At 38.3% G+C, this 72089-nt stretch overlaps 1 pseudogene; it reads left to right on the forward strand.

Moving 5' to 3' along the window:
• Positions 1 to 24741: 24741 nt before the first annotated feature.
• On the forward strand, positions 24742 to 26256 carry LOC114265264 (uncharacterized; annotated as a pseudogene).
• The last annotated feature ends 45833 nt before the right edge of the window (positions 26257 to 72089 follow it).

The raw sequence follows: 72089 nt of genomic DNA on the forward strand, positions 1-72089 counted from the left end.
ATTGAATTGAACTGTTTTCATTACTGTAAGGACATTCATTCTAAACCCCTTTACGCTTTATGTTATTCACTGGGTTTTAGCTCACTGCTCATATATATATGTAGGTGTACAGGCACCAGACCGCGGCTAGAGGCGTCCAGGTAACTCTAGTTTTGTCAAGCCAGCCTTTGTGCCTCACTGCGAGGTTCCGAGCCTAACGTGTTAGGGCTTAGGGGTGTTTTCCAATTCCCCCTTTTGTGCAGTTTCACTGTTTTGTATAGACAGAATGTTTACCGTACTGTTTATTAGGGTTGAGTCCCTGGTCGGAATGATTGTAAATATTGTGCATACTGTTTTGTACTAATGTATGAAAAGTCTTTTTGCATACAGACTGTCATAGCTCATTGGGCATTGTTTATTTACTGTTTTGGCTTCCGCCAGGCCCTGTACTCTGTTTTACTGTATTACTGTTCAGCAGGCCTTCGGTAATCTCGGATTACTGGCCGGTTACGGTGCTAAACCCATAGGGCCGGGTTTGGGTCGTGACACTCAGCTCCACAACTGATCCCACCATCTCAACGCCGACGACGACGCCGAACTATTTTTGCTGCTGAGATGGGCCGCAAGAAAGCAGTCACTGAAGACCTCTTGGCCGACATCCCATCATTCATCGACGCTTAACCAGCACCAACTCAGCCTCCAAAATCGAAACAAAAAAGGCTGAAGGAGGCTCAGCCAAAAGCAACGGTGACTTAGATTGATATTGAGGACACTTTGCCAATTTCAAAATTGCTTCGAGTGAGAAAACCCCCTCCGTCTCCGAGAAGAGGCCCGCCGAGGCCGAACCATCCCAATCAACTCGGTCAAAGAGGCCGAGGTCCGAATCTGCCACAACCTCGGGGCCCATGAGAGCAGATGCCCCTTTGGCCCCTCAGATCACCATCGAGGACAAGCTGGTCAAAGCTGGCGACAGTGTGACTGATCTTGAAATCGGTGTTGTCCTCTCAACGGCTTTGCTCCTTCCAAACGATCTCAACCGCAACACCGAGATGAGCGAGTACGAAAACTTCGCTCTGATGCTCTAGCACTCTGTTCAAGTAAGTCTTCCACACTTGGTATTTTTCTTTCTCCATTCTTTCATACATAGAGGATTTTACTAACTTTTGTTCTGCTGACTTTCTTTCAGGCGATCCAGCACGCCCACTCATTTTCAATGCAAGCTTTTCAGATGAGGAAGGAGTTGGCCGACAAAATCAGGGAGGTTGTTGCTTTACAAAAGTCCCTCAACAGGGCCAAGGACAAGTTGAAGACCTTGGCAGATCAAGCCGAGGCAGCTGTAAAGGCTCAGGACGCGGTTGAAGAGAGAGCTGACGCCGCAGAGGCCATTAAGAAGGTCCTCGAAGTCGAGAAGAACAAGGCCTTAATAAAAACTACTGAGGCTCAAGCTGAGCTCCGGGCTGCCCTGGCCACAAAAGATGCCGAGTTCAAGGCCGCCGATGAGAAGGCATACAATGAGGGGGTGGCCGATGTTATGGCGGACTACAAAAAACAAGTGAAGCAGGCATGCAACAAGGGTTTCACCATTGGTTGGATGGCTGCCCTCAAGAAGTTGGACGTCCCCGAGGACTCCCCCCTCAAGAATGCCGACGTCCTCGCTTTGCCACTCCCTCCTACTCCAAGCCAATCCGAAGGCGATTCTGAGTCTGAGGAGGAAGCTTTGGTGAAGAAATCGAAAGAAGCTGCTGGGGCCAAGTCCCCTACTCCAAATGAGCAAGTCCTGGACTTGACTCAGGATGAGGAGGGTGTGGAGGTCTCCAAAGATGCTACTCCTGAGAAGGCAACATCGGTCCCGCCTATTGTCGATAAGAGCCTCGACCAAACCCTTCAAGAAATAGATGTCGAGCTCGCAGCTGAGAAGGCTGCCGAGATGTCTTCTCAGCAGTCTTTCGAACTCCAGACCCAACCAGCTAGTGGCACCGAAGAGTCTTAGTTTTGATGTTTGTCTCATTCTTTCTGTACTTTGTACTTTGGTTTTCTTCTTTTTGGAATATTTGTAAGTTTTAAGTTGGCCGACATTCCATCTTTTGAATGTTAATACAACTTCCTCTCCTGAATGTTCGTATCTCTGTCTTCCTTTTACTGTCTTGTATGATTGTATACTTAGAATAATTTGGATGTCTTCAACATACACTTTATCTGTGCGATCTTCTCGGGGTGATATACCTCGGTCATACCCACCAACGGTTTATCTCAGCCTGGACTTAACACCAACATCCTTCAACATGACCTAGGTTTAACTTCAACTTGTGAATTTTTCTTAAATTTCAACAAGTGTTAAACATGATCTCGGTTTAACTTCAACTTGTAAATTTTTCTCAAATTTCAACAAGTGTTAAACATGATCTCGGTTTAACTTCAACTTATAAATTTTTCTCAAATTTGAACAAGTGTTAAACATGATCTCGGTTTAACTTCTACTTGTAAATTTTCTTAAATTTCAACAAATGTTAAACATGATCTCAGTTTAACTTCAACTTGTAAATTTTTCTCAAATTTCAACAAGTGTTAAACATGATCTCGGTTTAATTTCTACTTGTAAATTTTCTTAAATTTCAACAAGTGTTAAACATGATCTCGGTTTAACTTCAACTTGTAAATTTTTCTCAAATTTCAACAAGTGTTAAACATGACCTTGGTTTAATTTTAACTTGTAAACTCAAGTTTCAACAAGCGTTAAACATGATCTCGGTTTAACTTCAACTTGTAAATTTTTTTCAAATTTCAACAAGTGTTAAACATGATCTCGGTTTAACTTTAACATGTAAATTTTTCTCAAATTTCAACAAGTGTTAAATATGATCTTGGTTTAACTTCAACTTGTAAACTTAAGTTTCAACAAGCGTTAAACATGACATCGGTTTAACTTCAACTTGTAAACTCAAGTTTCAACAAGTGTTAAACTAATTTTAGCTTGTACATTCTACCTTTCCAGGAACCATTTTCCAACTCTCTGCCCCCTAATGTGAACTTAAGTTCCACTTGAGTTCTCATTATGCATGTATTCTAGAAACATCGTCAACTATCTTATCAGTTATAAGTGTAAAAAAACAAGCTAAAACTTTATTTATTCTTTTGGCTGATAACAAAGAACAAGAAAGTCTAATGATAAAAAAATTTCAAATTACAAGTATTCCAGGGCCTTGGCAACTCTTTGCCTTCATTATCTTCAAGCCGATATGCCCCATTACCCAATACTGAGATGATTCTATAGGGTCCCTCCCAATTCGGGCCAAGCTTGCCCTCTTTGGGATCCTTCTTATTGCCGATGACCTTTCTCAAAATGAGGTCATCGACTTGAAACTCCCTTGGGTTAACCTTCTTACTATAAGCCCTAGCAAGCTACTGCTGGTATGCCGCCAGCTGAATTGCAGCTCTCTCCCTTCTTTCTTCTAGCAAATCCAAATCTCGAGCTAATAAATACATCATTAGTCCTATTCTCTAGTCCTTGAGTTCTGATTCTTGGGATACCTACCTCTAGTGCAATTACTGCTTCTGTGCCATAAGCCATGGCAAATGGGGATTCCCCCGTTGATCTTCTCGTCGTAGTTCGATATGCCCAGTGTACACTGGGTAATTCATCCACCCATTTTCCCTTTGCTGTTTGTAGCCTCTTCTTTATCCCGTCCAAGATAACTTTGTTGGACATTTCTGCTTGTCCATTGCTTTGAGGAAAACTTGGGATCAAAAAATAATTCTTGATTTTGAATTTTGCACAGAAGCTTTTGATTAGCTTACTGTCAAATTGTCTTCCATTGTCTGCAACTATTGCTCTTGGAATCCCAAACCTGGTGATGATGTTCTTCCATATGAAGCTCTTCACATCCACGTCTCGAATCTTGGCAAGGGGTTCAGCTTCTATCCATTTGGTGAAGTAATCTGTTGCTACTAGTAGGTACTTCTTTTGTCCAGTTGCTTGGGGGCAGTTTTCCAACAAGATCCGTGCCCCATTGGACAAACGGCCAAGGACTGGATACTGGGTTTAGGTCTGCTGCTGGTTGGTGTATCAGAGGTGCAAACCTTTGGCACTTTTCACACTTCTTGACATAGGCTTTTGTATCTTTCTGCATGTAAGGCCACCAATACCCCTGGGTAATGGCCCTATGAGCAAGTGATCTGCCCCCAACGTGGCTTCCACATATTCCTTCATGTATTTCGTACAAAAAATCTTCAACTTGTGTAGGATGTACACACCTCAAAAGGGGTCCAGTGAAAGATCTTCTGTAGAGATGTCCCTCTACTGTCAGACTGAATCTTGCCGATTTCAATCTGATCTTGTGTGCCTCCTTGTGATCATTTGGTAGTTTTCTTTCTTTCAGGAATGCTATTATTGCGTCAATCCAGCTTGGTCCCATGTCCACACACATTGCTTCACGCTCTGTCGTCAATGGTTCGATGCTCGGGCCCGACAAGTAGTCAACCATTATCGTCCTTGCCTTTCCAAGTTGTATTGTAGTAGCCAGGTTGGCCAGGGCATCGGCGTGACTGTTATCATCTCCGCTAATCTGCTGTAGATGGAAATTCCAAAATAGGGCCATCAATCTGCCGACCTCCTTCACATAGGTCGACATCCTTTCGTCTCGGGCTGCGAACTCGCTTGTTGTCTGGTTGACTATAAGCTGAGAGTCACAGAAGACTATCATCTCATCTACTTCTACTGCTACTGCCAATTTCAGTCTTGCAATCAGTGCTTCATACTCTGCTTCATTGTTTGAGGCCTTGAACCCTAAATGAATGGATTTTTTTAGCATCTGTCCATCTGGAGATACCAGTATTACTCCTGTCCCCGTTTCTTGGCGGTTTGAACTCTCATCAACAAACAGTCGAAAGGAGTCGCCGATGTAAATGCTGTAGGGCCTAAGTTTTTCTTCTTTCCTTTGTTTTGTTGCCCTCGGCTGGGCTCTTCTTTGCTCGCTTGGACATCGTTCACCTCGGCTTAACGGAGCCCGATGTACGATGGATCCTGGCGTGAACTCGACCACGGCCAAAACTTGGCCTTTGATTGCTGTTCTGGGTTTGTATTCTAGGTCATACTGGCTCAAGGCCACTGCCCACCTGGCTATTCTTCCTGTCAGATCTCCCTGCTGTAACAAGGACTTCAATGGATGTTCAGTTAGCACCATAATTTTGTGGGCTTGAAAGTAATGGTTCAGCTTCTTTGAAGCCATACCATTACTAAGGCCAGCGTTAACTTCTCCAAGGGTAAATACCTGGTTTCTGCATCAGCCAGGGTTTTGTTTATATAATAAACAGCTCTTTGTTCCCCTTTTTCTTCTCGAATTACCACTACGCTTACCGCATGTTCCGAAACTGCTAAGTATAGGAATAGTTCCTCTCCAGGTTCTGGATTTGAGAGAACCGGAGCCGTGGTCAAATATTTCTTCAAGTCGGCCAGGGCGACTTCGCATTCTTCTGTCCATAAGAAGTCTGTGTTTGCATTTGTCATAACTTCTGCTTATGAACCTATTCAGGGCTGCAGCCCTTCCAGTCAACATCTGTACTTGCTTCGCTGATGTTGGGCTTTTTAGTTCTAGGATGGCCTTGATCTGATCTGGGCTGGCCTCAATGCCTCTTTTGGTCACCAAATATCCCAAGAACTTACCAGATCCAACTCCAAATGCGCATTTCGATGCATTGAGTTAGAGTTGATATGTTTTTAGGATGTCAAAGACTGTCTTTAAGTCTTTTAGATGGTCCTTAGGTTCCCTGGTCTTCATGACCATGTCATCGATATATACCTCCACTGTTCAGCTAATTAGGTGTCTGAAGATCTTGGCTACCAAGCTCTGGTAAGTTGCTTCTGCATTTTTTAACCCACAATGCATCATTCTGTAGCAATGCAGTCCTTTTGGGGTGATAAACGCAGTCTTCTCCTCGTCTGGGGGTACATGGCTATCTGATGGTACCCCCTGTAGGCATCCAGGAAGCTCATCATTCCATGCCCTGAAGTGACATCTACCAGTTGGTCAATCTTAGGTAAAGGAAAATTGTCTTTGGGAGAGGCTTTGTTTAGGCTGGTAAAGTCCATGCAGACCCTCCATTTACCATTCTTTTTCTTCACCACCACTGTATTCAATAGCCATGTCGGGTAATTCACCTCTCGAATGGCTCTGGCCTCCAGAAGTCTGTCTACTTCCTCTTCTACTGCCTCAACATGCATCAACGTCGGTCTTGTTGCCCGTTGGATTACAGGTTTGGCCGATCTGTCTACGTTCAGTTTATGACAAGTGACCTCGGGGTCAATGCCTAGCCTTTCATAAGGCGTCCAGGCAAACACTTCAACGTTTTCTCTCAAGAATGCCTCCAATTCTTTTTCCTCCTCTTCGGCTAAGCCCAAGCCGAGAAGGAAGAAGCGTTCTTCATCTCTCTACTGGACGAGGATTTTCTTTAGGGCTTCTTCACTCTTCTCGGCTGGCTCCTTGCCGATGTCCTCTAGGACTTCCATGTCCTCGTCTTCGATCTCTGCCCTTTCTGGCTCTCGTATGCTGCAGGTGAATTTCATTGCTGCCATGGAGTAGTTCTTTGCCTGCAACTGATCCCTCTGACCTCCTCTATCCCATGCTCTGTTGGGAACCGCAATAGTTAATGCAATGTTGAGGGAATAACCACCATTGCGTGCAACCATGGCCTCCCAAGGATAACATTGTAAGGGGAGGGTGTGTCGATTATGGTGAACTCTGTCTTTATCTTCTTGGTGCCAGCCTGCACTTTTAAGCTTACTGCTCCCAGTGGCCATGTCGGCGTTTCATTGAACTCGACCATTAGGCCATTGGATTGCTCCATATCGTCTGGGTGAAGGCCAAGCTCCTTGTAACATCTGACATACATGATGTCACAAGAGCTGCCTTGGTTAATTAGGATGTGCTTCACTTGGCACTCCCCAACCTAGAAGGATACTGCCATGGCATCGTTGTGCGGATGTTGTACCATCTCTAGGTCGGCTTCAGTAAAGGACACTACTGGTCCTGGCACTCCTTAGCCCGAGGTCTTTTCTGCCGGACCTGGTACACATGCTGCAAGTGCTTTACCTTCTGGGTCTCCCCCCGTATTTCATTTTTGTTGACCTTTTAGTGAATTATATTAATCACCTGAGGTCCGCCTGCCTGCGGTTGTTGTGCTGGGGGAGGTGGAGCTGCAAGTGCCTGAGGCAGTCTTGCCTGCTCTTCCCTTATCCTGGCCTCATCTACAAGGTCCCTCAAATGGCCTTACCTTACCAGGTCTTCCAGGTGTGACTTCAGGGCTCTGCAACCCTGAGTCAGATGCCCATCTTCATTATGGTAAGCACAATGCTTTCCGAGGCTTCTTCCCATAAACTCTCCTGGTACCCTTGCTGGTGCTCTGAAATAGGGTTGGGTTCTGATTTTATCCAGGACTTTGTGAATTGGGATTCAGAATATAGTTGTGACTGCCTGTGCGGTCTTCAGTCATATCTCTTGTTTGTTGGATCCGTTGTTACCTCGTTCTCTCTTCGGCGAGCCGTTTCCTTTCTCTTGCTTTGTCGCCTTAATCCCTGGCGTGTCTTCCTCGGCTCTGGCATATTTCTCAATTCTGGCCATGAGCTCCACCATGCTTTTTGGCAATGTCTTTGCCAATGACTTTCGTAGTGCACAATCATCTTCTAGGCCGTTCTTGAAAGACACGACCGCCACCTCTTGGTTGCACTCGGGTATTCGGTTGAACACCTCATAATACCTTTTTGTGTAGGCCCTAAGGCCTTCATCCTCATTGATTCTCAGAGCCATCAGGGCGTCTACCCTTAGTGACTGTAGTTTGTTTGTCACGAACCTAGCCACGAATATCTCGGCCAGGCCGTCCAGGTCTTCACACTTTCTTTTGGCAATTTGTGAAACCAATCCGATGTAATTTCTCCGAAGGAATAGGGGAACACCTTGCAAAGTAATAGCTCGTTTCTAGTGTACAATGCCATCGAGTTTAGGTATAAACCTACGTGAAAGTTGGAGTCCAACTTACCATCGTATATTTGGAACCTCGACATACTAAATCTTTTCGAGGCCTCAAATTTGTCCAACTCCATCGAGAATGGTGTTCTCGGCTTAACAGGGGAAGTTACCTCAACATTTTGTTGCTTCCTCTTGAGGTAATCTCTTAAGTCCTCTTTGGTCCGCCCAGGAGCTCGGCTATCTCCTGATTTCAGTCTTTTAGGTGCACTACTCTCAGCTTCATTGTGAGCCCTTTTTGACCTTTTTTCATTGGTTGCATTGAAGCACAACTCCTGCCTTTGAACATGCCGATGTTCTCTGGGGTTTGCTTTCTTGGTGAGGTGTGTCCTTCGAGATTCTTCCCTTCTCGACTCTTCTCGCCCGACCTCTCTTGAAGGCCGGTGAGAATGTTTTTCGCTCCTAGTGTGCTGGGGGGCTATTGGGATTGTTTTCTGCCCTCCCTTCTTGGTATTAACCGCTGGAATTAGCGTGTCCTGCAGTGGGAACGGTGGCTGCATGACGTTGTTTTACATCATGAAATTGACGACCGATTACAGGTCTGCCAATTTGTTCGCCATCCCCTTCATCTCTTCGTCCCTCCGTAGGCATATATCTTTCCATGCCTGGAGGTTATCTTCGTTATAGTACTCGTTTTGGTCTGATTTCTTCGGTGCGTCGCCCTCCTGGCCGACGTCCTTTCCTCCATGAATCTTGTCACGAGTCTCTTCGTTGCAGTTGTCTCCCTCGACGTCTAGGTCAATAGGTCTTCCACTTCCAGTAGGAGTGTCATCCCCAACCTTCTCTTTCTGTCCGTCGTTAGCCATCTATTCTTATTTCTTTCCCACAGACGGCGCCAAATTGTGTGAGTGAATTTCTGATCACACTGCTAACTCAGTATTCAACTGGAGAGCACTGGCAGAATAAATAGTGCCTGAATGATCTGTAACAGAAAGAAGAGATTCCGGTGGTGGTTCGTCCACCCGGGGGCATTCCGATGATCAAGTTAGTTAAATATCTCCCAAAGATAACCAAAGTGCTTAACTCACTATTCAGAATATAAATTACGTACGTTCGACCCATTGGGGGTGCCCCTCTTTTATAGCCAACTCAATCCTAGTCCCAATAGAAGCCTAGTTTCAATGGACTTTAGCTCAGTACTTATCTTGGACTCTTCAATAGATAAAGATAAACTCCCTAAGAGCTTTATCTTTATCCAGGCTGAGGTCCTTCCTCAATCTAGGACTCTTGTCCCTTATTCGCTTATCCCGGACTCCGATATCTTCGGAGATAACCTCGGCCTTGTTGAGATCATCTCGGCGTCACGACCAAGACACGTGGTACCCCGGCTGACATGTCGGCGTCACCTTGGCCACGTATTGGTACTTAGAAAATATATCCCCACAATAAGCAAATATAAAAGCCATTTCAATTTCATAGAATCCATTTGAATGACAAAAACTCATTTCAAAAAATGGAGAGAAGAATAGCAGTGTCGTTACCAATAGAAACTCATTTAAAGACACTGTTTTTCTAAATTGCTTGTTTAAAACCCTTTCCATGGCTAAATTGAACCCCTGATAACACTCCCAAAAAAAATCATTACCAAAACAAAAGAAGTGAAAAAATATACTAGGTTTTGTTCCTAAGAAATTCAACCATACAACAAAATTAAGAGCAAAGAACCCAAGTTACTATCACGAGACACGAGCAGCAATGAAAAAAATAAAAAATAAAAACAAGAGAGAATAATTTTCAAAACTTAAAGCCAAATAAGAAGATCACACATCCACCGATTCAATAATTTTAAATTTTACCCTTTCTTTACATTGTCTCAAACCAAACAAACTAAAGCACATCCACAATTTTAATTTATTCACCTTCTTCACATCTTAACCAATGTTTTGAAACCCAGATAGTTGAGCGAACAGGAAAACTGACTAGATTAGGGGTTGATGTCATAATTATATGACAAATATATTTAAAAATATAAATAAATAATATATTTTTAAAAATATAATTTAATGTTATGTATACACACCAACATTAAGAATTTATTTTTAATTTAACAGTTTAATTTTTTTTGGGCTTTATTGCTTAAAAAAAAGTAATATTGATTCGTAAGAGTAAAAAATGAATAACCAAACCTAACCAAACCTTAAGTCCTATCAAATGGGGTCAGTTACATAAATCCTTCTTCTCTACTCGACTCTGTCAACAATCATTTGATTAGTCAAATTAAGGAGATTTATATCTCTATTTACTACACTAGTCCACGTCAATTTAGGTTTATCCATTCCCCTAACATTTCTATCTACCATTACTGTATTGCATCTTTTTACTACTGTCTCGTCTCCGTTGTATATAGCCAAATCATCTCAATATATTTTCTCTCAACTTATTTTCTATTGGTACTATTCCTATACATTCACAAATATACTCATTCTTAATTCTGTCTTTTCCTAAATTTTATATTGTAATGGTAGAGGGGTGATGACGTAGTAAAGAAGTTATTTGAAATAAAATAAAATGAATTTGTATTTTGAATTAATACTTTTTTTGAAATAGTGAAATAAATGTGATATGTATTTTTAAGTATATTTATATTGAGTGGATCTAAATAGAACATAAATACATCATATTAGAGCTTAAGCAAAAATTAAATAAATAATAATAATTAAAAGTAAAATATAAATAATCTAATCATTTATTAATGGATCATAGTCATTCTTAGAAGGCACAAGGGGCAAATTATAAATTAAGCGATCTTCAGGGATGTATTTGTAATTAACACAATAAAAAAAATCTAATAGTTTATTATTTAATAATCAATACTAAAAGTAACAAGCCGTAATTAGATAATATTAATTTTTTGGTAATTTAATATTGTTAAATAATTAGACAATAAATTAATAACATAACTTTTAAAATTATTGTTGGCTAATCAAAAATATGACAACAATCACTCGTTACTTGACAACGAATTCACCAACGACATCTTTCTATTTTAGCTCACAGTTCAACCTGTTTTCCAACCAAATATCATACTATCTATCGTCCACTGACAACTGTTGATGTATCATCACTGTTTTAAGCAACCCAAGTGTCCTAATTTTAAGTGCTGAATCTGATTTACGAAATAGTAGTTATGTGAGATAGCCTACTAAAGAAGAGCAATGGCATTCACCAATAGTTGAATACATCATATTCTTCTTTTTATACTTCTGATCTTCTAATATGGAAAACTAATCCAACAATTAATACCGGATTAATTATTCTATCTTTTAAAAATTCTATGTTGATTGTGTGTTTAACTAATAATAAATGGTTAAATGAATAGATGGTCCTAATAACGGGGAGATCGTACTCAACCAATATTTGCTCACCAAGACCACCAATTTCACCACCACGGTCCTGGCCCGACCCTGACCATAGGGAGGCCATGGCTTAGGCCCCTCAAAATAAGTCCAAAAAAGTGGTCCCTCCTATTATAATTTAATGTAATATATTAGGTATGTTTTAAGTCTTAATTTTTTTTTAAAAGGTCTAAACTAACTTAAAATAAATTGGTCCATTAAAAAATTAAATGGCCCAACATTGCAACCCAACAAAGCAGCAATTTGAAAGGCCCAACAATTAATCTAATTTTTAATTCCTAACAATTAAGGGCTAACAGTTAAGGCCCACTTTGATAGCAGCTTGAAAGGCCTATCTAATTTCTAACCCTATTACCTTCCCTTTATCCAATTTTCCCTACAGCTTGTTTGATAGCACACCAGCAGCCCAAGCCAACCAAGCAACAAAGCAGCAAAGCAACAGCACATGTATTTTTTTTCTTCTTCTTTCTTTCTATTCAATTAATTAAATATTTGTCTTGTCTTTTGCTCAATTAATTACTATTATAATATTGGTATTTACATCATCAAGAAGAATTTGTTTAAGTTTAATAGATCACATCACATAATTTAAAAGTTTTGTGTTTTGTTAAGTGGTGGTGGTGCTCTTGTTTTGAATTTTGATCTCAGCTCATCATAACTCTTAAAGAAATTATCCGTCTGGATTCGCAAAAAGGAAAAAGAAGCAAAGAGTCGAAAAATTAGTCGAGTGTCAAAAAGGAGCTATTGTAATGCTAAGTATTTTTTGTGATTTTAAGACAAATATTTTGTCCTTTACCTTAATTTTTTTTTTTCATTCAATGAAAAAAAAAAATGTGAAGGCCCCCAGAAATTTATTAGTTGATTATTGCCTTTGGGCCCCGAAAATCTCAGGACCGGGCCTGCCACCGTCACCATCATTATCATCGTCACTACTCCTACCATTTCAACTCCACAGCTACTCTACCACCGTTGTCACTTCTTACACCACCACCGCCACTGCTATCACCCTACCACCACATTCACCTTCGCCTGCAAAATTTTAAAATTTTAAAATGAATCAAATATATATTTGTTAACAAAATAATAGAGTGCAATGGTTAGTTTTATTGGAGAGTAGTTTAGTCATGATCTAGTTTTCGAATAATTAGAAGACTTGTGTTAATAAATTTTTTATTTATGTTATACTAGTAAAAACTTATAATTAAAGGAGTCCCAACAAAATTTTCATTAAATTAATCAATATAACTACAAAAGTAAAATAAATAAATAAAATAAAAGCTTAATTTATTGATAATTCGACTTTGTCCTGATTTCTTCATATTGAATTCAGGTCAAGTTAATTTTTTTTCATATTAAATTATTAAAAAAATTCAAAAATTAGTTAATAATAATTTATTTATTTTTTAAATACTTATAAACAAATATTATAATTGGCTGCATTGTATATAAAATAAGAATAGGATTGGAATTGAATGACCATTTGATTGGCCACCAGGTACTACTCTGCTTCCTCGTTGCATTCTTGTTCAATGTCTAGTCCATCAAGTAATACAGCCATGCCAGCACACTTATCAACGTTCCACACAAGAAAATGCCTCCCAATCATCTCCGCCATAGCCACTATCTGACGCTCGAGTATGTGGGGAAGACGGTGAACAGGGAAAGCTATTTCTGGTCATTGGGTCTCAGAGCATTCTAGTTTTCTTTCCCTCTGTTTCTTTGGATCTTCGGTCCGATTCCCATGTTTCTCAATTGCCCTGTTCTGGTTTTCTTGTTTTATTTTCTTGATGTAATCTTCGATTTTGGATTGGTTGTTTCTTCTTCTTCTTCTTCTGACAATGATGATCAGCATGGCGACAATGAGGAATAGAACAACGCAGGGTGATAATACTGATACACTGGCCGCTGTTGATGTAAAAATAAAATAAAATAGCAGCATAGAAACAGAGAGAGCAATTGCTATGGATTCAACTGAAGTTGAATTGAATTGATTGCTCAACTTAGCTACTTGTACTAGCATCCTCTGTTTCCTTTTCAATCACTATGGTGATTACTTACACTTGTATTACTATTCAATAATATATTGCACTATGTATATGTAGCATTTAGTATGGATTCAACTGAAGTTGAATTAAATTGCTAAACTTAGGTACTTGTACTTGCATATTCTGTTTCTTTTTTTAGTTTGTTTTTTTTTCGATCTCTATGGTGAACAGTTATTCGTAATATCACCGTTTAATAATATATTATTATCTAAGTAATTATGTGTATGTAGTAATTATTGTTGGAGATCACCCCATGTGAGGGGTGATCATTTCCTCTAGGTGAAATGATCTGGCCATGTAAAGAAAGGTGGACGGCCACCGAAAGGTAAGTACACAACTGGCCATGTGTTGAGCCAGCTGTGCTCTCAAACTTCCTCTATCTTGGTGTATAAATGGAGAGGCTGAGAGGAGAGTTTAAGGAGAGAGCAAACCAAGAGAGAGCGAGATACGTGAGATAGAGAGACCTGCTTAACAGTAGTAACAGTAATAACAGTAATAGAGAGAGCGAGATATGTGAGATCTGTGATTATCGAAGGCCTGCTTAACAGTAATAACAGTAATATAGAGTACAGGGGCTAGCGGAAGCCAAAACAGTAATAAAAGATGTCCAATGAACTGTGACAGTCTGTATGCAAAAAGACTTTTCATACATATTCACATTTAGAACCAAAACAGTATATACATACATATACAATCATCTAGGACAGGGACCTAATCCCTATTAGAATAGTACAGTATAGGTACAGTCAGTCTATACAAAAAAATAGAGACAAAAAGGATAAATCTAAAGCACCCCAAAAAGCCCTAGCTTGAAGAACTTGGAACCTCTCAGTGAGGCACAGTGGTTGGCTTGAAAAAAAGGGAGTTAAACCCAACGCTCCTAGCTCCGATCCGGTGCCTGAACACCTACATATATATATATATATATATATAAACAGTGAGCTAAAGCCCAGTGAATAACAGTTATGTAAAGAGGTTAAGAATGAATGTCCTTTCAGTCATTAAACAGTCATATCAGTTATTTAGAAATCATAGCAGTTATATGTGGTATATCTAATAGCAAACAGTACAGTAGGTCTTAACAGACCGAACAGTCAGTTGATGGCCATCATATCAGTAAACAGTAGTGGTTCCAAATATGGAAACCGACAGAGATCTCTGTGACAGTAGCAGTACAGTACAGTAACAGTAAATTGCTATGGATGCCACGAATACAGTTCGTAAATAGGACAAGCATTTATTCAGTAAGAAATATCATTTCAGAAAGCAGTACAGTTGATCATTCAAAAAATATTCATGATTGAATATATCTTTACAACATTGTTACTCACAGAGTTCTGGGCTACAGATAGGCTAGTGAGCGTCCTCGGATGCCAACCCTACACAGTTATAGGATGAACACACACTAAGTTACACGTTTGGGAGATAATAACTTAGTCCCTATCTTGACTCGGTGTGGTTCTATAGCATTATCCTCATTAAGATGCCTTAAACTAGGCCTAGGAATGCCTAGGATGGAATGATGATGCAAAGATGCACTTTAAAACACTTTTCAGAATTTTCAGAAAACAAGGGTCTTGCTCGAGCGTAGCTTTCTACGCTCGAGCGGACATGCAGACAAAGGAGCTACGCTCGAGCGTGACTTCCCTCGCTCGAGCGGACTGTAAAAGTACTGGATGCATGAAATTTACACTCAACGCTCGACCCCCGCTCGAGCGTGAGACACAAGTCCTCGCTCGAGCGTGCATTCCCTCACTCGAGCGGGCTGTAAACACATGCAAAGTGCTGGATACACGCATTTCACGCTCGAGCGTTACTTTTCCTGCTTGAGTGGACTGCATGAACTCAGAGTGTACGCTCGAGCATGAAGTTCCTCGCTTGAGCGTGGATCCAAAATCTGGAATTTCTAGATTTGTCTCCTAGCATGAAACTCAACATTTAAAGCATCAAATTCGATCCTTTTGGGCTAATTTTCTAGGAAACACTTTAAAACTCATAATATGACATGTTTCAAAGATCAATTTGCAAAATCAAAGCCCAAAGGTAGTTCAATTGAACCCATTTCCAAACAAAACTTCAAGAACATGATGTACATGCAACATGCATGAATTTAATCAACTTCAAAGCTTCTAATACAAGAACAAATGAGTCAATCCTTCTAAAAACATGCTGAATTCATGGACCAAAGCTAGAATATGGACATGCATATGAATTTCTATGAAAATAACCTCAAAACTCAACAATGTATACATGCATGCATGATTTAAGCTTCAATTCAACATGTTAGAACCAATTCTAAATTTAGATCACTAAAGACTCATTAACCATGCAAGGTACAACTAGAATTCATAATCAAGAAGATGAATATCCTACCTTATGTCCTCAATTTCAAGTCTAGAAGCTCAATTATGCAATCTATTCTTCAATTCTTCTAATTTTCCAAGCAAATCTTGTTTAAACCAAAGCTCTCCTAACTCTCTCTCTCTCTAGTTGGTTTTGGCTCAAGAAAAGGGCTGGAGAAATGTGATGCCAACCCATGTAAATCAAGACTAAACAATTGGTCGAGCAAAGTCCACTTAATGGAATTTTGGTAAATAAGCCAACTAATGTAATTTAACATTATTTATTCCAATATAATCATACCAAGTCAAATTTCAATTAAACATACCATAAAATCACATAAATTCTAATTAGCATAAAACACCAATCAGTTTCAGATTCAGCCGCCGATAAGGCCTTCAATTTGCTGTTTAAAATATAAAACATGAACAGATCAATTAACAGTCAAACAAATAGAAATGCGTTTAAACTACTACACTCAATCAATCAGTTCAAAATGTCAGTCAAATCAGTTACTTAATCATGTTCAGTCACAGTTTAGCAGTAATCAATGGTATTATCAGTAAACAGTGGTGAGGGTTGTCACACTTGCGGACTCTTGTCTTTCTTCCTTTTGGTTTGTTTTTGAACCAAACCTTGTTACCCTTTGCCTGGAGGGTGGAATAAGGGTGTAGACCAGTTTTTCCCCATGTAGACCACTTTTCTTCCCTGTAGACCACTTTTGGTGGTCGATCAGCTAGGGTGGGTGGTCGGTCGACCAGCCTAAGTGGTCTACAGCCTGCCACCACTTTCTCTTCTCTTTGTAGACCCTTTTTCTCCCCTGCTAGCCAATTTTTCCCTTGTCGACCACCTAAGGTGGTCTGTCGACTAGGAGGGTGGTCGGTCGACCACTTTAAGTGGTCTATGGCCTTTTTTCTGCTTTTGCAGATATTTTTGGTGCCAGCTATTAGGCACAGAATGCATCCTCCTTACACGTGTAGGGAGGAATTCAAGCAAGCTTTGGCTTGCATTTTCTATAAGAGGGGAGCTCTCTCCCCCTTCCAAGAGGTTCAGATTTTTTAGAGAACAAAAATATCTCTCTCTCTCTCTAGAATTCCCTCTCTCTCTCTCTCTCTCTATATATATATATATTGTGTTCTATAGTGCTTGAAATTGCATTTTCTTTGCATATTTGCACACAACCTCCTAGCCAAACACCACCATCTTTGTTGCTGAGGTTCTTGGAGGGTGTATTTGAGTTCTAAAAGCTAGTTTTGAGCTCAAGAAGTTGCTGTTCTTGTTGTTTTTCAAGGGTGAGTCCTATTCCCCCTTTTAAGCTTTATTTTGATTGCATATTTGGCCACCTTTTCATGCTTTTTTTAGCCTAAGTTTCAACTGCAAAAAGTTCTATCTTTAAGTGCTTAAAATGTTTGTTTAAGGCCTAGTTTGAGTTAGGGGTGGTTTACCTCCTTTGGTGGCTTGTTTTGCCTTGCTTTGTGCCATTTTTTAAGGCCTTTGGGACCATCTCTTTTTGGCCTTCTTACCACTAAAACTCAGAGGAATTTTAGTGGTATAAATGTGGTTTTGAGGTCCCAAATGGGTGGGGGTTGTCCCCCCTCCTCTTCTTTTGTTTGCTTGTGTTGATGACCCATCAAAAGAGCATGTGTTTCTACTTCTTTGTGGCTTTGTTTAGGCTCATTTTTGTGACTTTTTAGACCATCATTAACTCTATTTTTGGTTGTCATGGTCACCTCTTGCATGCTTATTGCACTTGTAGTGTAATCCTATTTGTAGTCTTGCAAAGTAGCATGTCTTTGTGCCTTGAATTTGCTTAGTTCAAGAATGTTTTTAGCCATTATTTTCCATGTCATAACTCTAATTTTTGTTGGTGGAGTCATCTCTTGCTTAGTTTTGGCACTTGTAGTGCAATCTTGCCCATTAGCCTAGTGTACTCGGTGTTTTGGCCTTTCATGCTAGCTTGTCTTGGCTATACTTCATGCATGTTTTGGCATTATTTTGACATGCTTTAGGATTGTTTTGAGTCATCTTGGTCCTTTGGGGCTTGCTTTGTATAGCTATAGTGTAAATGGCTTCACTAGTCTTGAGTTTTGAGGCTCGTAGCATGCTATATTTGTGATGTGTGCATGATATAAAATCATTTTTCAGGTGATTTCAGAGCTTATATCTTTTCCATACTTCCACTTAAATCACTCTTTCAATGCTTTTGAAAAGTTGAGCATTATGCCTTGTTTGTGAGCCAATACATGAGCTTATTGTTCTCGCCATCTATGCTACAAGTCTAGCATGTTTTTGCCACTATTTTGACCTTCCTTAGATTTGTTTTGAATGGTTAGGATCATTTGAGCATTGCTTAGTACGGTTGTAGTGTAAAGGGCCTTGACTAGCTTTGAGTTTCGGGACTTTTAACATGTTGTGCATGTGATGTTTGCATGATATGGCACCATTTAACATGTTATTTTAGAGCATATAGCCTTGCCATACTCTCATATAATTCATGCCTTCATTGTGTTTGAGAGTTGTGTTTAATGACTAGCTTGTGAGCCAATACATGAGCATGTTGTTGTAGCTTTTGGTGCTTCATTTTCAACATGATTAGGCCACTGTTTTGGCATGTTTAACCTCTGTTCGGGGTTGGTTTGGTCATTTGTGCTTAGTATTGCATGCCTATAGTGTTATGCTCTTTGCTTGCTTCAATGCTTTTGGCTCTTAGTTGGTTTGAGCACGAAATTGAGGCGTTCATGCTCAAGGGCATGATGTTTCTTTCATGCTCAAGAAGCTTGTGGCTTAGTCCGTCTTTCAAATTAGAGGACTTCTCACTTTTGGACTTAATCTAAAATGAGTAAACAAAATGAATCAAAGTAAAACATGTCAAGATAACATGTTTGTGATGCATTGCATGTGGTTGGATCAGACGTTAATCCAAACACGAGAAATGTGGGACATTTCATACTTGAAGAGATAAAACGTGTCACACTCGGTTGCCGACGCCCTTGATTGTGCATGATAGGGTGGAGGCCTTTCAAGTCTTATGTGTGCATTCATTGAGTTTTGCGCAAGCTTGATCCTATGGCCACCATGCATTGAAAATGCTTGGTTAGCGGCTCGAGAGTCAAGTGCCATACTTCTTTGAGCTTGAGATATGATAAGGAGTGTGGAAGTACATACATTTCCTTGCAAATACACTGTCTTGCCTCTGTCTGTGCTCTGTTGTAGCAACAGGAGGAATTTCAGCCCTCAAGGTGTTCCTGAGATCAGAAAGAAGCAATATGGAAATCGATGTACTTTTCAAAGGTTCAAAAGAGTGCAAACAGAGGCGTCTCGAGGCAAGACGGTGGATTTCCGAGGAGATGCAACCGAGCATGCATATCTCCCTCGCCCGCGAGGCCATTTAACGCTTTTGTTAGCTAGTTGTAGTTAATTACCTGTGCTGTAATTAATTTAGCTTAATGCTTTGTAATATTCTAATTAGCTTAGATTAGCTAGTTATTTAATTTGGTTTGTAATAATTAATTAGCTAGAATAGTTAGTTAATTAGTTGGTTTGTAATAGTTAGCTTAATTAGCGTAGTTAGTTAGTTTTCATTTTATTCGGACCCTCTGTTGAGAGGGCAAATATTGTAATAAGTGTGCGTGGGTATGTGAATGTCTTCCAACCCCACGTCTTTCTCCCTTTTATTTACCAGCTTTCGATAGTTAGTTTTAGGACATATTTCAATTAGTATACCTTATGCTTGCATGCGTGCATCCATTCATTCGTATTGCATGCACCGGGCTCGGCGCATCATTCAAACTGCATTGTATTTCAATACTTCTTTGAATATATGTATCAACTTGTCGCATTCATATGCCATCCTAGATAGCCGAGCCTACTTAGTTGCATTTTGCATGTGTTGCAATAGGCATCTTAACATAGCTAGGATCATGCATGATTACTAACTAGCTTTTGTTTTGGCTCGGAGTATACGGTGAGTGTTTACACTTTAGCATCTTGCATGTGTGTAAGTGTTGCCATGATAGCATGCTTGCGATGAGGCTATTTGCTTAAATGATATAACTGCATGAATGTCTGTGGATGAAGGCCTCATTGCTCGAATTGGAACAATTCATCAAAATGTGCGTTTTAAGCCCACTTGAAGTGGCAAATCACCATGTTTTCTAAGCCCACTTGAGGGTGGCAAATCTGCGTTTTAGCTTACTTGCGAGTAGCACTTTCAAACCATTTTCGAAAACAAACATTGAATTGTTTTGTTCCAATTTAGACGATTTAGTCTATACTTGTGTGCTGTGCGCATCACATAGTAAGATTAGCTAATAAACCAGAATAAGAACACATGTGTTTTCAAAAACAACATATCATGTTAGTAGAGGCCAATCCTTTGATTGAGCGAGCGGGGGTGCTCATTTTAGGACCTTCCTCTCTCGTACCCAAGTTCCCGAGCCGAGGCAACTTTGGTGATGAAGGAAACGTGGCCTTAGGCACGAGTCAGGGTTTCCTAAATTTTCCAAAACAAAATATTTAGGTGGCGATTCTAAAATCTGACAAAGCAGTCCATGTTTGGTGTTTTTTTGATTAAAATCGATTTTTCCAAAACGATTTTCCGGATTTGGACTTTTTGGTGATTTATCAGTCTTACATTGGACTTTGTGAGATTAGATTCAGAACCGCGACAGGAGTTCGAACTGTAGTAGCTAGAACCCAATTTGCGCCCTCGCGCGTGGAGCGAGTTCGGGCGGTCTACAAGGGGCAATTAGAGGATTGTAGAGATGATTATCTCTGGAGTTGATTGAAAGATCTGGTTCAATCAGAAGAGAATACTATTCATCGACGGATAGATGATTTGGCAACAAGTACAGGCTCAGGGAAATGCTGTGGTTGTTGGAATTACTGTATACGAGTAGTTACTGGTGGTATGTGAACGAGTAATACAATAGTAGCAAAGGAGCATACTAAGCGTAGAAGAACAAATGCAGGCGTGCAGCAGTGCAAGGGTACGCTAGAGTGTCGTACAAAGGCGCGTGAAGAGTGTGTAACAATGGGTTGTTGAAAGTCCATAGGAACTTCCAGATAGAGAAATTAAGATGGATAAGATGCAAGAGTGCACGCCGAAGTGTGGCAAGTCTCTTTTCTCTATGGTGGTTTCTTTAGTTCTATGGCAGCGGATGATAGAATTGACGCGGATCTTTCAGGCGAGCTCGAGGCAGGGAGACCAGAAGCCATGGGTGCAAGCACTATGTAAGGAATTGCATAATTGATGACGCTTTGACAGATGGAGCTACTGTCAACCATCAATCTACTGAACAACAAATCAGGGATTGCAAAGGCACAGACGACAAGCGTATGAGAATGCTAGGAGGTTGTTCAGAAGTGCAGAGGGCAAATGCTGATAGTTCAGAAGAAAAGCTCTGAGCAAAGAAAATCGAGGACATTGATGGGACAAATAACGAGTTTTCTGCTGCTCCAATGACTGGTCGTGCGAGGTGATGCATGTCAGTCAAGGGCATCCTTGACAGAAGGTGCAGTGCATCTAATCAGGAGGTGTTGGATTTCTTGGTTACGTAAGTTCAAGCATAGCAGGTGAAGACATCTGAGACAGGAAGCGTGGAAGAGATCTGTGGGAGATAGGAGCAGAGGCTTTCTCTAAATCAGAGAGTGGTGTAAGTTGAGTTGAGGATGTAGGATTCCTTTCTCCTCTTGTATCTCTGGTGTGTTATCTCTAGCTTCAGTGGGTGCAAATGTCTTAGTGAGGAGATGTAGACTATGCTAAAATTTGGGCATGACAAGATTAGTAACAGTGTGTGCAGTAGATCACCTCACATGGGTTGATGGAGGTGATTTGTTAGAGATCACCCCATGTGAGGGGTGATCATTTCCTCTATGTGAAATGATCTGGCCATGTGAAGAAAGGTGGACGGCCACCGAAAGGTAAGTACATAGCTAGCCATGTGTTGAGCCAGCTGTGCTCTCCAACTTTCTCTATCTTGGTGTATAAATGGAGAGGCTGAGAGGAGAGTTGAAGGAGAAAGCAAACCAAGAGAGAGTGAGAGATGTGAGGTAGAGGGACCGTCTCTCTCGGTGTGAGAGAGGGAGACGGGTGAGTGGTTGAGTGAGGTTGGTGTGAACTTCTCATCTATTGTAATCTTTTTGTAATCTTTCCATTGTTATAGTGATAACCGGTTACTTTCCCGTGGATGTAGACATTAAGACCGAACCATGTTAAATATGGTATCTCATTGGGTGTGTGTGTTTTTTTTACTTGGTATAATTTTTGGAAGGTCTTGGGCGGAATCCCCGATCCCCAACATGAATTAGAAAAACATTGTGTTGTTTCCTTTTTTTTTTTTTTTTTGTTATCACCCTTTTATATCACCACCTATGTAAATGCCATGCGGCTGCCAGCTGCCATACTATATGGCATGGCTCATGACCTCACAATTTATGTAAATAAAAGCGATTTTATGAATAGTAAAATTAAAAAAGAAATAATTCTTAATACAAGAGAGAGGACACATGTGATTGTGTCATATCACACAACAATTTTAGCCACTGAAGGCACTAAAGATACACCTCTGTTGTACCAAACAAATGAAAATGACCAATGCATGGAGGCTAGTTCTCACCTCAATGTTTGTTCCGGAGAGAGAGGAATCTTTCTCAGTTAAAAAAAATGAAAAATAACAAATGAGTAGTATTTTTAAAAAATAATTATAGATACATGGTAAATTTTACAAATTTTAATGATTGAAGTTATAAATATTTTTATGAATGTGTAATTATTTTGAGAAAGTACCATTAATTTTTAATTTCCCCTTAAAAATATATATTTGTAGCAGAACCGTTGACATAGCATTTTGAAATGATTTCAGCAATCTTTGCAGTTTCTCTTCAATGTCGTCTTCCTCTTAACAAATGAGTGGTTCAAGAATTGAAGAAGTACGTCATGGGTAGGAATTAATGGTCTTAACTCTTATAATAATCAACACGAAAAGCCTGGTAAAAAACTTGAATTTCAAACATGGATATCAAGCAATTTCTTTTCCAATTCTACATTTAGCGCCAAGAAAAAAAACAAAAAGCAAACAACAACAACTACTAACAGCTTCCTCTGATAATGAACATCCAACAAGAGTTTAAAGAAAAACATTTATAGACGGTTTTGTTTGTTCTCTTACTCACTGCATGCGTGGTATGATCTCAATCATTTGAAAATAATTTCATGTAATATTCTGCTCAAACTAAATATGATAAAAAAAAAAATATGTTTCTGAACTACTGTCATAGTTTCTGCTATATAGTGTCCACCATTCCCGGACTATACTTGGACTCTTTCCTCTCCCCCCCCCCACCTCTCTCTCTCTCTCTCTCTCTCTCCTGTTTTGGAGTTGCCCAAATATTCCTAGGAGAGAAAGAGGAGAGACTGTAACAAACAAAGACATATTTCTTCCTATTCATCTTTATCTTCAAATTTTGGGTCATTTTAATTTATTTACTTTCCTTATTGTTAGAATAGTAGAGAGAGAATAATATGTATTGTATTAAATGATTTGTGTTGAATGATATGTAGAGTTGAATGTATTCTATACAATAGAAGGCCTATATATAGGCTGAGAAAGAGTATCATACTAAAAACCTAATTATGAGAAAGAGTATCTTACTAGAAACCTAATTATGGCTATTCCTAAATATATCTAGGAAATCAATACCTAATATATTTAGGAATACCACATATACATTAACATCCCTCCTCAAACTCAAGGAGGATAAACATCTTGAGTTTGGAGAGAGAAACTAAAACATGAAATAAAATTAAATAAAATAAAAGGCAAATAGATTGCAAAGTCTGAACGGGAGCGCAAGGGCGCTTGAGATATATCAGAGGCCGTAGCTAATGCCGGGAGACAGTTTAAGGTCATGTCGGACCGTTGTAGGAGCTAGCAGGAACTAATGCCAGGACAGTTTAAGGTCATGCTGGACCATTGTAGAAGCTAATCGGAATCAATGTCAGGACATTTTAAAGAGGTCATATCGGACCGATGTAGGAGCTCATCGGAATCAATGTCGGAACAGTTTGAAGGGGTCATGCCGGACCGATGTAGGAGCTAACCAGAATCAATATCGGGACAGTTTAAAAAGGTCATGCCGGACCGATGTAGAGAACTGGATGTTGAGCCAGCAAGCGTGACACACACATAACTAATGACGTGGTGCTGAACGATGATGGCAACAGATAACTGAGTATGCCATGGGGCGACTTGGATTGTGCGCCAAAGGGGGCGGCTTGGGTTGTGCGCCAAGGAGATGGCTTAGAGAGTGCACCAAAAGGAGGCGGCTTAGGTAATGCGTCAACGAGGCAGCTTAAAGAGTGCGCCAAAGAGGCGGCTTAGGGACTGCACCAAGGAAGCGGCTTAGATGGTGCGCCAATGAGACGGCTTAGTGGTGGTTTGGGGCTTAGGTGGTTCACATGGTATATCACCATGCTCACCATGATATAGGTATAATACCCTCCCTCAAACTCAAATAGGTGTGAAGATAGATACCTATTTGAGGTTGAAGCAGAGAGAAAGACAGAGTGGAGCAGAAGCACAAAAAAAAAATATGATAGAGATATTTAGGGTAGGAATAAACCAACGGATAAAAGAAGAGATCACCACGAAGCGACATTGACAAGAAAATATGACAGCGGAATAGGTTGAGGTTCGGCGGCGGCCAAGGCAAGGCTGCCGCCCGCCAGTAAGACGAAGAACACCAAGAGCTTAACCTATAGCTCTAATACCATGTTAGAATAGTAGAGAGAGAATAATATGTATTGTATTGAATGATATGTAGAGTTGAATGTATTTTATACAATAGAAGGCCTGTATATATAGGCTGAGAAAGAGTATCCTACTTAAAACCTAATTATGAGAAAGAGTATCTTACTAGAAACCTAACTATGACTATTTCTAAATATATCTAGGAAATCAATACCTAATAAATTTAGGAATACCACATATACATTAACACTTATCAATGGAGAAACAGGTACTTGATTACATGTTAGTACCAGCAGGACTACTGATAATGGTGGCTTACCACATCTGGCTCCTCTATCAGATTATCAACTACCCATAACGCACGCACCTTCATCGGCATCAATGCCATCAACCGCCGCTTCTGGGTTCGAGCTATGATGCAGGTCCATTACAACTTATAATTTGAAATCATCATCTCATTGTTTGTTTTGGTAGAAAATGATTTCTACTAATTTTTTCTTCTTCTTCTTGAGGCTACTGACCTTAAAACTAATGTGTTATGGTTGTATTAGTGACATGGCCAATTCTGGAGCTATGCAAATTGAACCAACTCAACTTTAAAAAAAAAGAAGAGGAAATTATATAGGCAATTGAACATACTGTGTTGCGACCTTAAAACTAATTTTTCTTCTTCTCGAGGCTAGTGTATTGTGACCTTAAAATTAATATTTTATGGTTGTAGTTGTATTAGTGACATGGCCATTGGTGGTGCTAGGCAATTAAACCTACTCAACTTTGAAGAAAAATTTGAATTATATAGTTGATACAACTTTTTTGGAGAGCTTGTTATAAATTGATACCACTAAAATTGTTTAAAAAAAATAAAAGACATGTTTTACAATTATTAATTAATGATTGAATATGAATGAGAATAATATGGTAAGTGTAGTACTATTGTGATGATGAATACAGTTTTTTTTTTTTTTTTGGAGAAATGATATATAAATAAAAAATTCATATAAAAATTTTGTTAGTAGGGATGGTGGTGGGTGATAGTGATGGTGAACTGGTATTGGTAAGATATTACTTCACAAAAAAGGGAAAATTGGCTGATTATATGAAACACAAAAAATACCGAATCTAACTGTAATTGTGATGGATTGTAATCTGAAAATTGCATGGCATATGAATAACAGCAGGACGCATCGAAGTACGGGATTCTAGCAGTGCAAACGCTAAGAAACAACATAATGGCATCGACCCTTTTGACATCAATGGCTATCACGCTCAGCTCTCTCGTCGCCCTCCTCATGACCAACACAGCCAGCACTCAGTCCGCCGGCAGATGTGTCTCCGGAGACCGAACCGAGCTCGAATTCTCCATAAAATTCTTCTGCATACTAGTCTGCTTCCTCATTGCATTCTTATTCAGTGTCCAATCCATCAGGTACTACAGTCATGCCAGCATACTCATCAACGTCCCATTCAAAAAAATGAGTCTCCACCATGATTGTCACCGCCATTGCCCCCATTTGACGCCAGAGTATGTGGGGAGGACGGTGAACAGCGGAAGCTATTTCTGGTCATTGGGTCTCAGAGCATTCTACTTCTCATTCCCTCTGTTTCTTTGGATCTTTGGTCCGATTCCCATGTTTCTTAGCTGCCCTGTTCTGGTTTTCTTGTTCTATTTTCTTGATTTCATCTATGATTTTAGATTGGTTGCTGGTGTTTCTGACATAGGCGACCATGAGGAGAACAATGGATCTAGCTGATGTTAAATTAACAAAAAAAGAAAAAAGAAAAAAAAATGTAGCGTAGAAACAGAGTATGGATTCTGTTGAGCATTCCACACCTTTTGTTTTGTTTTTTTGTGAGACTCTGTGTTCCGTTTTTGTGTAATAAATAAGCTTTTGATTTTCCTTTCTTGTCTGATTAATTAATTAATATATCATTTTGGTTTTGTTTTGAGTACCTATCACTATGCTGAATAATTAATCACTCGTCAAACATAAATATTCAAATCAAGCTATTCAAATTGTAGAAATTGTAAAAGCTCTATGAAGTGTCAGAAATTTCTCCTGAAGTACCATCTCTCTTTAGTTTTACCAGAAACACGTTTTCAGATATTCAAATCTCATATCAGTTGATCAAACACAGCCAAAACAGAACAGACTTAACAAATAAACAACATATGTTCAAAACTTCAACAGACCCATGTCTCAATCTTATGCCTTCTCTTCCCTCCAAGTTCTTGCCACAGTTGAGAAGGACAAGCAGTTCAATTTGCTCTAAAAATGTTCGCTCCTGGAGACTTGGCCATGCCGAATTGCCCTTCTTTCTCTCCACCATCTCCGTCGCCACAATCTACTCGATCATCATTTCTTCCAATACTTCCATCTCCGATCTCTCACTCCATACCACTCATGACAACCCACAAAAATTGATGTCAGGCTATTCAACCCATGAAGTCCCACTTTTGGTGAAACAACAAGCTCAAGAAGAAGACACAGAAACAGAATATACACTTTTGGTGCTTCCTTTCAATGTCACTGATCAATAAAGATTGGGGATTTTTAAGAAAACACGGTTAACAAGGATTGAGGTGACACACCGGCTCTATCTTGGTTTGATAGAATCAAGAGCGGTGAACAAGATTGAGGTGAAATTCCATATGCTCAGAACCTGTCTAACTTGATCAGACTCGTGATTCTATACAAGTATTCAATGTTATGAAATTCCATCGGCTCAGAACCTGTCTAACTTGATCAGACTCGTGATTCTATACAAGTATGGAGGTGTTGACTTGGACATGGATTTCATAACATTGAAGGACTTTTCTGGGTTGAGGAATTCAATCGAAGCGCAGAGCATTGATGCCACTGGGAGCTGGACCAGATTGAACAATGCAGTGCCTGTTTTTGACAAAAATACTTGCTTCTGTATGAGGAATTTGAATCCAATTTGGATGAGAATAGGTGGGGGCATAATGGACCATACTTGGTTTCGAGGGTGGTTTGGACAATGGAAACAGGACGGGATAGTACACATTTAAATTTCACTGTCTTGCCACCGATGGCGTTTTAGCCGGCACACTGGAACCGGGTAGGGTTTTTTTAATGGATTTATCGGATTTATTCAAAATGGGTTGAAGCCAAGTTGTATCAGCTGAGTTGGGAAACTTATGGGGGGTACTGTTAGCAACCCAATCGATAGTAATCGATCAACTTAAATAAATTTTAAATAAATATAAAATATTAAATTTTGTGATTGAGTTTTATGTTTTGAATAAATTAAGAACTTTTTCAGAGGCAATCAAGTAAAGAAGAGATTGAACAGAACATAATATATATTAATTCGAATAAATTGTCATTTATCACTAGTTATAAGAACTTAAACAAGAATAAAAAAATTAAAGACCTGTTTAGAAATCATTTCGTTTTCAGTTCAGATTTATAAAAATTTAAAAAACTGTCATAAAAACTTATTTGATAATTTTTTTGGTTTATAAATGGTTGTCTCAATTTGTAAATTTAAGAAAAAAACGTAAACTCAAAAATGAGTTTACATTGATTTTTAAACAGAAATTTAAAAATTTGACTAAAATTTTTTTTTTTAATTATTTTTTTTCCAATTATAATGTTTATGATCCCATTGTCATAAATAATAAAAAATAAATATAAATATTTTAGGCTTGAGCAAACATATTTTTTAGTTTATATTTTCAAAATTTTGTTCAAACCAAAACTTTTAAAATTTATGTTTTTCTAAAAATAAACAAAAACCAATTTATAAAATTTTTATAAACATAAACAAAAAACGTAAACGTTATTAAATGCTACCTTATAAGTAAATAGAACAATTGACAAAAAGAAAAGAAATGGGGGATTGAAAAAATTATTTGTTTAATTTACTCGTAAAATGGCTACTTTAAAACTACTAAATACTTCTTCACCAATGCGATTTGAGGGTTGATTGATTGATTTTTGTATTTCTCTTGGTTTATTTATAGGCTCAACCACATAAGAGAAAGTGATAATCTCAACCCACGATTTCCTCAATAAGTCCATACTTTTCTAAACATTATCCATATCTCATGTTTGATAAGAACTGTGGGGATATATTTTCTGAGTACCAACACGTGGCCAAGGTGACGCTGACATGTCAGCTGAGGTGCCATGTGTCCTGGTCATGATGCCGAGGTTATCTCGGCAGGGCCGAGGTTATCTCTGAAGATATCGGAATCCGAGATAAACGGATAAGGTACAAGAATCCTAGAATGAGAAAGGACTTTAGTATGGATAAGGATAACATTCTTAGGGAGTTTATCTTTATCTCTTGGAGAGTCCAGGATAAGCACTGAGTAGAAGTCCATTGAAGCTAGGCTTCTATGGGGGACTAAGATTGAATTAACTATAAAAGAAAAGGCACCCCGATGGGTCTAAGGTACGCAATTTATATTCTAAACAGTGAGTTTAGCACTATTGATTATCTTTGAGAAATATACTGACTCGATCGTCGGAGTGCCCCAAGGTGGATGAACCACCGCCGGAATCTTCTCTTTATATTGCAAGTCAGACAGGTGCCATCTATTCTGCTAGTGCTCTCCAGCTGAATACTGAGTTGGCAGTGTGATCAGAAATTCACTCACACAATTTAGCGCCGTCTGTGGAAAAGAAAGGAGAATAGATGGTCAGCGACGGATAGAAGAATAAGGTTGGGGACGAAATCCCTGCTGGGAGTAGAAAACACGTTGACCCAAACATGGAGAAAGATGGTTGCAATGAGGAGACTCAGAACCAAAATCACGGCAAGAAAGACGTCGGCCAGGATGGCGACGTGCCAAAGAAACCAGATCAAAGCGGATACTACAACGAGGACGACCACCAGGTATGGAAGGATAGATGCATGCGGAGGGACGAAGAGGTGAAAGAGATGGCAAACAAGTTGGCAGACCGGCAATCGGTCGTCAATTTTATGATGTAAAATAATGTCATGCAGTCACCATACCCGCTGTAGGACACGCCGATTCCAACGGCCAATACCCAGAAGGGAGGACAGAAGCCAATCCTAATAGCCCCTCAGCACACTAGAAGCGAAAAACACTCTCACCGGCCTTCTAGGGAGGTCGGGCGAGGAGAGTCGAGAAAAGAAGAGTCATGAAGGACACGTACCCCAAAGAACATCGGCATGTTTAAAGGCCGGAGTTGTGCTTCGACACAACTCATGGAGAAAGGTCGAAAAGGGCCCATAACGAAGTCGAGAGCAGTATGTCGAAAAGACTGAAGTCAGGAGATAGCCGAGCTCTTGGGCAGAGCAAGGAAGACCTGAGAGATTACCTTAAGAGGAAACAACATAATGCCGATGCCGAAGTAACTTCACCTGTTAGGCCGAGAACACCATTCTCGGTAGAATTGGACAAATTTGAGGCACCGAAGAGATTCAGTATGCCGAGGTTCCAAATATACGATGGTAAGTCAGACCCTAACTTTTACATTGGATTGTACCTAAACTCAATGGCATTGTATAGTGGGAACGAGCCGTTGCTCTGCAAGGTGTTCCCCTCATCCTTCGGGGAGATTGCATCAGATTGGTTTCACAAACTTCCAAAGGGAAGTGTGAAGACCTGGAAAGGCCTGACCGAGATGTTTGTGGCTAGGTTCGTGACAAATAAATTACAGCCATTAAGGGTGGACGCATTGATGGCTCTGAGAATCAGTAAGGATGAAGGCCTTAGGGCCTATGCAAAAAGATACTATGAGGTGTTCAACAGAATACCCGAATGCAACCAAGAGGTGGCGGTCGTGTCTTTTAAGAACAGCCTGAAAGATGATTGCGCTCTACGAAAGTCATTGGCAAAGACATTGCCAAAAAGTATGGAAGAGCTCATGGCTAGAATTGAGAAGTATGTCAGAGCTAAGGAAGATACGTCGGGGACAAAGGAGAGAAAGCAAGAAAAAGGAAATAGCTCGCCGAAGAGAGGCTGAGGTAACAATGGATCCAACAAGCAAGAGGTAGGACTAGGGGCTACACAAGCAGTTATAACTATGTTCCGAATCCCGATTCACAAAGTCCTAGATAAGATTCGGAACCAACCCTATTTCAGAGCGCCAGCGAGGGCACCAGGAGAGTTTATGGGAAGAAACCTCGGCGGACGTTGTGCTTACCACAATGAAGATGGACACATGACTCAGAGTTGTAGAGCCCTGAAAACACACTTAGAAGCATGGTGAGGCGAGGCTATCTGAGAGACCTTGTCGATGAGGCCAGGACAAGGGAAGAACAGGCAAGATTGCCTCAGGCACCAGTATCCCCACCTCCTCCAGCACAGCAATCTCAAGCAGGAGGACCTCGGGTAATTAATGTAATTCACTCGAAGGTCAACGAAAACGAGATTCAGGAGGAGACCTAGAAGGTAAAACACCTATAGCATGTCTACCAAGTCGGGGAGAAGAGACATCGGGCAGAAGAGTGCCAAGGACCAGTAGTGTCCTTTACTGAAGCCGACCTTGAGATGGTGCAGCATCCACATAACGATGCCTTGGTAGTATCCCTCCAGGTTGGGGAATGCTAAGTGAAGCGCATCTTAATCGACCAATGCAACTCTTGTGACATCATGTACGTCAAATGTTACAAGGAGCTTGGCCTTCACCCAGACGATACGGAGTAATCCAATAGCCCAATGGTTAGGTTCAATGGGACGCCAACATGGCCACTGGGAACAACGAGCTTGAAGGTGCAGGCTGGCACGAAGAGGATAAAGACAGAGTTCACCGTAATCGACACACCCTCCCCTTACAATATCATCTTGGGAAGGCCGTGGTTGCATGCGATGGGGGTTGTTCCCTAGACATTGCATCAACTATTACAGTTCCCAACAGAACATGGGATAGAGGAGATCAAAGGAGAATAGCTGCAGGCAAAGAATTGCTCCATGGCAGCAATGAAATCCACCTGCAGCATACGAGAACCAGAGAAGGCAGAGATCGAAGACGAGGACGTGGAAGTCCTAGAGGATATCGGCAAATAGCTAGCCGAGAAGGGTGAAGAAGCAGTAAAGAAAATCCTCGGCCAGGAGGGGGATGAAGAACGCTTCTTTCTTCTCGGCTCGGGCTTAGCCGACGAAGAGGAAAAGAAAAAAAGTTGGAGGCGTTCCTGAGAGCAAATATTGAGGTGTTTGCCGAAGTAAATAAATAAAGTTTTGCTCTTTTGTCATTTGCCGAAGTAAATAAAAAAAGTTTTAGCTCGATTTATTCGTTTATACACTTGTGACTGATAAAGATACATAACGTTGTTTCTGGAATACATATATAATGAGAACTCAAGTGGAACTTAGGTTCACATTAGGGGGCAGAGAGAAGAAAAATGGTTTTAACACTTGTTGAAACTTAAAAAGTTCACAAGTTGAAGTTAAATCGAGATTATGTTTAACACTTGTTGAAACTTAAAAAGTTTACAAGTTGAAGTTAAACCGAGATTATGTTTAACACTTGTTGAAACTTGAGAAAAGTTTACAAGTTGAAGTTAAACCGAGATGATGTTTAACACTTGTTGAAACTTGAGAAAAGTTTACAAGTTGAAGTTAAACCGAGATGATATTTAACACTTGTTGAAACTTGAGAAAAGTTTACGAGTTGAAGTTAAACCGAGATGATGTTTAATGCTTGTTGAAACTTGAGAAAAGTTTACAAGTTGAAGTTAAATCGAGATGATGTTTAACACTTGTCGAAACTTGAGAAAAGTTTGCAAGTTGAAGTTAAACCAAGGTTACACACTTGTTGAAATTTGAGAAAAATTTACAAGTTAAAGCCAAAGTTGTGTTAAGCTAAATACCTGCTGTAACATGCCCGGGGGGTACCCGCGTGCATTAAACAGTTCGGACCCCCGAGATCTCTTTGATCTATTCTCACGAGTGCAGTGTGAAACATAGATGAGAGTCCAGATTTGGCAACTTTTATTGAAAATCCATTTTATTGCAATTTTGTAAAAAATGGACTGCGTCATCAGATCTCAGAGTCGCCACCTAATATTTATTTTAGGAAAATTAGGAAACCCATGACTCGTGCCAAGGCCACTGTTCGTCGTAACCAAGGATGCTTGGCTTGGAACCTTAGGTATGAGAGGGAAAGGTCAATAATGAGCACCCCCGCCCACCCGATCAAAGATCGGCCTTTACTAACCATGATATGAATTTTATTTTATTTATATGTTCATGTTCTGATTAGTTAATAAATCCTAAAATTTACTATGTGAAGCATACAAGTATAGACTATGCCATTCATTTTGGAACAATTTGATATCATGCATTTTGAAAGAGTTTTGACGATGTACAACCCAAATAAATTGAGTTTACAAGCATGAAAAATCAACATCATTCCAAATTAAGCGACACAACCTCCATCCACTGGCATTCATAGAGTTATATCACATAAGCAACTAGCCTTATGGTAGAATGCTAGACATAGTAAGAAAAACACACACACACGGGATGCTAAAGCATAAAAACTCACATGTTTGATGTCCCACGAACAAGCTGCAAAACAAAGTTAGTAAAATATGCATGAGATGCAACTAAAGATTCGGCTTCTAAAATATGATATGTGAATCATCTCAAGAACATGAGGTAGCGCACATAATCACAAAGGAATTGATTAAATCCACAAATGCAAACTTAGCCGAATCAAGATGCATGAAACATGGATGCAAAGCATAACTATGATGAAAAATAAATATGATGTTTATGTACAAATAAAGAAAGCAAGTAAAAGAACGGGATAGAAAGAAGCGGGGCGGGGAATTATTACAACATTTTAAAGAATAATTACAAACCAAATTAGAGAGGGATGAGGAGAATATTACAACAAAATAAAAACCTCACAATACACTCAAAATAAAATAAATAAATAAAATAAAAGCTTTATGTTCTTTAGAACCGCCGGCGAAAATTGGTCAATATTGGGAGATTACACCATCTTGTTCAGAAGAAGCTAACCGACCGACCAAATAGGCCGGCCGGCGAATTAGGCCAAGCAAAACCTGCTTTGTTGCGAAACCAAGAAAAGGAACAAACAAAAACTATGTAGGTGGCTCAACTAACCACTACCGGTTAGATTAAAAAAAGAAAATAAATATAAAATAAAATAAAATAAAATAAAAAAAGTGCAAACTCACAACATAAACCTAAAGTAATAAAACAAATATAAGGTAGAACATGCAAAATTACAACAAAACTAATATGAGACTAATACACGAAAAAAAATAAATATGAGGTAAAACATGCAAGATTACAACAAAACTAATATGAAATTAAAGTATGCGAATAAAAATAAATAAATAAATAATTATGAGCTAAACAAACCACTAGGATTATAACAACACACTATGAAATATAAAGTAAGAAAATAAATATGAGATAAACAAACCACTTGGATTATAACAAAACATAATGAAATAAGAAGCAAGAATATAAATATAAGATATAAAATATAAGAAAATTAAAAATTAAAAATTCACCTTCCAAAGAAAGATTGAACTTCTTAATTTCCAAACTTCCTCTTGATCACCCTCAAGTGTAGGAAGTGTGTTCTCAAGTCGTCAATTTGAAATTATGGAGTTTATGGAGTTTGTGGTATGGAAAGTGGTTAACTCTCTAGTTTTTCTCACTTTCAATCACTAAACATTCTTCCTCATGATCAAGGCGATTGATCTTTGGCTATATCAGAATTTTTGGAGTGGTTTTGGTGTATGGAAATGAGGAATTTCAGTAGCTATGGAAGGTATGGGGTATATATGGAAGATAGGAATATTTTTTGCTCAAAAACTCAAATTTTCTCTCTTTTTTCACTCTTTTCTCACTCCTTTCTCTTCAATTTCGTGGTCCTCCTCCTCTCTTACAATATGATCATTCTATATAGGCAATGAGGGAGAGTAAAGGTCAAAAAGAAAGTGGGAGACAAAGTGGGAGACAAGAATGTGATAGGAGGGCAAAATTTCAAGGTGGTTGCATGGGATACTCCTTTATGGATGCAAACAAAACATCTTTTTGACTATGGAGGATGGTTAGGTATAATGGAGGATGAGTGGATGCACTTGAATGGCTCAAAGAATAGGTAAATGGGTTGTCCCAACCGAACCAAAACTAAGAAAAATGGGACATTGCTGTTTTGGGTCGAATCAACAAAATCTGCTTTTAAGCCCAACTTCAAATGGGCATATCTCCCCCATATGGACTTGGTTTTAGGCAGTTCTTTAGTCCAAATTGAAGCCCCAGAAGTCTACTTTCCAATGGTGGTGGCCTCACATTTAAATTCCAAGTGTACAAAGAGATATGTCTAATTTGGTGAACGCTGTCTCGGGCTGGGTCAACAAAATCTGCTCTTAAGCTTAACTTCAAATAGGCATATCTCCCTTATTTAGACTTGGTCTAAGGTGGTTCTTGGGTCTAAATTGAATTCCTAGAAGTCTACTTTCCAATGGTGGTGGACTCACATTTAAATTCCAAGTGTACAAAGAGAAATGCCTGATTTAGCGAAGGCTGCTCATTTCCTTCTTAATGATTTGATACTCATCCTTTTCCTAAACCAGCTTTCTTTCATCCCCTCCTATTTCCTTCAACTCCAAACCTATAAAGAAGATATTTTTAAATATTTTTCAAAAAGTTCACCTCCCTTCCATTCATTTCCACTTTGCCCTTACTCGGTTTACTGAAAAGTGTAATATTTTAATCGAAATGGGAGCCTTGGGACATCGTAGAAACATTTAAAAAAACATATTTTGAAAAGAGGGTTTTAAGGTCTAAAATAGTTTGGCCAAAAAATGGGTGAAGGTTGGGATTAAAACTTAAATTCCATCTTTCTTACTGAGAATTTTGTGAGAAACACATTCTAATTGTCATCATCAGGTAATCAAAAGAAAGCGCCCAAGTCTTAGGGCCGGTCAAAAATGGGGTGTCTACAGTTGCCCCTCTTTGACAGAGCTCAAGTCATTTCATGACGTGAGTGAATGTCAAAGCCCAAAGACGACTCTTTTGACAAGGCCGTAAGACTTGGGCAAACAAATAAGATGCAATACAAGTGGTTGAACCCGAAGGTTGCCTACGTATCCTTTTGCAAGGAATCAAACCGGCGTAGTTCAGGGGCAGAATGGAAGTGACATGCTCAAAATGCAGTTTGAAGGTTGGACTTACACGCTTTGCGAAGCCAGTTGTTTGAAAATTCATGATTATGCAATGCAATACAATGCCATGGAGTGATGATAAAGATATGAAGATGACAACAATGAAGAGGCAAGCTTCATGCAAATGATATGAAACATAACAGGGGGTGCATTGCATTAAATGTGCCACAAGATCACATACAAATGTGTCACAACATAATTTTAACCGAGTGAAACAACAGCCTAACATGTCTCACGCAAAAGGAGGAAAGATGGTGTAAACACCAGACGCACTTGATGTTTTTAACCGAGTAAACTTGCAATCCCAACGCGTTTCACGCGATAGGAGGAATGGCGGTATAACCAACAAGCGTACCTAATCGTATCTCATACGGAGAGGAGGAAGGTTTTAACCAAGGAGAACAATAATGGTGTAACCAACGGGCATATCTAACCGTATTTAATACGGAGAGGGGGAAGGTTTTAACCAGGTAAAAAAATAATGGTGTAACCAAAAGGCGTACCTAACCGTATTTTATACGGAGAGGGGGAAGGTTTTAACCAAGTAGAAAATGACAATGGTGTAACCAACAGGCGTATCTCAACGTATTTTATACGGAGAGAGGGAAGGTTTTAACCAGAGAAAATGACAATGGTGTAACCAACAGGCGTATCTCAACGTATTTTATACAAAGAGAGGGAAGGTTTTAACCAACGAGAATGACAATGGTGTAACCAACAGGCGTACCTAACCATATTTTATACGGAGAGGGAGAAAGTTTTAACCAAGTAAAAAATGACAACGGTGTAACCAACAGGCGTATCTCAACGTATTTTATACGGAGAGAGGGAAGGTTTTAACCAGAGAAAATGACAATGGTGTAACCAACAGGCGTACTTAACCGTATTTTATACGGAGAGGGGGAAGGTTTTAACCAAGTAGAAAATGACAATGGTGTAACCAACAAGCATACCTAACCATATTTTATACGGAGAGGGGGAAGGTTTTAACCAAGTAGACGTCACATCCTAACACGTTTCACGTGAAAGGAGTAAAGGTGGATTCGAAATCCAAACGCGTCTCACGCAAGTGGAAGAAGGTATGGTAGAATGACAGGGGGTAACCTCTACATGTAGAAGCCACCGATGCTGCTTTTCTTCCTGATCATATTCACAACTTTCCCTATTCTCCAACGGGGTGACAGACTAAGTTGGTTCAGTATCCAGAATTGAGGCGCATACATGCTACCTCAACCTATGGGGCTGCCATACGGATTTCAAGCCGAGGATACACCCCTGGGTATTTAAACCAGACTTTAGTCTCGAAAATTCCAAACCTTTTGCGTTCTAGGCATTGCCATTCGAACTCTAGTTTCCACTGTTGTAGTTGGTTTCATAGGAACTCATTGCAAACACAGGTAGAATAATACACAGATATTTACATATAAATGCACACAGATATTTACAGACAAAATATAGACATATACACAGATGGAGAATATTCTGTTTACAGGCATCAGCGGGAAGATACCGTTACTGAGAAGGCATATTCCGTTTGCTGACGTCCGCACACGTACTCAAAACACGCAAAAAAAAAAAAAAAAAAAATGCAAAATGCATGGACACGGGGGTACAGGGTTTCGAACCCCTGACCTCAGGCCTAGTCTTCGAGTCCTCGACCACTGAACCACGCCACTCTTGTGACAAGATATGCAAACAAATATGTATGTACTATACAAGACATATATATACATAAAACCAAAACAAAACAAAAGATACATTTGTTGTGGGGTTCGAACCCCTGACCTTGGGCTCAGCCTTCCAGCCTTCAACCACTGAGCCTAAGCCACTCTTATGACCAAAATGTTCAAACAAATATATATAATACATAGATATACAATATATATACATATATGTATAAATATACAATTCTCCCGCCTCTCTCTCTGTTTTTGTCTCACTCTCTTTTCCGTTATCTTCTTCGAGGGTTGTGTCTGGCACACGATTTCAACAATCGCAGCGCCTGATCGACAGGCTATCCCATCTTGCTCCGATTGTCAATGATCGTCTCGAGCCTTCCTTCCCCTTTGTTTTCTTCTTTGGCTTCATCCTCTTCTTAAGTTGAGGCCTGCGAAAGAGAGAGGCAGAGCAAAAGCCTGCAAACTTTCTCTGCTACCACTCTGTAACCTCTTTCTTTTGCATTACTCTCCTTTGCCATGGCTTCTTCACACGGTTCTCTCACTATTTTTCCAGACTTGAACGAGTCCACGATAGAGATGACCGATTCTGACTTTCCTGAACCTCAACCACGAGCTCCTCCTCCTTCCCCTGTTTTCAACTTTCCAGCGATGTCAGTTGAACAAATCATGGCGGCACAGTCTGACATCGAAGCAAACTCGTATACACTGAGGTCATGTGTGGAGACCGTGACAGCGGTCTCCAACTTGTCCCGTCGACTGCAGAACAGGACGTGTGAAGTACATCAGTTACATCCACAACTCTCCCTCCTTCAACGTATGTACAAAGACGCTCGAGTAGAAATTAGTGCGCTGAAAAAGCAGAACAAAGAGCTGAAACGACTGACGACCTCCATGACTCAATTCAGAGTTTCTTCGCACAACCAATTTGATGGTCGGCGAGGAATAATCTCCTTTGGAAGCTCTGCCAAGGCCAAGGCAGAGTCTTCAAACGCTTCGAAGGAGTAAAGATGAAACGAGGCAGCTGATGGCAAAGTCAGGCAACGAAGCTGTGTGCAAATGAAGCCGGTTGTAATCTTCTCCGCCGAGCTGCTGCTGAAAAATTGAGAAAATGCGACTCTCTCTCTTTTTGGTTTTTATTTTTTATTTTTGTTCTTTTGGTTTTTTTTTTTTTTTTTTTTGAGTCTCTGTAATCGGGGATGTCCTCCCTGACTTCAATAAAATCAATTTCTTTTTTGCTCATCACTGGCATGACTGGCATATCACTTTGAACTTGAAAACATTTTTGTTTGATTGAATTTGAGAGTGATTGAATTTTGAACTCTGAATTGAACATTGATTTTATACTGATCTGAATCAAAGAATGACTTAACGAAAGAAGAACGAAACAAAACGATCCAAACACACTTATATATACTGACTAGTATAAATACACCGATTGGTATAAATATATTGACTGGTATGAAAAGAACACACTTATATACACTGACTAGTATGAATACCCTGATTGGTATGAATACACTGACTGGTATGAATACACACTTATATACACTGACTGGTATGAATACCTTGACTGGTATGAATATACACTTATATACACTGAATAGTTGACTCGAGCGAAGACAGAATCTCTAACTCGACTATGCCCCTAGTTCATTGCCCTGACCCTTTTTTGTCTCTTGATTTTTTTTTTTTTTATGTAAAAATGTTTTGATCAACATGAAGTTAGATTAGCATACTTATTCCTTTTTCTGTTTCAAATCAAGTAAGCTAAATTGTGAGCACTAAAAATTTTCCCTTTTCAAATCCAAAGAATGGTCCAAGGTTTGCAAAAATGGAACAATTTTTGAGAAAAATTAGCCAGCTTCATTAAAAGTCCTCAAAATCTATTTTCGCAAATGACCACTACTTGATCAACACGAAATCAACCCTTGAGATGTACAATGAATTCATCTTGTGACTGAACCCGTTATGAAAGAGAAATAGAACAACTGAATCAAATGGGAACGAGCCAATCAAAAATAGCCGAGTCGAATAAAGACACCCCAATCAAACATGGACGAGAAGAGTGAGTTGAAAAATGATTAAGGCCGAACTTCAAGATGAAGCTGCCTACGTATCCCAAAGATAGGAATCCGGCCATACGTAGTTCCGGCTAAGGTTCACTCGGGTATTGACATTCTCCTTTTATGCTCCAACTTTTGCCAAGGCCGCCCTTTCAGGTTTTCAGCCTTGCGAGCTTTTCATTTTATTTTATTTATTATTTTTTTATTTTTATTTTTTTTATATATATATTTTTTTATTTTTTTGTTTTTCTGCTCTAACTTTTGCCTGGGTCGCCCTTTCGGGTTTTCGGCCCAGCGAGCTTCTCAAGGGTAGTACTTCTTCAGCTTGTCCATGTTGATTGGTTGTGAGAACTCCAAACCATCCAAATCCATGAGAATGACTGCTCTTCCTGACCAGATTGATTTAATGATGTAGGGACCCATCCAATTGGGTCTAAACTTGCCCCTAGGATCGTGAATAGGAGCTCGGTTGTCTTTCAACACTAAGTCCCTTTCCCTCAAATTCCTGGATCTAACCTTTTTGTTGAATGCTCTGGCAACCCTGCGTTGATACCCCTGAATGTGGTATAACGCCTTCAACCTTCACTTATCAAATAACAACAGTTCCTCAAATCGGTTTTGTTGCCAATCAGCTTCTGTTATCTGACATTCAGCCATAATCTTCAATGAAGGAACTTCCAACTCAATCGGCAAAACAGCCTCCATTCCATATACCAAAGAGTAAGGGGTTGCCCCTGTAGATGTTCGGATTGATGTCCTGTATCCCCAAAGTGCAAAAGGTAACTTATCTGGCCAATCTCTATAAGTTTCTACCATCTTACACAGAATGTTCTTGATGTTCTTATTTGCAGCTTCAACGGCTCCATTGGTTTGTGGCCTGTAAGTTGATGACTTGTGAAAAGCCACGTTATACTTCTCAAGTAGAACTGCCACTTCTCCTTTGAAATGGGAGCCATTGTCTGAAATTAATTCGTTTGGCACCCCGTATCTGCAGATAATGTTGTTCTTGATAAATTTGGCCACATGTGATGCTTTCAACACTGAATACGACTGTGCTTCAACCCATTTGGTAAAATAGTCAATGGCAACCAAGATGAACTGATGCCCATTTGAACCTTTCGGTGTGACTGCCCCGATGACATCTATGCCCCAGACTGAGAAAGGCCAAGGTGAAGTCATGTTGTAGAGTTTTGATGGCGGGATGTTCACGCGATTGGCATGGATTTGACATTTGTGGCATCGCCTAACAAAGTTGATGCAATCACTTTCCATGGTTAACCAGTAGTATCCTTGTCTAAGGATTTTTCTGGCTAGCATTATACCGTTCATATGGGCTCCACACTCTCCTCCATGGATGGCTTCCATGATACGTTTTGCCTCTTCTTCCTCTACACATAGCTTGTGCATTCCCAGATGCCCTCTCTTATATAACTTATCTCCACAAATGACAAACTGAGTGGAAAGACGCCGTATCCCCCTTTTGTCTTTGGTGTTTGCCCCTTGTGGATATGTACCACTTTCCAGAAAATTCCAAATATCAAAGTACCAAGGGTTTTCATCTTGAACTTCTTCCGTTGCGGCTATCATTTCATATGCGGGGGTGTACCTTTGTTCTATAAGGATCGGACGCATCTTGACCCTGACCGGTATATCTATCATTGATGCCAAGGTTGCCAATGCATCAGCAAATCGGTTGTTCTCTCTTACCAGGTGTGTAAAAGTCAGTTTTTCGAACCTCGAGATCAACATGTCTAAGGTTTGATGGTAGACTTTCATTTTTTCCTCTTTAACTTTCCAATCTCCGTTGGCTTGAGAGACGACCAAGTTCGAGTCCCCGATCACATCCAACCTTATTGCCCCTAGTTCCAGGGCTGCTTCCAATCCAGCAATGCATGCCTCATACTCTGCTTGGTTATTAGATACCCTGAATTGGAGTTTGAAAGCTAAGGGGATATGGGAATCATCCGGCGCTATGAGCAACACGCCTATCCCATAGCCAAATTGATTGGACACTCCATCAAAGTATAACTTCCAAGTGTCTTCTTCCATTTGCATGACCTCTTCATCTGGGAATGAGTACTCCACATCTTCTCCTCCTTCAATTGGGTGATCAGCCAAAAATTCTACTACAGCCCTTCCTTTGACAGATTTGCGAATGACATACTTAAGGTCAAATTCAGAAAGCAAGAGTAACCAACGAGCTAGCCTACTGGTAAGAGCTGGTTTCTCAAAGAGATATTTGATGAGGTCTAATCTTGAAACCAGAATTACCGAGTGAGCTAACAAGTAGTGTCTCAACTTCCTGGTGGCCCAAACCAAAGCCAAGCAAGCCTTTTCCAAGGAAGTATAGCGGATCTCGTAGTCAAGCATCTTCTTACTCAAGTAGTAGATGGCTTTCTCCACTTTCTCATCTGACTCTTGCGCAAGCATATATCCCATGGTTGATTCAGTCACTGATAAATACAAAATTAGCGGTTTTCCTGGCTCGGGCGGTGATAACACAGGTGGATTCCGCAGATACTGCTTGACTTGCTCGAATGCAAACTGACATCGATTATTCCATTAGAACTTCTTCCCTTTCTTTAGGAGACCAAACAGTGGTTCACAAGTCAAAGTTAGCTTTGAAATAAATCTCCTTATGAATTGCACCTTTCCTAGAAAACCCCACACCTCTTTTTCAGTCATTGGTGGCGGTATTTCTAAGATAGCCTTAATTTTAGATGGATCAACTTCGATTCCCCGTTGTGTGATCAAAAATCCTAACATCTTACCCGCAGTTACCTGTAGACACCCCATTTTTGACCGACCTCAAGACTTGGACGTCATCGTTTGAACACTCGGTGATCATCCTTGTTCGTGTTCGTCTTGAGTTCCCAGAGGTCTCGACTACGCACCTTGCCTCAGGATCTTTTGACTCGACTGTTTTGTGTCTGGTTTTGCACCAAACACTTGTTGTTTTGCTTCTGAGGGTGGGAAGTAGCTTGTAGGCCATCCCCACACCTCACCGGCCATGGCTTGAGGCCACCGGCCTTGTTTCCTTGCCATCGGCCATTGGTGATGGCCGGTCGGCACTATCGATGGTCGGTCGGCATTGTGTTTGGTCGGCCGGCCACTGTTTCTAATCAATCGGCCACTCTTCCTAGCCGAGACCTTTTCCTGAGGGAGCTTGACCCTTTTGAACCCTTTTTTTTAGCTTCTTGAGGAAGCTTGAACCTTTTTAGCTTCTCCAAGAAGCTTGACCCTTTTGAACCTTTTTTAGCTTCTTGAGGAAGCTTGAACCTTTTTAACTTCTCCAAGAAGCTTGACCCTTTTGAACCTTTTTTTAGCTTCTTGAGGAAGCTTGAACCTTTTTAGCTTCTCCAAGAAGCTTGACCTTTTTTTTAGCTTCTCCAAGAAGCTTGAACCTTTTGACCCTTTTTTAGTTTCTCCAAGAAACTTGACCCTTTTTTAGCTTCTCCAAGAAGCTTGAACCTCTTGACCCCTTTGCCTAGCTTCTCCAAGAAGCTTGGCCCTTTTGCTCCAAGCTTCTAAGAGAAGCTTAGCCTTTTTGGTCAAAGCTTCTAAGAGAAGCTTTGCCCCATTGGTTTCTCTATATAAAGAGAGCCTCTCCTCCCCTTTAGAGGGTTAGAAAAATCAGATATATATGATATATATATCACTCTCTCTCTATATCTCCCTCTCTCTCTACATTTGTGTGGATTAGAGGGTCCAAAAGGGTCTTGTTCTTGGCCTATTGCACACCACTTCATAGCCACACACTTCCATCATCACTTGGAGGTTCTTGAAGCTTGTTTTCAGAGGTTGAGGGTTGCATTTTTGGGTCTAAAAGGCTGCTGGTTCTTGCTGGTCTTCAAAGGTAACCCCTTTTCCCTCTTTATTCCCCGTTTTTGCACACCCTTTTAGCCTATCTTGCTTGCAGATTTGGGCTTTATGTATAACATAAAAAAGTTCTATTTTTTTGTGTTTAAGATACTTCATTGAGGTCACTTTTGTGTTTGGGGTTGTTTACCCCCTCTTAGGCCTTGTTTGGCCCCATTTTGTGCTATTTTTGGTGAGCTTCGAGACCACCTTGTTTGGGCCTCCTCACCACTGAAATCCTGAGTGGTGAGGATGGTGGTTTAAGGTCCTAAGAAGGAGAGGGCCATCCCCTCTCCTTGTTGTCTTCAAAAAGTGCCATTTTAACCTCATGTGTGAGCACCTTTTTTAAGTTCATGTTGGCCATGTCTTAAGTAGTATTTGTGCTTATTTTGCCATGATATAGCACTGTTTTAAGTTGGTTTTGGTACACCATGCATGTTTAGCATACCTACCTTGTAATGCCATATGTAGGCCTTAATATGCCCTAGGTTGTGAGCCCTTGTTCTAGCATATTTTAGGCCTAGCTTTGTGAAGCTTTAGTGCAGGTTTTTGTATGCTTTAGCTCTGTTTTAAATTGCTTGAGCCATACTTTCTATGTATTGTATAGCTCCTTTGCATCTTTGGTTTGTTAGCCTTAAGTTTTGGACCATGTTGCATGTTTAGCCTATCTTGTTTGCTTGGTTTGGCACCATCTTAACATGATTCCAGAGCTTACATTGTATGTCATTAGTCCATGCTTAGCCTCTTTTAAATGTGCTTGAAAGTTGCCTTTGTTTGCTTAAGTATAGGCCCATTAACATGTGCATGTGTGCAAGTGTGTTTGGTCCGATTTCTTAAGTTTTTGGCCACTGTTTTTGGGCCTAGTTGGGGCTGCCTAACTTAGTCTAAGTCCACTCTTTACATGTTGTTACATGTCTTACACTTTGCATGCTTTGATTGCACCATGTCTTGCATGTCTGCTAGCTTGCATGCTTGTTCATTGCTTGCTTGTTTGCATTGCCATGTTGCATCCCTAGCTAACGTGCTTAGGTTGCATTGAACATGCATATCTTGTCCCTTGATTTAGTGATAGGGATTGGACCCCTTTGGTTTGTTGGTTTGCATTGCACTTAACATCAAAATGTGCACACTTGGTCTCTTGGGCCATCACACATGGAAATGCGCGATTGATGGTCCTAGAACCAAGGACCATGTCCCTTTGAGTCACACACATGAAAAGGGGCTTGGTAGGTGCATATATGGCTTGAATTGCATTGCCATGCAAAGTTCTGTCCTCTGCTGCTGTTAAACAGATTCTGCAGGAACTTTCTGCCGACCGGCAGTGTCCAGTGCCGACCGGCAATCCTTCATGTGCTGATAGCTTCACCAACAGCCGGTGATCACATACCACTGCCGGTGGCCATTCTATTCAGCCGGCGGCACTCCTCAATGTCCAGAGAAGCAATTCTAAGACTTTGACAGTCTTCAGAGGAGCAGAGCAGGGAAAACAGAGGCAGATTGCGCATGGCAGTGAATTCCCGAGCAGGACCGAGCATGCATCGCATTGAGCTCTCTTCCCAAGGCGGTTTACTGTTTTTCCTAGCTTAGTTAGTTTGTTAACTAATTAGGTAATTTGTAATAATTAATTCGCTAGGATAGTTAATTCATTATTCGATTTGTATTATTCTTTCGGTCCCTCCGAGCGAGGAAAAATTTGTAATAAGTGTGGGTGAGTGTGTGCATGTCTTCCAACCCCCACTTCTTTCTCCCATTTACTTACCTGCTTTGATGGTTAGTAATAGGTCATGTTTAAATTAGCATACCTTATGCTGCGCATGCGTGCATCCATGCATTTGTCTCGCATGCACCGGGCTCGGTACATCACACTAACTACATCTGTATTTCAATTCCAAATTGAATACGTGCATCAATTGATTGCATTTCACATCCCATGTTCAGGTTAGCCGAGCCTACTCTAATTGCATCCTGTATGTGTTGCATTAGACATTTAAACATGGACTTGGATCATGCATTGTTTACTAACGAGTTTATTGTTTTGGCATGGAGTACGATGTAAGTATTTATGCTTTAGCATCTCGCATGAGTGTGAATGCTATCATAACAGCATGTTTGCCATGTGGCTAGATGCTTATGTGATAAATTGTTTGAATGCCTGTGGGTGAAGGTTGGATTGCCTGAGTTGGAAACACTCGTTGAAATCCGTATTTTAGCCTACTTGCGAGTAGCAAATTCCAAGTGTTTTTCAAGACAAACGGATATGCAATGTTTATTTCCAAATTAGGCAATCTAGTCTATACTTGTTTGCTGTGCGCATAACGTAGTAATTCTAGGCTAATAATCGGGATAAGAACACATAAACGTTTTCAAAAACGGATGTCACGGTTAGTAGAGGCCGGTCTTCAGACCGGGCGAGAGGGGGTGCTCATAGCTGACCTTCCCCAATCGTACCCAAGCTCCCGAGCCGAGGCAACTTTGGTGATGACGGACACGTGGCCTTTGGCACCGAGTCCGGGTTTCCTAAATTTCCCCATTTTAAAATATTTAGGTGGCGACTCTGTATCTGGCAAAGCAGTCCATGTTTGGCGCTTCTTTTCAAAAAAATCTGTTTCTCAAAACGATTTGCCAGATTTGGACTCTTTGGTTCAGATTAAGAACCGTGACACAAATCGAGTCCGAACTGTAGCAGCGGGGCCCCCCACGCGGGCGCGTCTACAGTTTCTGGCGGCTCTGCTGGGGAGTTAGAGAGCTTGACTCGAACTCGTGATATCCTGTTTTGATTTCATTTATGTGTCTCTTTGCATTGCATTTGCATTGGTGCACCTAGGACACCGTGTTTGCCACCTGCCATTCCTGAACGATTTGCCAGAGGCTTGTCTTGTCAAGGCATGACCATAAGGCTAACCGGTTATGGGCTCTGACAGTATGGGAACACAAGAGTCCTAGAATGAGGAAGGACTTTACTATGGATAAGGATAATACTCTTAGGGAGTTTATCTTTATCTCTTGGAGAGTCCAGGATAAACACTGAGCAGAAGTCCATTGAAGCTAGGCTCCTATGGGGACTAGGATTGAATTAACTATAAAAGAAAGGCAACCCCGATGGGTCTAAGGTACACAATTTATATTCTGAACAGTGAGTTTAGCACTATTGATTATCTTTGAGAGATATACTGACTCAATCGTCGGAGTGCCCCTGGATGGACGAACCACCGCCGGAATCTTCTCTTTCTGTTGCAGGTCAGACAGGTGCCATCTATTCTGCCAGTGCTCTCCATCTGAATACTGAGTTGGCAGTGTGATCGGAAATTCACTCATTCAGGAACCATTTTACAGATTTGGTACTTGATTTGATTTTGACTCCTTGATCTCAGCAACTAATTTTCAAATTGCTGCAATTGCTATTTTTTTGGCCCTCCATTTAACATGTCATCATGCCACGTCCTTAACACATTTGTCATGCTACGCTAGTATGTCTGTCAACAGAAATAACAACAATAAAAACAAATATAATCAAGGTTATTCTTTAAAAATAGTTATGATTTCAATCGATAGACTATACTAGAACTTGGCTGTAATTAATAAGCCATGACCGACAGAAAAATAAAATGTGGTGCAAACAAGTACACCTGTGGAATAGGTATAGTAACAGATTGATAATTGAAGAGGGAAGTGTTGTAGGGAGATTGATCGAGGATAATTGTATCATTTGCAACCAATTTCTAGAGAGTAATTTATAACGGGTTTTGCACTACTTTAATTGGTCATCCGTTAATAGATGGTGAAATTAATCTCCAGATTAATTGATCTAGTAGGCTGAATAACAAGCTATTAAAAAAAAGAAAAATAGAGATTCATAGTGGATAATTGTGTCATTTAAACGTATACGTAAGCTGAAAGGCAAAGCTTGCTCAGCTTTAAGTGAGTTTCTTTGTTGGGAGATATACAATGTAGAGAATTGATTGGCATTTCAATATATATATATATATATATTGTTTTTTGTATTTGATTTTGTTTTTCTCCGCCCCTCGTTCTATTTGTAGATAAGAAAATGAGCAAATTATATTATATCCAGTGATTTGCTTTCATGTGTTTGATTATGTAATTTCAATTGTATTAATTTGGCTTAATTTAATTGATAATTTATACTATATAGGGAAAATTAGTCTAGGGTCCCTCTCCCACTTTTCATAATGGAAGAGATCCACAAAATTATTTTTTGATGTCTAAGGTCCCTAAACATATATCAGAGAAATTTGACTCTTTGTCTCTCCTCCTCTACTGCAGAGTAGCACTTCCTCTCTCTCTCTCTCTCTCTCTCCGAAACCCTAGAAAGAAGAGATGGGCAAAGTCGAAGATATTGCGTGTATGAGTTTCCTGATGAATATCAAGATCAGGAGAAGAGGTATGGATGCTACAGTCTTCAGAATCGGACTTCGACCCGTCTGCTTCTTCTTCTTCTTCTTCTTCAAATTGTTGTTGATGTTGTTGTTGATCATCAGTATCAGTATCTAGTTCTTCCGATTCGTCTTCTTCTCAATGCTCAAAATATTGATGGTATGGACCCAGGTAGGTTGTTTCAATCTCTTTTTTGCATTTATAGATTTTATATTCATCTATTCAGTTTATCTAACAATTTCCTGGTCAAATATAATATTCACAGACTCAAGCATTAATGTGTGTCTTGAAGATTGTTACATTGAAAGTGGAGATGATCTTGTAGCGGTGAAGAGTGGGTGGGACCAATACGGTATCGCGATGGCACGTCCAATCTCTAACATCATCATAAGGAGAGTCTCACTCTCAGGCACAACTCCAACATGTTCTAGGGTTGGAATAGGCAGTGAAATGTCCAGTGGGATTTCAAATGTTATTGTGGAGGATTTACACACTAGAGATTCATCAGCTGGGATGAGCCAAAGACCATTTTTGTGAAATTGATTCAATTTTCAGTGTTATGTTCCAACTTTGCTTCGAAATTTTTGCGAATTTCGTCCAGGAGAGGGACAATTAGTTGAATAGAAAAAATTCCAAATTGTGAACTGAATTTTTTTTTTCATTTGAACTGAATTTTCTTTGGGTTGAAACCAAAGAAATTCTCTGGTTTTTAAATTGAATTTTCTCTGGGTTTGTCCAGAGAAATTCTTTGGTTTCGAGTTGGAACCTGGAATGCTTAATTTGTATAAAACCCAATGTTTGTGAAATCAAATTTTGAAACCCTCTTGTTGAGAAGGAGAGCAATATTGATGTTGTTCGATTTGATCTCTCATTCTCTCCAGAGAAATTCTCCTCTACAGAAAGATGAGAATTTCTCTGGAAAAGGCCAGAGAAATTCCCATTATTTGCTTGACACCAAGAGTGAAGGCAAGCAAAGAAGCAACCCAGAGAAATTTCTCTCACAAAATTTCTCTTAGTACCAAAGAAATTTCTCTCTGTTTTCATTTTGACCAATTTTCTCTGGACCAACTTGAGGGACCTTAGACATTATAAAAATATTAGATGTCCTTTATGCTATAAAATCTTAATACGAGGGACCTTAAAAAAAAAAACCTAACTATATATTAAGAAAGATGAAGTTTCTAACGAGAACAACTTTGTGAAATTCAAAACTCTCTTACTGTTTTTTTACAATTCTTTTTTTTTAAATAATTAAAAAATCTTCTATTGGTTAATTTTTATTGAATTATTAACAAAAAAAATCTTATTATCCTTTGATTTACACATTTCTAAAGGAAAGTTAATTAATCTAGCTATAAATTTAAATTTAGAAATTTGAAAACTAATCAGTTTAAAAAAAATTTTAAAAAAATCTTTTAACTTTTATTGAATCATTTAAAAAAAATCTTATTATACCTTGATTTAGACATTTCAAAAGGAAACTTAATTAACGTGTTTAGAAATTTGAAAAGGAAATTTAATTAATCAATTTTAAAATTTTTAAGAAATCTTATAACTTTTATTGAATCATTTAAAAAAATATATTGTCATACCTTGATTTACACATTTTAAATTTACACATTTTAAAAAGAAAGTTACTTAGGGTTCGTTTGGATGCCAAGCTTTTTGGCTATTTTAGTTACAAAAAGGCAAAATAGGTTTTTTAGTCCAATAAAACAAAACATCACATCCAAATCACAATCATTAAATTTTTTCTCTCACAAAAATCAAAAAAATCTATCCCACATGCGACTTCTTAAAGCAACTCCAACCCAATCCTCTCACCAAGAGGATGAAAATAAATTTTTTTATTCCAAAAGTCAATATAGAGTATGTCATTATTGATTCAAACTCCAACCACAAATCTTTATTTTCTTTCAGGTGGGTGTTATCAACAACATTTTTTTTTTTTTTGGGAACTTGTTGGGCATTTTTTTTTAAAAAACATTAATCATTATTTTCTTCTCTAAAGATTTCTCTAGAAAATATTTTCATCCAAAAGTAAATAATTTTTGTTCATTAACAAATATTTAATTTTGAAATTTTTGTAAAGTATATTTAATATTATACTCATTTTAAAGGTATAATTTCACCATTTTTAATGATGTCAATTTTATAAAAATTAAATTTATATATTAAAAGTTATTTGTAATATAATAAAAAATATAGAATAATAGTATTTTAGAGGGGATCCTCTATTTTTCACCCTCTCTCCAAATATGAAGGATCAACTCATCCTCCTTCCAAATAGAGATGGATTTAGAGGATGGGTTGGAGAAGCATTGTGACAACCTGGACTCATGGTTAACGCTAATTCATGATTAAGCATAATAAGTAAATGATTAGGATAAAATCCTAAATTAATTATGTGAGTGTGCTGTTTTAATTGCATTTTTATCTGTTTGATATAGAAAGACCTGTTCATGTTTTGATTTCAATTTACGAATTGATAGCCTTATCGGTGACTGATTCAGAAATTAACTTGTGTTATATGCTAATTAGGAATTAAATAATTTTATGGTAGGTCTAATTGAAATTTGATTTGGAGAAATTAAATTAAAATAAATAATGCTAATTGATTTAGCCTAAGTTATTTACATGTTTGCCATTTAGTGGATTTCCTCAAGACCATTGTTTTGTTCTTATTTCATACTTGTTTGGCACACCATTAGCCTCCACCTTCTTGCACAAAAACGTGAGGGAGAGAGAGAATAGGAGGAAATTGAATTCAGCTAGACAATTGCTTGAAATTTAGAGGAAATTGGAGAGGATTTGGAAAATTGAGCTACCACACTTGGAAATTCAAGACTTAAGCTAGGAATCTACCATTTTAATTTTGAATTGAAGTTGTTTAATGCACGGATTAATGGAAATTAGGGACTAAAGTCAAGAAATACTTTAAAGAGTAGATTTGAGAATTAATTCATGCATGTATGGCCATATCATGGAATTTTGAAGTTGTTTTCATGAAATTCTCACATGCATGTTCATATTATAGTTGTAATCTAAGAATTCATTATGTTTTTGGAAAGAATAGCTCAAATGATCGTGTCTTGGTGGTCATGAATTCAAATAAGTACACGCATGGCATAATTACACCATGTTCTTCCATTTTAAGTTGATTTTGTGTACAATTGGCATACTTTTGGGCTTTGATTTTAAGAAATGATTTTTAAATCATGAAGTATTATGAGTTTCTAAGTGTTTTCCAGAATTTTGGCCCAAAAGAATGAGTTTTGGCTTGTTAAATCCATGGTTTGAACTTTGGGAGCAAATCTAGGAAACCCAGAATTTCGCCTCCTCACTCGAGCGACGAATTTCACGCTCGAGCAACCAACTTTGTTTTCATACTCTCGCTCGAGAAACAGAAGGCTAGCTCAAGCATAAATTGCAAGCTCTCAGATTTTTTGTGTGTGAAGAAGCACGCTCGAGCGACAAGACTTGCGCTCGAGTGAGGAACTGTGTCTCACGCTCGAACGAGTATCGAGTGGAGATTTTCAGTAACCAGTACTTTTCACATTTTTGCAGATCGCTCGAGTGAAGGAGTCTACCCTCGAGCGACCAAGCACATTCTGCATGTCCACTCGAGCAAAGAAATCCACGCTCGAGCGAGACCCCTTATTTTCAGCAAATTTTGAAAAATATTTTCAAGTACATTTTTGCATTCTCTTCCCATCCTAGGCCATGTTTAAGACATCTTAACGGGGATAACGTAGTAGAATCACATCGACCCAAGTAGAAAGGACCAAGTTATCAATGTCTGGGATGCGTAATTTAGTATGCGTTCGTTTTGTAATTGTGTAGGGTACGCGCCTCAAGGAAGCTGACTAGCTAGCTTACAGCCCTGGTCTCTGTGAGTAACAATGTTGTAAAGATATGTTCAATCATATTTATTTTCAGATTGATAAATCATATTACTTTCTGAAATGATACTTTTTATCGATTGAATGACGATCCTATTTTGAATTGTATTCATGGCATCTATAGTGTATTGTGATTGTTATTGTTATCGATATCGTTATTATTACAGAGATCTCTGTCAGTTCCAAATCTTGGAACTATTGTATGATGGCCATCAATTGATTGTTCGGTCTTTTAAGACCTAGTGTATTGTTGCTATTGGATGTACCATGTATGACCTACGAATATGATGAATCGAATTGATTGAATTGAATGATATTGATTGAAAATGTTCTAATGCTAATCGATTGTTTCTAAGACTGTACGGACATCATTCTTAACCTCTTTACACATTTGTTATTCACTGGGCTTTAGCTCACAGTTTATATATAGATGTAAGTGACCAAGCACCGGACCAAAGCTAAAGGCGCCGACTTAAGCTCTTGTTTTGTTAAGCTAGCTATTGTGCCTCACTTTGAGGTTTTGAGTCTGCACGAGCCAAGGCTTTTGGGTGTTCCTATTCACCTTTTTTTTTTTAAAGTCTAATGAATGTGTAAGACTTTGGACTATATAGTTATGGTGAAGGGATTAGGTCCCCAACCTGTATGCTACTTTGTATATGTGTTTTTGGTATTGTAGACACCCTATTTTTGACCGACCTTAAGACTCAGACATCATCGATTGAGCACTCGGTGATTGCGAATGTTGTGCTCGTTCTGAGGTCTCGGAGTTTCGGCAGAGGTCCTTACCCCCGGACCTCGGGGCCCTTTTATGCTTTACCTCGGTTTGTGCACCAAGTCTTACTTTCTCTTCCCGGAGGGAGGGAGAGGTCTTGTAGACCATCTCTCAGTGGCCATAGGCTACTTTTCGTGGTCGCAGGCCACTGTTCCCGTTTGGAGACCAGTTTCCGATTTTCGGAGCTGTCGGCCGCGCACCTCGGTTCGGGACCGCTTAACATTCTTCGCTTGGCACGATTTTTGGCACACACCTTGTTTCCTCTGTCTAGAGGGACACTGCTGCCCGGGAGACCACCTTTGTGGTCGCATGCCACTTTTGGTGCTTAACAGCCTGTTTTCGGAGCACCCAACCGCGCGTTTTGCCCCCCGAACCCTCGTTTTGCGTCGGTGTTGGTTCATGTTTGGCATGAACCTTGTTTTCATTGTTTGGAAGGTGGTACAAGGGTGGAGACCACCTTTTCTCCTTGGAGACCACTTTCTCCCTGCCAGCCGGTTCTCTTGTCGGGAAGTTGGTTTTCTTGGTCTTTAAGCCACATTTGCTGGTCTCCCACCATACCACTAGCTTGCATTCAGTTGGGAGACTATCAAATGGGCTGGCCAACCACTTTTTCTTGAGGGAGACCATTCACCCTGGTCAGCTGACCAGGGAAAGTGGTCGGCCGACCACCTTAACTGGTCGGCCTACTCCCTCTAGTTTTTTCTCTATGAGTTGTTGCCAACTGTGCCAGCTGGAAGGCACAGACTGCATCCTCCACTGTATGGAGGATCTTTGACCTTGGTTTTTAGCTTCTTTGAGAAGCTTTGGCCTCCTTTGTCTATAAAGGAAGGCCTCCCCCTCCTTTGTGAGGGTTCAGATTTTTGGTCTAAGGCAAAGAGACATATCTCTCTCTATATCTCTACATTTTGGCCCTAAAGAGTGCTTTGTTCTTAACCCTTTGCACCACACCTCATAGCCTAACACCTCCACCATTGTTATTGAGTTCTTCGAGGCTCTTGAGAGGTCTCAAAAGTTGGTTTTTGGTGCATAGAAACTGCTAGTTTTTGCTGAGCTTCAAGGGTAATCACTTTTCCCTATTTTAAGCATTATTTTGATCCCTCTCTTAGCCAAACTTGCATGCTTATTTGAGCTTTGTTGTCAACTGAAAAAATTCTTGTTTTGAGGTCCTTTTGATGTTTGTTTAAGACCATTTTGGTGTTGAAGGTCATCTCCCCTTTTGCATGCTTTAAATAGCCTTGTTTTGTGCCATGCCATAAAGCCTTTGATTTAATCTTTGCTTGGCCTTCCTACCACTGAAATCCAATAGATTTTCAGTGGTGAGAATGTGGTTTTGAGGGCCAAAATCAGAGAAGGGTGACCCTCTCTCTTGTTGTCTCGTTTACTAGCATACTTGTCCTTTCCAAGGAGTGCATATTTTCATACTTCCTAACCTTGGTTCAGACCATTTTTAGTGACTTTTAGGACCTGCCTAGACTTTGTCTAGGGCTGTTTTGGTCACCTCATGTTTGCCTCTTGCATGTGTAGAATAATCCTCTTCATAGCTTATCAAATGAGCATGTCATTCTTGCATGTATTGGTCATGTTTCAGTGGGTTTTTGGTCATTCTTTGGCATATCATAGCTCTGTCTTTGGCTGGTTTAGTGGCCTCTTGAATGCTTTACATGCTTGTAGTGTAAACCATGCTCACTAGCTTACATTGCATGTTGTTTTGGCCATTGATTCTAGCATATTTTGGCCATAATTCAAACTGATTTTGTTCATATTTTGGGCTGCCTTAGCTCTGTTTTGAGACCTCTTGGTCAAATGATACTTGCCATGCATACTTGTAGTGTAATATCCTTGCCTAGCCTTGAGTTTTGGACCCCCCTTGCATGCTTAACTTGAGGTGTTTCCATGTCTTGGCATCATTGAGCATGTTACTTCAGAGCCTATACTTGTGCCATGTTCCTTTGTTTTCCACTCTTTAAATGCGTTTGACAGTTGTGCTTGTATACCTCATTTATGGGCTATTGAATGAGCTTCATTTTTGTGCATTTCAGGCCATCATCTTAGTCCATTTTGCCGCTGTTTTAGGCCTGCATAGGGACTGTTTGTGGTTGGTTTGTTCATTTGGGCATTCCTTTGCATACCTCTAGTGTAATGCACTTCACTAGTTTCGATATTTGAGCCATTCAACATGCATAACATGAGTTGTTTGCATGATTCGGGACCATTTTGTATGTCATTTCAGAGCTGGAACATGTGTTGTTATATGCCATATTTCATCATTTCCATGCTTTCATACAGTTGTATCTTGTGCCCTAGGCTTTGGGCCCTTGCATCTTGCATGTTTGCATGTGTTTTGTTGCCTCATTTTCATCATGCATGGCCACTGATTTGGGTGTGGCTGGGGCCCATTCATTTTGGTTTAAGTCCATTTTGCATTGAGTATGCCATTGTAGTTCATAGCATTGAGTATGCCGCGTTGTCGCATGTTTGATCGTTGCATTGCGCATGCCTTGTTCACTTCATTGTGTATGATAGTCTTCACATGTGCATTGTGTACGACATATAGTATCATGTGCATTGAGTATGCCATTGTTAGTTCGTAGCATTGCGTATGCTAGTTTGCATGTTTGCACGTTATCCTTTGCATGACTTGGTTGCATCGCCTTAGGATTGCATGCTTGAGGTCGCATTGTGCATGCCATTCTACTTGTTGTATTGTATTTGGAATAGGAGTTAGTCCAAACACGGGAAACGAGGGATGTTTCATACTCCAAGTGATGAAACGTGCCTCGATTCTCAGTCGCCGACACTCTTGACTAACACATGATGGAGTTTAGGCATTTATGTGTTTATACGTGCATTCATTTCACATTGAGTCGTGTAATCCGACTCCTCGGCCATCATGCATAGAGATGCGTGATTGGTAGCCCAAGATTCGAGGACTACGCCCCCTAGAGCTTATGCAATGATGGAGGGAGTGGTCATGCACACATATGTTGAAAATACCTTGTTCTCTCTCTCTCTTGCCTTTATTGCAGAAAAACCAGAAACCAGGGGCAGAAACTAGTCGGCCGACCAGCTTTTCTGGCAGGCCGACTACCCTTTTGGGTTTCTCCCACAAAAGGTGGTCGGTAGGTGGTCTCCAAGGCCATGAGCTAGTCGGCAGCCTTCCCATGGGTTCCCAGGGTGTAGTTTCAGCCTTCTGGAGCTTTGTGCAAGTTTCTGAAATCAATTGCAAACAAAGGTGAGCCGGGGCATCGCGATGGATTTCCCGACAAGGCGATTCAAGCATGCATGCATCATTTATCATTCAAAGTAGAGCTGAGGCAGCCTATTTTACATAGTTTGCATGCTAGTTTAGTTAATGTGTTAATTAGTTAGTGTTGTGTAATAATTAGTTAATTCGATTTTGTATTATTTATTTGGACCCTCCGAGAGAGGGCAATGTTATAATAAGTGTGCGTGTGTGTGATGCATGTCTTCTAACCCCACGTCTTTTCCCCTTTTTATTTACCAGCTTACGATGGTTAGTTTTAGGACATGTTTCAATTAGCATCCTTATGCTTCGCATGTTTGCATTCATTTATTTGCCTTGCATGCATCGGGGTCGGCGCATCATACTAACTGCATTGTATTTCAATTCCAAGTTGAACACATGTTATCTGTAACATCTCATATGCCATTTTAGAATAGCCGAGCCTATCTTAGTTGCATTCTTGCATGTGTTGCATTAGGCATCTCAGCATAGTTAGAATTCATGCATGTTTTCTAATTAGCTTCTTTCTTTTGGCTCGGAGTACTCAGTAAGTGTTTATACTTTAGCATCCTTGCATGCGTGTGAGTGACTGCCATGACAGCATGCTTACCATGAGGCTATGTGCTTACGTGATATAACTACCTGAATGCCTGTGGGTGAAGGTTGGGTTGCTTGAATTGGAATAATTCGTCGAAACTCCTGTTTTAGCCTACTTGCGAGGTACAAACTTCAATCTATTTTCAAAACAAAAATATATGCGATGCTTTGTTCTAACTTGGGCAATCTAGTCTATACTTGTTTTGCTGTGCGCATCACGTAGTAATTCTAGGCTAATAAACCGGAATAAGAACACATATGTTTTCAAAAACAAGATATCATGTTTAGTAGTGGCCGATCTTTGATCGGGCAAGCGGGGATGCTCATTGCATGACCTTCTCCAATCGTACCCAAGTTCCCGAGTTGAGGCAACTTTGGTAATGACGGACACGTGGCCTTAGGCAACGAGTCAGGGTTTCCTAAATTCCTCAAAAATGAAATATTTAGGTGGCAACTCTGTATCTGGAAAAACAGTTCATGTTTGGCACTTCTTTCTAAAAATCAATTTTTCAAAACGATTTGCCGGACTTGGACTCTTTAGTGATTTATCAATCACGTATTGCACTTTGCGAGATCAGATTAAGAACCGTGACATTGAGTCCGAACTGTAGAAAGCCCAAATGAACAAAACGAGATTCTCCCGGGACGTTCGGGGACGTCTACAGGTATGTATGTATATATGGCTATGAATGTAGTTGTATCTACGAAAGTTTTTCTCATTCAGAACGTCGCAGCTCATTGGACATCATCTTATCATTGACTGGCTTCCGCTAGCCCCTCTATATTGTATTTTTGTCATTATTGTTAAACAGGCCATCGGTAATCACGGATTACTGGCTGGTTACGATCCTAAACCTATAGGGGTGGGTTTGGGTTGTAACAAAGTGGTATCAGAGCACGAGTTATACCACACATACGTAGGGATGGCAATGGATAACCTACCCTATGGGTATCCATGGAGACCCAACCCAAATACATGAGTTTTCCCTTTTTTTCTTATCTGTCGGGTAGGGTAAGTGATATTCTTTAAATATCCACAGGAGATGGGTACCCACTAATTTCCCCATATATATATATTTTTTAAGATTCATAATCAAAGCTAAATATACATTCAATCTTGTTTCTTTTCTTTTAACGGCTCACAACCATTTTTTTTTTTTTTTTTAAGATTCACAACCAAAAGCTAAATATACATTCAATCTTTTTTCTTTTCTTTTCTTTTCTTTTTTTAAATTTTATTTTTTTTTTTAAGGTTCACAACTTTTTTATTTTTATTTTTATTTTTGTAAGATTCACAACAAAAACTAAATATACATTCAATCTTTTTTATTTTTAAGGTTCACAACCAATTTTTTTTTCTTTTTTTTTTTTAATTTAAGATTCACAACCAAAAACTAAATATACATTCAATCTTTTTTCTTTTTTTTGTTTTTTTTTTTAAATTTTTTTTAAAGGTTCACAACCATTTTTTTATTATTATTTAAGATTCACAACCAAAGCTAAATATACATTTAGTCTTATTTTATTTTATTTTATTTAACTCAACAACAAAATCAAATACACATTGACTAACATTGTTACATTATTCTTGTCAAATTTTATGTATATGTAGAATTTTTTAAATTTATTTAGAAAAATTCTATTCCTACAAAAAAATTTCATCTTCCTTTTAATTTTTTTTTTAATTTTATGTATCTCCTTATCCTCTCTATTATTTGATCTTCGATAATCTGAATGTGAGTTATTAATCTTGTTTCCATCTTCTTCTTCTTCTTCTTCTTCTTCTTCTTCTTCTTTTAAAATTTTTTATTTACATTTATAGAATGAATTTTTTAGTTTCAATATCTCCTGCAATTGTTTTATTGGATTTTTCTCTGATTTGATGGTAACCTTAGATTGAATTTCTCAATTTTCATCTTAACTAGCAATCACCTTAATTAAAATTTTGTACATTTTTTTCTTCAATTTCCATGTTCTGGTTATGATTAATTGTGTATTTTTTATCGATAGTCACAATCTTGTAACTGCTAGATTGTCGTCATCGCAAATCGCTATTACTGTAGTGAGAGGATGAGAGAGTGTGAGAATTAGAACTCTAATTGTCAACAGAGTAGTGAAAATATATGGAAAAATTATTTTTCGATGTACCCTAAAAAAATATGGGGAAATTAGTGGGTACACATCCCCGGTTGAGATTTAAAGAACATCACTTACCCTACCTGACGGACAAGAAAAAAGGAAAAACCTAAGTATTTGGGTTGTGTCTCCATGGATACCCATATGGTAGATTATCCATTGTCATCCCTACTCTGTTGACAATTAGAGTTCTAATTTTCACTCTCTCTCATCCTCTTACTACAGCAACGACGATTTGCGATGACGACAATCTAGCGGTGACAAGATTGTGACTATCGATCAAAAACTCGCAATTAATCATAACCAAAACATGGAAATTGAAGACAAAATGTACAAAATTTCAATTAAGGTGATCACTAGTTAAGATGAAAATTGAAAAATTCAATCTAAAGGTTACCATCAAATCAGAAAGAAATCCAATAAAATAATTGCAGGAGATATTAAAATAAGAAAATTCATTTTATAAATGCAAATAAAAATTTTTAAAAGAAAAAGAAAAAGAAGAAGATGGAAACGAGAGCAATAACTTACCTTTAGATTATTGAAGATCAATTAATAGAGAGGAGAAGGAGATACATGAAATTAAAAAAGAAGGAATTTTTTTTGTAGGAATAGAATTTTTCTAAATAAATTTAAAAAATTATAGACATACATAAAATTTGACAAGAATAATGTGATAATGTTAATTAATGTGTATTTGATTTTGTTGTTGAGCCAAATAAAATAAAATAAGATTGAATGTATATTTAGCTTTGGTTAAGATTGAATTTTTCGAAATAAATTTTAAAAATTCTAGATATACAGAAAATTTGACAAGAATAACGTGACAATGTTAACTAATGTGTATTTGATTTTATTGTTGAGCCAAATAAAATAAAATAAAATTGAATGTATATTTATGTTTGGTTGCGAATCTTTAAAAAAATAATGGTTATGAACCTTAAAAAAAATAAAAATAAAAAATAAAAAGAGATTGAATGTATTTTTAGTTTTGGTTGTGAATCTTACTTTTAAAAAAAAAAAAATTGTGAACCTTGAAAAAAAGAAAGATTGAATGTATATTTAGCTTTGGTTTTGAATCTTTTTTTTTTTTTTAAAAAAGAAAATTGTGAACCTTAAAAAAAAAAGATTGAATGTATATTTAACTTTGGTTGTGAATTTAAAAAAAAAAAAGAAAAAAAAAAGAAGGGTCAAGTTGGGTTGGGGAATATCCAAACCCATTAGGAGATGGGGAGGGTAGCACCCATGGGAATGGGGATGGAGAATTAATATCCACCTCATTAACTCCCATTGCCATCCCTACACACACGTGTCCAAATGAGTTATAGGGTGTTCTAGAAAAGTAATAGCGCATTTCATGAGTATATGCGAATGTGTGTGGGCGTAGTTTGTGCATATGAAAAACATGTATGAATATGAAACCATCTTTCCTATGTTTATTATTACTATGTTTCCTATAATGAAATGGAGAATGCAAGAAATACCGATGAATCTAAATCATTTGAAACAAGAATGGTAATATTGGAAAGAATGGTTGAATTATTGACTAAGGCTTTAAGACAACAACAAAACCAACAGCCCCCACCTCCTCTTCTAAAACCAGTGCAGCCAGAACCAAACGCCAATGATAATGTGATTGCTTTGACACTGAAGTTTAACAAAATGAAGCCACCGACATTCCAGGGAGGTCTTGAGCCCTTAAAGGCCGAAGCATGGATCCTAGAAACTGAAAAACTATTTGAAGTATTTCCATATTCAGAGGCACATAAAATGCTATTGGCTACTTTCACTTTACAAGAAGAAGTTAGACGGTGGTAGGTGCTTATTCTTGATACAAACACTGCTATGACCTGGTCTTAGTTTGTGAGAACCCGAATATACAAATCAAGTAAATAATTAAATAATAATAATATTACAATCTCAAATATTTTGATGGTGAATCCTAAAGTGCAAATTAAATATTTGAAGGGTCTTTCAATTAATTTTAAAACCTAAAATAAATTTACGGTGGAAGTTTTAATTTAGAGGCAAAATTTATAATAAATAAATAAATAATAGGGGACCAATAAGTTAGTATATTTTGATTTAGTAATACTTGTATTTTATTTAAATTAATGGGTTAGAAAATAAAATAATATAAAGAGATAATAATCTAGAGCCTTTTGTTTAAATACATAACCCTAGGTTGCCTAATACATTCTATAGCAGCAGCAGGAGGCAGCCTCGGGGAAAGAGAGAGATTGAGAGAAAAGAAGAAGAAAAAAAAGGGGTTGCAAAGAAGGATGGATTTTTTGGTGTATACTAGGTCTTTATCTTTCTTCTTCCTTTTGGTTTTGTTTTTATCTTTATTCCATTATTATTTTATTCATTCATGGAGGTTGTAGGTTTATATATTTTGTATATATATATATACTGTTAAGAAATTTGAGGAGTTAAATTCATGTATAAAGAATGGGTATTATTCTCAGTTAAAAAATTCTGTGCATAATCACGAACTTTAAAAATCAAGAAACCATATCAAACGGATGAATTTTGAACTGAAATTTTTACAGTAGATCAATTACATATTGAATTGCATATATGAATTTTTTCATAATTTTTGGGAGTCAAAATCCATATAAATTGAGGTATTCAAATCTGTCCAGGAAACCAGTCCGAAACAGTAAATTCGGGAGTGTTGTTCTCTTTGGGTATAAATCCAAAAATTATCAAATTAGTGTCATTAGAACCGGTTACGAGTCTAGTTTCGTAATTTTTTCGCCTTGCATTGATTGCTAGTGTATATTAAGAGAACCGTCAATTTTTTTAAAGTGCTGCAGAAAACAACCTGTTTGGATATAATAAATTGTAGATAATTATTTTGATAAGCAAATCAAGTGAAACCAATTGGGTTTGAAACTTAGGATATATTAGATCATATCTGGAGGTTATTGGAATTTTTTGAATAGCGTGGAGTGGGTTTTATAATTTTCAAAGTTAGCGAATATGTTGGGAAGGCTTGTTTGAAATTCTATTTTATCTTGAAGTCACTTTTAGTTAAGTTTCGATCGGAACCCATGTCTTGAGTGATTTTAGACCTTGAAGAATATGAACTTAGGTAATATTTAAGAGTAATTGTGAGTTGGGTTGAGCCGTGTTAGTGCGCTTCAGTTTGGGGTTACTTAGTTCTTATTCTTTAGTATTTTTAAATTAGTAGTGACATGTAGTTTTCATACTTGGTTCAGGACACTAGTTGGACTTTTATACTCTATTCGAGGATTATATTATTTCGGTTTCAAGTGAGTAGTTTCATGCTATATATTTTTATAAATGTTTCCCTACCCTGAATTGTTGGAAAATTAAATTGTTGTTTTAAGACTAAACTATTTTGATAAATTATTATATTATCAATGAAATCAAATTATTTCGGAAACATGTGTGAACTTGGCATACTGTTTTGGTCTCGTGTTTATAATGATGAACTACCATGTTTTGCGAAACTGATGTGTATTGATTATTGGGACCATGTGTGTATTTAGTCTAGGGAAATTATTCCACTGTGTGTGGTGACTTTGGCCACTAGGGAACAAATCCGGGTTGGGCCGTGATGACTCTAGTGCTCAACGATTGTAAGGAAAAGACCTTAAAAAAAAGCTAGGTGACCTTCAATCGGATCGTCTTTGAGAAAAGGCCCAGGTGCCACCCTGAGGATGACTTTTAGTTCGGTATTGGATCTAACGGGGCTTATAGCCTTGAGAACTGTGTGGCATATTATTTGTTTTTATTGGTATCTAGAAAATTATTGGTGTTCATGTTATAATCTGTTTTAAGTGGAAAATGTTATTTATCATGTTCTTGCGAGACGTGAGTATTTTAAGTGTTGAACTGTGGAACCTTCTTTTTGAAACAGATTGTATTTACCAAACTGTATGCCAATCAAGTTTCTGTGATATATATCTTATTTTGGAATTGAACCCTATTTTCAAAACTGTATTTACTATCCATGTTGCTACTCACTGAGCTATCAGCTGACTTAATTGTTACCATTTTCAAGTGTTAGAAGGACTTAGAGTGGACTCTTGGTGTAGCGGGGACTCAATTTCATGAACCTCTAGGGCATTTATTTAATTTGTTTTAGGTTGCTTGTCGAGTTTTGTGCATGCATTGTGGTTGAGTTTTATTTAGAATTATTTTATGTTGTGGGCGGTTTGTGTCCCATTTAGTATATATATATTTTTAGGAAGTTGGTTACGACTTGTTTTTCAATTGTGGCATGTTACTGGATTGAGTTTTGATTTATTTATTTCTGGGCTATCATCACATTTATTCTTTGTGGTTTTGGGTTCATGTTTAGGCTTACGTGTGCCTTGGGCTAGGTCCCTCTGGGCCACGGCCGGTCATACCCGGCTTTGGGGTGTGACATAGTTTAAGGAAGCTTTTTATGAGAAGTACTTTCCTCAGTGTGTCAAGGACCGTAAAGTGACTGAATTTGAATAACTGAAGCAGGGTACCATGTCAGTAGCTGAATATGAATCTAAGTTCACTGAGCTCACCCGATACGCACCACACATGGTGGATACCAACTATAAAAAGGCTAGAAAGTTTGAGGGTGGGCTTAATGTGGAAATACTGGATCGAATCAATGTTTTGAAATTACTTAAGTACGTGGATGTCCTTGACCGGGCGATCATAGCTGAGGCAAATATGGCAGCACTAAAACAGTCTAAGACACCGGTGACTGAATGGCGGGGTAAGAGGCAAGGAATTAATTTTAAGAAGGGTCGGAACAGTTCATTGAATAAAAAACAAAACACAGGGTCAACCAATAGTTCCAACCAAGGCAACAACTCTATACCGCCTTGTTCAGCATACGGCAAAAGACACAAAAGGGTTTGTTATAGAATCTCCGGAGCATGTTACAAATGTGGCAAGGTGGGCCACATAGTTAAAGACTGTGCTCTCGCTTCCCAGAATTTTAGCAGACCCGTAGCAAGTGCTGCAGCATCGACTGTTACACCAAAACCCAATTCCAAAGCTACTGAGAAAGAACCTTTGAGGCAAGGCCGAGTGTTTGCACTTGTACCAGGAGATGTACAGAATACCGAGACAGTTGTGTCAGGTGTACTTTCAATTTGTGCTCAAAATGCTTATATTCTGATTGATTCGGGGTCTACACATTCGTTTGTGTCGCATGCTTTTTCATGAAAATTAAATAGACCACTGGAACCCATGAACTATTTGTTAGCTGTATCTTCACTTGCTGGGGGATCTATGACTTATGCTTATGCGTATCCTGCATGTGAGATTGTTATCAGGGATGTACTTTTCTATGTTGATTTGCTACCTTTAAATCTTGATCATTTTGATGTGATTTTGGAAATGGATTGGTTAACAAAATATCATGCCTCCATTGATTGTGTAACGAAGCAAGTTATTTTTCGTCCATCTGGATTGCTTGAATTTGTGTTTAACGGAGTTAGTGTTGTACCTCCCCCATACCTAATTTCATCTGTAAAAGCATTTAAATTGATTAAAAATGGATGTAAAGGGTATTTATGTTGTATATTGATCGTGCTTACTGATGCTAAAGCTAATGTGGACAGTATTCCAATAGTCAAAGAATTCCCAGATGTCTTTCCAGATGATTTGCCACGGGATCTGATTGACAGGGAGATTGAGTTCACCATTGAGGTGTTACCAGGTACACAGCCAACTTCCAAAGCTCCGTACAGAATTGCACCTACTGAATTGAAAGAATTGAAAATCTAGTTGCAGGAGTTCATCGTGGGGCGCTCCAGTTTTATTTGTGAAAAAGAAGGATGGTTCATTAAGACTTTGTATTGACTACCGTGAACTGAACAAGATGACAGTGAAAAACAAATACCCATTGTCTCGCATTAATGATTTATTTGACTAGCTACAAGGTGCTAAAGTCTTTTCCAAAATTGACCTTAGATCCGGGTATCACCAATTGAAAGTCAAAGTTGAAAACATTGAGAAAACTGCCTTTTGAACAAGGTATGGACATTATGAATTTCTTGTTATGCCTTTCGGAGTTACTAATGCACCTGCTGCATTTATGGATCTTATGAATAGAATTTTCAAACCATTCATCGATGAATTTGTGGTTGTCTTTATAGATGATATCCTGATTTATTCCAAGAGTAAGGAGGAACATGAACATCATTTGAGAATTGCGTTACAAACCTTACGAGAACAGAAATTATATGCAAAATTGACAAAGTGTGACTTTTGGCTTGATAGTGTGATGTTTTTGGGACATCTGATTAGTAAGGAGGGCATTTCAGTTGACCCACAGAAGATTGAAGAAGTGGTGAATTGGCTTAGACCGACTAATGTTACTGAAGTTCGGAGTTTCTTGGGTTTAGCCGGGTACTACTGAAGATTTGTGAAAGACTTTTCCAAAATTACTTTGCCGTTGACTTAATTGACTCAAAAAGGAGTACCGTTTGACTGGACCAATTAGAGAGAATCAGCTTTCCAATAATTAAAAACTCGACTTATGACTGTGCTGATTCTCACTTTACCCTCAGGTATGGATGGATTTACTATTTTCAGTGATGCTTCTTATAAGGGTTTGGGGTGTGTATTAATCCAGAATGGTAAAGTTATTGCGTATGCTTCCCGACAACTGAGACCACATGAAAAGAATTATCCAACTCATGACTTGGAACTTGCCGCAGTAGTATTTGCATTGAAAATTTGGCGCCACTACTTATATGGGGCAACATGTGAAGTGTACACCGATCACAAGAGTTTAAAATACTTCTTTACACAGAAAGAGTTGAACATGAGACAGCAGAGATGGTTAGAATTGATAAAAGACTATGACTTGCAAATTTTGTACCATTTGGGGAAAGCTAACACCGTTGCTGATGTACTTAGTCGGAAATCAATTGGGAATTTGGCCTGTTTACTCACCGGACAGAAGGAACTACTACATGATCTTGAGAAATTTGAGGTCGAAATTGTTTTGCGGGAACAATGTGGGATATTGGCTGCTATTTCTGCTCAACCGACACTTATTGAGGAAATTAAAGAGAAACAAGTTAGGGATGAATTTCTGAGAAAGATTATTGATGAACGGGAATCCAAACCGAGGCCGGGTTTTAGATTTGAAAACGATGTGTTGAAATTCAAAGGAAGATTATGTGTACCAAATGACCCTGAGTTGAAAGGGTGAGTTTTGCAAGAAGCCCTCAGTTCAAAACTCTCTATTCATCCAGGAAATACGAAAATATACCAAGATTTGAAACTTAATTTCTGGTGGCCAGGAATGAAGAAAGAAATTGCCGAGTTTGTGTCAAAATGCCTACATTGCCAACAAGTCAAAGCCGAACATCAACGACCCGCGGGTTTGCTTCAACCTTTGTCAATACCAGAATGGAAATGAGAGCATATCACTATGGACTTCATTATTGGACTACCTCGCTCCAATAGAGGTATGGATTCAATTTGGGTTATTGTTGATTGGTTAACTAAGTCTGCTCATTTTTTACTTGTCAAAGCAATTTATAATGCGGATAAGTTGGCTACAAGTTATATTAATGAGATTGTTAGATTGCATGGAGTGCCTGTGTCCATTGTTTCTGATAGGGACTTGAAGTTTATATCGAGATTTTGGCAAAGTCTGCAAATAGCATTGGGTACTGAATTGAGATTGAGTAGTGCGTACCATCCTTAGATAGATGGCCAATCAGAAAGAACAATCCAAACTCTGGAAGACTTACTACGTATGTGTGTACTTGATTTTCAAGGGAATTGGGAAAGTCATTTGCCTTTGGCTGAATTTGCCTACAACAATAGTTTTCATTCGAGTATTGGTATGGCGCCTTTTGAGGCTTTATATGGAAAAAAATGTCGGTCTCTTATTTGTTGGGCAGAAGTTGGAGATGGGCCTTTACTTGGCCCTGAGATTGTGCATGAAACAACAGAAAAGGTGACATTGATTCAACAAAGATTGAAAACCGCACAAAGCCGACAGAAAAGTTATGCGGATGTCCAAAGGCGAGATAGGGAATATGAAGTGGGTGATCATGTTTTTATTAAAGTAATACCCATGAAAGGGCAGACACGTGTTAGAACCTAGGGTAAGTTGGCACCGAGGTATGTTGGGCCGCATGAAATCATTGAGAAGATTAATCCAGTGGCATATCAAGTAGCACTCCCACTCCCTCCTGAAATGGAACACATGCATAATGTCTTTCATGTCTCGATGTTGCGGGACTGTCTACGGGACCCTTTCCATGTTATCGAGCCTACCCATGTGGTATTGAGTGAAGACTACACTTATGAAGAACGGCCTATCCAGATTGTGAACCGACGAATCAATAAGCTAAGAAAAAAAGAAATTTTGTTAGTAAAAGTGGATTCGCAAAATTCATGGTGGCATTTATGCAACTTGGGAAAGAAAAGACGGCATGATGAAAAGATATCCGGAATTGTTTCTTTTAAATCCAGTGTTCTTCCAAAATGAAGGTAATTCGAGTTTGGAGGACCAAACTCTTTTAAAGAGGGGAAGATTGTGACAACCCCGACTCATGGTTAACGCTAATTCATGATTAAGCAAAATAAGTAAATGATTAAGATGAAATCCTAAATTAATTATGTGAGTGTGTTGTTTTAATTGCATTTTTATCGGGTTGATATAGAAAGACCTGTTCATGTTTTGATTTCAATTTGCGAATTGACAGCCTTATCGACGACTGATTCAGAAATTGACTTGTGTTATATGCTAATTAGGAATTATATAATTTTATGGTATGTCTAATTGAAATTTGATTTGGAGCAATTAAATTAGAATAAATAATGTTAATTGATTTAGCCTAAGTTATTTACATGTTTGCCATTTAGTGGATTTCCTCAAGACCATTGTTTTGTTCTTATTTCATACTTGTTTGGCACACCATTAGCCTCCACCTTCTTGCACAAAAACGTGAGGGAGAGAGAGAATAGGAGGAAATTGAATTCAACTAGACAATTGCTTGAAATTTAGAGGAAATTGGAGAGGATTTGGAAGATTGAGCTACCACACTTGGAAATTCAAGACTTAAGGTAGGAATCTACCATTTTAATTGTGAATTGAAGTTGTTTAATGCACGGATTAATGGAAATTAGGGACTAAAGTCAAGAAATAGTTTAAAAAGTAGATTTGAGAATTAATTCATGCATGTATGGCCATATCATGGAATTTTGAAGTTGTTTTCATGAAATTCTCATATGCATGTTCATATTATAGTTGTAATCTAAGAATTCATTCTGTTTTTGGAAAGAATAGCTCATATGATCATGTGTTGGTGGTTATGAATTCAAATAAGTACATCCATGGCATATTTACACCATGTCCTTCCATTTTAAGTTGATTTTGTGTACAATTAGCATACTTTTTGGCTTTGATTTTAAGAAATGATTTTTAAATCATGAAGTATTATGAGTTTCTAAGTGTTTTCTAGAATTTTGGCCCAAAAGAATGAGTTTTGGCATGTTAAATCCATGGTTTGAACTTTGGGAGCAAATCTGGGAAATCCAGAATTTTGCCTCCTCACTCGAGCAACGAATTTCACGCTCGAGCGACCAACTTTGTTTTCATACTTTCGCTCGAGCAACAGAAAGCTAGCTCGAGCGTAAATTGCAAGCTCTCAGAATTTTTGCGTGTGCAGAAGCACGCTCGAGCAACAAGACTTGCGCTTGAGCAAGGAACTGTGTCTCACGCTCGAGCGAGCATCGAGCGAGCATCGGGCGGAGATTTTCAACAACCAGTACTTTTCGCATTTTTGTAGATCGCTCGAGCGAAGGAGTCTACGCTCAAGCGACCAAGCATATTCTGCATGTCCGCTCGAGCAAAGGAATCCACGCTCGAGCGAAACCCCCTGCTTTCAGCAAATTTTGGAAAACATTTTCAATTACATATTTTCATTCTCTTCCCATCCTAGGCATTCCTAGGCCATGTTTAAGACATCTTAATGGGGATAACGTAATAGAATCGCATCGACCCAAGTAGAAAGGAACAAGTTATCAATGTGTGAGATGTGTAATTTAGTATGCGTTTGTTCTGTAACTGTGTAAGGTACGCGCCTTAAGGAAGCCGACTAGCCTGCTTACAGCCCTAATCTCTGTGAGTAACAATGTTGTAAAGATATGTTCAATCGTATTCATTTTCAGATTGATAAATCATATTGCTTTCTGAAATGATACTTTTTATCGATTGAATAACGATCCTATTTTGAATTGTATTCGTGGCATTTATAGCATATTGTGATTGTTATTGTTATCGATATCGTTATTGTTACAGAGATCTCTGTTAGTTCCAAATCTTGGAACTACTGTATGATGGCCATCAATTGATTGTTCGGTCTTGTAAGACCTAGTGTATTGTTGCTATTAGATGTACCACGTATGACCTACGAATATGATGAATCGAATTGAATGATATTGATTGAAAATGTTCTAATGCTAATCGATTGTTTCTAAGACTATAAGGGCATTATTCTTAACCTCTTTACACATTTGTTATTCACTGGGTTTTAGCTCACAGTTTATATGTATATGTAGGTGACCAAGCACCGAACCAAAGCTAGAGACGCCGACTTAAGCTCTTGTTTTGTTAAGCCAACCATTGTGCCTCACTTCGAGGTTCCGAGTCGCACGAGCCAAGGCTTTTGGGTGTTCCAATCCACCCTTTTTGTTAAGTGTAATGAATGTGTAAGACTTTGGACTGTACAGTTATGGTGAAGGGATTAGGTCCCTAACCTGTATGCTACTTTGTATATGTGTTTTTGGTATGTATGTATATATGGCTATGAATGTGGTTATATCTACGAAATTTTTTCTCATTCAGAATGTCGCAGTTCATTGGACATCATTTTATCATTGACTGGCTTCCGCCAGCCCCTCTATATTGTATTTTTGTCATTATTGTTAAACAGGCCTTCGGTAATCACGGATTACTGCCCGATTACGATCCTAAACCTATTGGGGCGGGTTTGGGTTGTGACAAGCAGATCCTTTATATTTGAAGTTATAGAGGGTGGGTTGGAGATGCTCTTTGTCCCAGGTTAAAAAAGTCAAAAAGCCAACCCACATTCCAAATGAATCCTTAAAAATTTTAAATTTAGAAATTTGAAAATGAGTAGTTTTAAAATTTAGATTTTTGTACCATCAAAATATAAGAATCAATTCACATCTTCCATAGTTTATTTTTCTTGTTGTTTAATTTTTTAAATAATTAAAAAATCTTTTATTGGCTAACTTTTATTCCTTTATAATATGATTGATGATCCATTTTAAGAATTTGGTTCTCCCACCAAATATTATATAGGTTTTTTTTAGATTGGGTATATAAATACTATAAAGGATCCAAAGCTCTTTTCAAACATTGATGATGTGTTTGGTTCATGATTTTGGGTATAAATTTTGAAAGGAAAAATGAAAATGTGTGTGAAATTAGGTAAAATGTAGTTATATTTTATTTACATTTTATTTACATTTCACCTATCTTTTTTCTTTTTCATTCCAAATTCTTACCTAAATCCATGAACCAAATATAACATAAACATGGGTACATATTTTTCGTACTAAAAATTTTGAGTTAATATTACTTTTTAAAATTGTATACTATAAACTCTTATCACACAAGTCTCTCCATATAATAATGATTGAAATTTGTTTTAATTGCTATCTCAAAAATTAGTTATAGAGTCAAAGAAAACTTGTTCGTCTTAAAATTTTAAAGTAAAAATTTTATGCTACAATTTGTTCAAATGTAATTCTCTAAATAATTTTTTTTTTTTATTGATTGATAAAAAGTACCATAAACACTAAGATTATTTATTTTTATTTTTATTTTTTATGATATTGAGTTATTAAAATATGATGCATTATAGCTTAAACCAAGAATTATTGGGAAAAAAAAAAAATCGACTTGAACTAGATTTTCTAAGTTAATTTTTAATATTTAATCCAATATTAGAACCTCCAAACTAGCTCATATCGGCCACGAATTGATCAAGATAATTTTTAATAATTAGGTGAAGGTCGCATTAGTATCAATATTGAGTCAAGTAGCTTCTAGGTCACTTCTAATGTATAGTCCAACACCACAAGTCATCCTAATGAATTTTCATAATTTTGAGTAGACAAATTTTTAGGCTTAACAAAATAAGAAAAAATTAGTATATTAACAAATGTGATTTATTACTATCATATGGTAATTTAAAATTATGAAACTTACGAAACAAAATGTATTCATATTTTATAGTAAATTTCATTTTTGTAATTTATTCTTTAATTTTTATCAATTAAATTATGACATGCAATTGTAATTTTTTTTTATTAAGAACTTAGAACACACAATTAATGACATTAGAATAAAAATCTTCTCCTATGTGTAACTCTAATAAAAATGAATAAAATTTAATTAATTATAAATCATTTTTACTACGTAATTCAAATCAATTTTGTATTATTATTATTTTAATTTAACAACTAATTTTTAATTATTTATTTATACACATGTATAGCATGGGTAATATGCTAGTTTTTTTTAAGAAAATAGATAGAAATCAATGGTAAAATAATACATTTGAAAGGAAATGAATTAGGACACTCGGTCCATAAATTCATTTTCAAAATTTCTATCCAAAGGTTGAGGGAAATTCTATTTCCACATGCCTAAATAACTCAGGGAACACACTTAATGAATTTTTAATTTAATGACAACTATACCCTAAACCTTAATAACCATAATAGACATCCAGCAACACTTATAATATTATATACAAAAATTCTCTGTACACATCTTTTAAGAACAAAAAGATCTCAATGTACACTTTTTGAGTTAAAAAAATAAACCTATTTTTTTTATTTTTTTTTCCATTGTTGTCTGGGTGAGAGCAGTTTTCATAGAGATGATTTGATTCCCTCTATCATCCAATGCAACCCCTGCTTTTTTAGAATGCTGCTGATTCCATGCTACATCTATAACAAACTTGTCAAAGAGTAGATTTGGGGACCATTGTGCACTGTTATGCCAGTAATAAAAATAAAATTCAAACCTTTATAACCACAATTTGAAAATCTGTTTGTTGCAATCCCAATTCATGTGGTTAATTGTGAAGTGAAGGTGATTTCAATTTTAATTCGGAGAACCAGTGCTGAATTTATGTATTAAATTCGGATATCAACCGCCGAAATATATTTACTTGCTTCATTCAGAATGTAAATGTCAAATATTATAACTATTTTCGGCTCTATTCAATCGATCTATAACAATTTATTCGGTTGTTGATTTCCGAATTTGGTGCACAAATTCGGGAAACCAGTGTTGACATCCCCAACCCGTGAACAACATGGAAAACTCAAAGATTTTATGACAATAGAGTGTACAAAGATTTGAAAATGATAAAATGTAATAACAAAATGATAAATATAAAAACAAAATGAGAAGATTCCTTACCTTCAACATTGTTTTAGAGTTTTTCAATGGAGGTTTTCATGGAGGTCTTCCATAGATTCATTTCAGACATTGGAGGTTTTCACTTCAATGGAGGTCTTCAAGTTCACGGACAGCTCAAGAATGTGGTCTTCAGACTGGTGTTCAAGCTTCACGTGGGTGGAAGTTTTTTGGTCTTCAAGTTTTCAAAAAGTGTGTGAAAAGGAAAGGTAAGTGTGTGTACAATAATATTTGAGTAAATGATATAATTGTAATTTTCAGTGTGTGGATTGAGAAAAACAATCAATAAATAAATTAACAGGTATGTGTATTGAGAAAAGATTTTCTCTGAGTTATTTAGGTGTGTGAAAATAGAAT

This window comes from Camellia sinensis, unplaced genomic scaffold (genome assembly GCF_055761805.1).
Source record: "Camellia sinensis isolate YWXY unplaced genomic scaffold, ASM5576180v1 Unanchor11, whole genome shotgun sequence".
Lineage (NCBI taxonomy): Eukaryota > Viridiplantae > Streptophyta > Magnoliopsida > Ericales > Theaceae > Camellia > Camellia sinensis.